Consider the following 72,089-nt stretch of genomic DNA (forward strand, 5'->3'; position numbering starts at 1 on the left):
TTCCTCTGGTCCAGAGGGAAAGGAGCATGGCATAGGCCATCTCTGCACAAGTAAACCCTCTTCTTTTAAAAGCAGTCTGACCTCATGCACTGACCTCATCGGTGACTTCATACCTACGGGAACAGTCATTGACCATGCTGTTCCCTGAACCAGGTACTGTCTGGGCTGAAACGGAGCGTGCAAAAGCATGGCAGAGTGGGACCGCATAGCTGGGCTCCAGATTTTGTCCCTCCCCACCCTAATACTGGCCAGGTAGCAGCTTCTCACGAGGTGTGAGGGACGCCCATGTCCCCTTGGATCCCCTCCAACAGGTACAGGGTTTGCTCTTCATACACGACTTTCTGCTGCAACAAATGGCAAGTCCATATGGGAAGCACTCATCCCACAAACTCGGCATTAACAAATCAGCCTTGGTACTTGAAATATTCATACGTTATGGCTAAAAGAGATGGCCATTTTTTCGTCCAGCAATATGAGGTGTTTATCCAGAATGCAAATAATTCTTAAGGAAAGATACATATGCGCATGCACATCCATGCACACATATCACGTGTATATTTGCTTCATGCCACAATCTGGTTTTTTTTCAACTCTGAAGTCCCTGCAGAAGGCTGGGGTTTGCGGGGAACTTCAGATTTAGGCATGAATGAGAAACCAGAGAAGGGAAAGAGGAAAGACTAGAGTATGTGGGGAAAGGAGCTTATAAAATACAGTTAGTCTGTTTTTTCTTGATGTAGCTAGAATGGTCAAAATTAGTTAAGGAAATAAGGCACACATATAATCCAAGTGTTCATTAAAACACATCCCTGATCAAATTTTAAATACTTAATTTTTAAATTCGGGAGATGGAGGAGGAGTAATAAACAATGTGGAAGTAAAAAATCCAGGCAGTGAAGTGCGCACAAATGGCCCAGTGACCTACAATTCCCTACCAGTGGCTCAGAGACGAAATATATTGACATACATAATAGATCTGGAGAGTTTAAATGTACGACACAGAGGGGAAAAGATTATTCTGCAACAGAAACTAAACGCCTCTGAGAGTAAAACTCTTCCCTCTTTATTCACAAGAGCCATACAAAACAACAGGGATGTTCGCATGGGAAAGGAGAAGCCAGGAGCTCCCGTTGGCTTCAGTGGCAGCGACGTGTGCCTTTAATCAGGAACCACGCGCAACGGCGACAGAGAAGCCACCTGATCATTTTAGCAGAGATCTGAGAAGTCTTAGAGCATCTTTCCCCATTACCTGATCATTTTAGCAGAGATCTGAGAGGTCTTCGAGCATCTTTCCCCATTTAGTCTGCTGCTTAGCTATCTCAAGCACTTCTTTAATCAAAGCTCAGATGTGTTACGGATTTCTAAAGACTTTTTCTTTTTTTTTTTTTATTAAAGCAAACAATTTAAATAAGAGCCTGAACCAACCTAATGTCAAGCTACTTGGCTGCTGGCTCACCTAGTTTCACGGTTGGTGTGATGAGCCCTTGGTTGGTGTCCCATAGCTAAGAGTTATAGGAGGAGCAGCGCGAAGCCCTCAGGCCATCAGCAACCGTGAGCTATTTCTGGTGCCAGTTGGAACCCGTCTCCATGTGTCTTCTAAATCGTAACTCCTCGTGCATATTCCTTTAGAGAAACATGGAGCTGTGCATGCGGCAGGTTTAAAAGCGCTGCCTGCCCTAGAAGTCACATGCACGTATTTCCAAAAGCAGCAGGTTTCAAACAGCTTCAAGCCTTCTCGTTGCGTGCGGTGCCACAAAAGCATTATGGTAATTCTGAGCGCTGAACCATTTAAAATCTATTTTAATTGATTCCCGGCTACTTCATGATTCCAGCACATTGTTAAATCGGTGGTAGATAAAAGTAGCAGGAGGTAACATCTTTTGTATTGCTGCAGGGAGATCGCACCTAAAATAAGGCATTAAATTCTGGGTACCTCATTGTCAGAGAGATGCAGACAAATTGGAAGAAATTCATAGAAGGGCAATAAAAATGATTAAGGGTCTGAAGAGACTGAGTTATGAGTGAAGATTAAAGGAACTTAATATGTATTGCTTGGCTAAATGATGACTAAGAGGGAAATGATACCCTTCAACAAGTACTTGGAGGGCATAAATGCCACAAATAAAAAGGAATTCTTTAGGCTGCTGAAGGACATACGACTTGAGATAAAAGGATGGTGTTAGATAAAGGGAAACTGGCTCTGGACATGCATCATTAAAACGTAACAGACCATTTGTGGGAAACCAAATTCTGATACATTTATCTAATGATGTCTCAGTATTAATTTTTGCCTATTCTAGGGAAAAAGGCATTGTCCTCAATTAAAGACTGCGCAAGAACCCCCAGATGCAGTCTAGGGATGTGCATGCCAAGAAGAATAATTCCCAATCCAAGCTGGGAAAACAGCAAAAAAGCATTCCATGTATTTGAAGGTTGATATACCCTTTACCGAGAGCTGAAGGATGTGTAAGATATAAAATTAGTGATCTGTATTTTAGAAATGTGTCTGTTGCCAGGATACCATGGGGAAAATAAAAGTAATAATGCATTTCTTTAAAACATATACATTCCATTAATTCCAGTGAGAATTATACCAATATTTTAATGGGAGAACAAAACACTACAAAGAATAAATCTTTCTGCAATTTTCTCAAAGCACCAACTTACAGCTCAGAACCCAGCCTCAGAGGTGGAAGAAGAGTGAAATAGTCTCTACGGGTTTCCGTGGCTGCATGTCCCAACCCCAGCCTGTGTTAGGCAGAAAGCAACCACGCGTTCAACAGGATTGAATGTCTGCGTGAAATCGGGCTTTGCTGCGCCTCTGCTCAGCAGAGTGGTTCAGCGGCATTGCAGTGTAAGTCCTAAAACTGCTAAGTACAACATATGTATCACTTTGTGGTTTCTCAGGCTTACTGCACGGAAACTCCCCAGCTGAGTTGAGAGGTCCCCACCCAGTAAATTATTTGCTTCCAGCTCCAGCTACCCCTTTGCTTTTCTGGACAAAGGGGGAATCCTGAACTTGGTCGCTTGGTGAACTTGAGACATCTGTTTGCGTCTGCTCACGGTGGAAGGGGGATAGAGATACTTCGGGGAAGTTTTTGTCTTTTCCTGTAACAACCCACATCCGTTTCTGGTGAGATTACTCAATTTGATGTAAGGGTATTAGTTTATGCTGGTGCCCTGCAACAACGTTCCTTGAGAAAAGTTTGGGAAAGCCGCGTCTGGTGACGGGACGTCATGGGAAAAGGGCTCCCCAAAAGCACCAGAAGTGGGAAGCAAAAGCCTCCTGGGTGCTCGTGCGCAATGAACTTCTGGTTTTTGAGTTTGGGAGAGAGGAAGCACAAAGCAGAAACATCTGCATTTCTAACCCCTCTTTGTGAGAATAACCTAAAGGTGCTGATGTTGTAAAAGGCAGGCGGAGGAAGAGCAGTCTGTTTCCCTGGATTAGCATCACGTTACAGCGGTGCTCTGAGGACACTATCTGATTTTTTTATCCCAGAGTTGACCCTGGCTATAAACACACAGTTCTGCTGCTGTCAAACCCAGCCACCAGACCTCTTCGCCTCCTTCTGCCCCAAACTGTGGTCAGCAGCAACAAGGAAGGACTCCCCTGTGTAAAAAAAATCACCTTTAAAATTCACACACTTGCACTACTAGTTGTGTGCCTGCTTTTCAACACTCCTAAAGGGCTCTCCTATCTCCTTATCTTACCAGATAAGCCTGCTTGGAGCTAAGAAATATGTACAAACTCATTTTTGGTAGTGAAATGATCCTTTATATGTTGCAGAGTTTTATGAAAACCAATCTAGTCTGAGAAACTTTTACGATAATTGAAATCTCTTCATTCCTGCCCTCTTTGAACATCTTGAATCATGAGAATTAAAGTTCAGTCTTAGCTTTTAGATTTTTTAGACTATTTATTCTGGCTGTTCTTCTTCTGACTGTCATTGTTCATGGTAACACAATTAGTTCCTGGACAGTGATTTATTGTGCCATAAAATTTTGTATTTTCCTCCCCATCTCACCAGGTAATGTTGAAGACAGCTTGTAAGTGTCCATGAGATGGGTAGACACAACCTTTATGGTGTGCCTGGAAGTCTGAGCTACCACGTGTAGATACCACCATCAAGATATTAACTCCAGCTGATGGTTGGTGAGGAATCGTGAGAACACAGACTTCCCCAGGGAATGAAGATCTTGTTTTCATGACAGCTTCTCTCAATTTTTTTTTAAATACATAAAAAGGAAGGGAGTATAATTATGCAGAAATCTGGCTAAGCATAATTGCTATTCAGAGCATCCCAGGAGACCTAAAAAGGCCTTGGAGGGCAGCATATTTAACCCGGACCAGAAACACTGAATATGTGTGAACATTTTATAAATCACAGGTTTCACCTACTCAGGTGTTTTATTCCGTGAGATTTTTTTTAGCTAAGAATTAGGTGAGAATCAGATGCGACCTGAACAGAGATACATCCACTGTGCTGTAGGAAACTTGTGCACGTGTGATTTTTAAGTCAGTGTCTTAGTTATTTATATGTGGTCTTACAGGTGTATAATCACCAGTTTGAAATCCTTAAACTGTTTGGCTCCCAATCATAACGGTGTAATTTGGAAGCTTCTGTTTTGTATTTTACTATTAAGTAACATATGGTTTCACTTCAAAACAGATTCCCACAAATTTGTGTAAGTTTTAGATGCTTCTGAAAGTTATAACCAAAGATGGACTTGATTACGAAAGGAAATACTAAAATATATTCAGTGTTCTTTCTTATTTAGCTCATGCTTCATCATCTCAACTTCTTAAAAATAATGGTGCTGAATATTAAACGTGGATTTAAGCCCTACCATGGGTTCACTTAGTGTTAGGAGGGAAATCTGAAGAGCATTCCTCCTCCAGCGTGCTCACGCAAACCTTGGCCAGCTGCAGACAGCCACAGTGTTTTTTGCAAGCGTTGCAAAACCTTCATGTGAAACTGCGTGCGCTACGTCACAGAAAGTATGTGCATATATCACATGGATGGCTTAATAAGCAGACTATACATTTACATATACATACATATTTATGCATACACGGTAGGATCCTCTTGGTTGAGAATGAACCTTCGAGTAGAAGATTTCGGCTTCTTAGCCAATGTTTGCGCTGTTGCCATTTCAAAATCGGACCACAGCTGTACATGCTGCATGTGATCTGCAAGGTACGCGGCATGAAAGTCTGACTTGCTCAAGCGATGGAGACCTGGCAGCGTGTGAGCAACGTGTCTCCTCGGGCTGACCTCGGACTGCCCCCCCCATCATTCGGGGTGCTGGTCCCACCTCAACGCCGTTTGTTTGGGACAGCTCGAATTTCCTGTAGGATCCTCAAGAGAGGCCCATCTCCTGTCCAAAAGCGTTCGAGCAAGCTCAGCCGCCAGCTGGTGCTGCCGATGCCGGTGCTGCCGGGGCCGGCGAGCTGCGGGGGGATGCCCGGAGGGACCCCCGCCGCCCGCCCCTCAGCAGCCCCGCCGGGGACCGGGGGGCTCCGCGCCCGGCAGCGGAGCGGCTCAGCCCAATCCCCCCCCTCCCTCCTCCTCCTCCTCCTCCTCCTCCTCCCGGGGGGGGGGGGGGGGGGGGCGCTGGGGACCCCCCGCCCCCGCGGAGCCGGCGGGGCCGAGCCGAGCGGCAGCACGCCGCCTCCCGGGCTGCGCAGCGCGGCCGGGGAGCGACGCGGGGCTGCTCCCTTCCCCCCTCCCTCCCTCCCTCCCTCCCCCTTCTTCCTCCTCCTCCTCCTCCGCCCCCCCCCGCCCCCCCGCAGGGCAGAGCCGGCGGAGGCGGCGGGCGCGGACGGGAGGACGAGCGGGCGCGGCGCGGGGCAGAGCCGGCGGAGGTAGGTGCGCCGGGCGGGCGGCCGCCGCGGGGATGGCGGGGCGGGGGGGCTCCTCGGGCCACGGGTCCCCAAGTTTAGAGGCGGCGGGACTTTGCGGGAAGTTGGGCAGGCAGCTGGCACCGCTGGGCGGCACGGCTCGGCACGGCTCGGCACGGGCTCGGCACGGGCTCGGCTCGGGGTACGGCGGAGCGGAGCCCCGGTGGGGCGGCCCCGGGGGCGCGGTGCTCCCGCCGCGGCAGCCGGCTCTCGGGGTGCGGAGACACCTCCGGCTGCTCCCCGCCTTACTCCAGGGTGAAGCCTGGCTGTGCCTATCCCCAGCAAACGGGGGACCGGGAGCGATCCCCCCCCCCCTCCGCGGGCAGGTCCCGGGGGTGCGGGCTGGGGCACCTCGGGGCACCCCCCCGGGTGCAGCATCCCCCGGTGAGCGGAGCGGAGGAGGGGGGAGCACTTCTTTAAAACGTGCCCCTGAACAGGTTAGTGCTCCGGGGAGGACGGAATGATGACAAAGATAATGCTATGTGCTGTCATCTCGCCGGGCTGCCTGTGTTGGGCAGATCCCTGCTGCCTGCTCAGTGGCTAATTGCGCTGGTTTTACGGTGGTTTTGGGAGAGAGGACACTTGCGAAGCGTCTTTCTCTGAAAGATTCATGTAATTCCGGCAGCGCATCCTACCTACAATTAAGCCGTGGATGGATGTTGCCGTTCACTGATGCATATTTTTAGGTGAAGAGGGGTATTTCTTAAATGCAAGCTGTTGGCTGTTAAAAATAGCTTCACGGCATGCTTTTGCTGAGAATGCAGTCAAGGTTCAGTGATGGGTTATTATGGTTAGAGTCTGTTAAGCAACAATTCACCAGCTGAACTTTGGTGGTGTCATACATGGTTTGGGTTTGGTTTTCCCCCCCCCCCCCTGTGCTGCTTCATTGTACTCCGCAGTGAATTGAGTTTCTTAGACACTGCTACATTTGTAGGTTATTAGGAGAGATGGTAGTATTTCTAGGATGGTGCATCTAAACACCTACTGAACTTTCAGATATGGAAATGTATTTGTATTTTTTTTATTATATGGTTCTATGGCCTAAAGTTCTCTTCATATTGATTTGCTTGCGTATGACCTAAGAATGGTTTCACTTCTTGAATTGCTAGCCAGACAAAAAATCATTATCGTCTCCTGTAGAACAAACACGTGCCTTTTGTGTTTTGTGACTTAAAAGAGCAGAGTAGTCAGCTGAGCAGATTACAGATTAAAACTCAAAGTTTGCTGGAACTGTTCATGAAGAGTAAATATTTTTAAGGTTTAACTGAAAATCATATGGGCTTGTTTGTGTAAACAAATGTCTAATTGAACAGCACTGCACTTGATACCAACTGGGGACTACTTGATCTCTGGCAAAAAGGGAAATTTCCATCAATAAGAGGTCGCAACATATATATGAACAATGCATATGTATTTATATCTATGCTATTTATATACATTGATATACATATTTTATATACAAACACACACATGTATATACGCACACACTCACTTATAAACAGTAAATACCAGTGGAATAGTTGTCTTGAAGCTTTTTTTTTTTTTTTTTGTCATGGATGAAAATATTGTCACACGTCGTCCTGAGAGCTTCTCTGCTGCTGCTGGTGCCATTTCATTCTTGGGCGTTGAGTCAAAGGATTCATCTGGCTCTTCACGTGCCAAAAGAAAGAAAATCAATTTGAATGCAGAAAAGAGGAAACTACTTATATGACAATTTAGTAGTGAAACTACCTTCTTTTTTTTTTTTTTAAATGGCGCTTAGATTCTGTGTCTAAAGCGCAGTCACCATGCAGTTCTGAAATCAATAACAAAATAGTTGTATGGTTCAGACTTTGTAATAGGAGGACTAATCTCTAATTCAGAGTGGTTTGTAACAGGAACATGATGGAACAGTGAAGATTTACATGACAAAACACTTAATTCCAGTAATGCAATGGAAGACGGTAATGGATTTTATCTTCTTTGCTAAACTAAAAGCAGGTATCTGGAAACTGTATAAATGAGAAGGTTGAGGCAGACTCTCATATTTGAATTATTTCATGTGGTTGAAGTGGAAGGATGAAGTTATATAATGCACTAGCAGCATTAGCAAGGATGGGATTAGGTAGGCATAATCATAGAGATGCAAGTAAGATACTGCTTATATTTTAACATTATTTTAATCAACCTGTGGCAGGAGCTCTATGAGAGCCAGGAGTTTCAGTGGGAAAATATTATGTTTGTAGCCCAGGTGATTTCAGTGCTATTACATGTGTTTTTAAAGATGGACTGTGTGCCAATACTAAAGTACCTCTCAGAGTATTTGTTCATATTTAAGATCAAGTTGTTCGGTGGATGACAGCAAACTCTCCCAAAGTTCATGAGGTATTGCTAACCATGATACTACAATCCATCCACCCCCCCAATAAGGATTTCTTATCAAATTCCCCTGCTGACTAGGAAGGGAATCCTTCTTATTATTAATTACTTTTCCTATGCCGAGTGCTTCCTCATATGTTGATGGGAGCAAAATTTTAAGAAGCTGTAACTCAGCGTAGTGTTACCATTACGTTCTGATATACTTTCTCTAGAGATAAGCTGGCAGCAGCGGTCTGATCTTGCCTAAATGACATATTGATTTAGGAAGTTAGAACATCCAACTCTCTTTCAGTACAGATACATCACTCAGGTGAAGAAAGCCATGACTTAAACAGGTGCCAATAGGCTCCCTCTCCCTCCTAACTCTTAATTACAGTTACTGTATCCTTAAAAGCTGTATATCCCACAATCAGAAACTGCCAGGCAATGTGCTCTTAAATCATTCAGTGCTCTGGATACTTGGGTGATGTGAATCCAACGTCTTAGAGAGTTTGCAGGAGCTGTACCCTGGTTTGAACTGGGCTCCTTAATTGCTGTCTTCAGGCTTCAATTCCTCCCTTCGCCCACCTATTTTCCTCTGTACCTTGCACAAGTGAGGGATAACTCTGAATTCTCACCATACTCCTTGGCTGTAGTTACGTTGCTCAGCTGGAAGAATCCAAAGTGCTGGGGAAAAACAAGGTAGATTTCCAATAAGAGAGCATTTTTTTTTCTTCACTGCTTTCACCCACAAATTAGTATTTCTTATTTATTTATGTTTCTTAGTGAAGTGCACTGTTTTTCTTACTGACGAAGTGCAGTGCCAGATTTGGAGTCTAAACACAGCTATTCACGTGAGGGGAAGAGATCTGGAAGCTCTTACAAGTTCTTATCTCAAAGCGGCCCCAAATTACACCAACCTCTCCCTTTACACTGCAATTTCACTAGAATTAACTAATTACCTATAGCATTGTCAACCCATTGCCTTAAAAATATGTAGAGCTGTCCACGTATCTAACGGAAAGCGTGTTGTACAGTCATACTGGCTGTTTGTCCCTACGACCTTTTCATTTGTGTTTCCCGGGGCTGAAAGACATGATTACAATTCAGTCCCGGTTACTCGATTTGGTTTTTACATGCGAGGGAGACAGGAAAGCTACCGAGGAGCTGGAGTGCGGCAGGCGCGTTGCAACGGGAGCACTGTAATCCTTTGATTACACAGCTGTGCCTGACATGCCACTAAACAGCACTTTAGGGGCAAGCAGTTAATGTAGCTTTTCCATGGAATATTTATGAATTTATGTTACACCTGGTTTCCAGCAGCTGTTGAACGTGGCTTGTAAGCATTAGTTTTAAGGAGCGTGGCATCCTCTGGAAGAAGAGATAGCCAAGTGACGCGCTTGATACCTAGCGAGGAGAAGCAGAGAGAAAAATGATGTCTTGTTGAGTACCGGTGGCTGATGGCAAGGACAAGGCAGCTGTGGTGGTGGGGGGAGACCAGATGTGATGATGAATGTGAATAGGAGGGAGTGGTCCATGGCAGGCTCTGTCCCAATGCCCTACCTCTGTCCTCCTGTGGCAGCACACCAGAGGTCATGGACTTGCCAACCCCAACCCATTGCTCTGCCTCTCCTCATTCCCAGATCCAGCTTCTTAAAATTCCCACAAGAGCCTGACCTGGCTGAAATGCATGTTTTCCAAATCTCTAAAGTGGCAAGCCCGCCAGTTTCCTTATGAACTTGCCAGCGATTAGTAGTACGCACCAGTTAACCCAGCTCCAGAAGGATTTTTGGAGCTCTGGGTACAGCAAGCCTTCGTCCCTCGGTTTGCAGAAAGCTAAAGCCCCTGCAGCATTGGGGAGGGTGAAAGGCACTCGGCTGCCGAGGTCCCTGCCTCTGTGTGATGGGTTTCCTTTGAAATGAGTACAGTCGTGTGAAGAAACGTGGTGATGGAGAGGTCGGGAAGTGACATAGGCCTTTATTCTTTTATAAACCAAGCACTACTAAATACATACTTTTTATTCTGAAATTTAATGCGCTGTCATTTGGACTCATCAAATATGCTTGCCATTTTATAAATAAATGTGGGGGGTTTTATGCCAACTCTGTATCTAAGGTAGGTTGTTCCTCACTGTACAAGGTGCAGATCTGTACCTAAATAGCAAAATACTAAACCTGTCATTTTTCATTTGCTTCACGCCTTCCAGTAGGGAAGAAATATGTTTCACAAGGAGATATTTTTCCTGTAAAAACCCTTGATGTTCAGTGTGGGTGAATGTACCCTGCTATCTTACATAAAATTAGAAAAACTGATGAGCTTGAAAAAGACTTTTGTATTATTATTTTCTTGCCTATATTGGTGCATGGCTTAAATCTCCCAAGTTTAAGCTGGACCTGGTAACTTCTCAGGACTGCATGGAATATAAGGACGGACCTTTCTTTCAAGTAACGGTGGACGCTGTGCTACAGGTGAGTTTTAACTGGCACGAGCTGTGAGATCAAACAAAAAGAGTGAAGAAAAAAGATTCATATATGTACAGAGAAAACAAGACTGCTTTGAAAAGATGCAAACTTCTGTAAGGTACATAGGAAAAATAATAAAGATTTATCTGCAAGATGTGTACTTAGGGGATGGAAGAAGCCTGGTAGTGTTGAAAGAGTGCTGTGAAAGCGGGCAGCACGTTAGATGTGAGTTTGCAATATTGGATGGTTTCAGATGAAGGTGATAATGTCCTTATATGATCTACATGCCCAGCTGAAATTCAGGTCTTGGAGTAGTATGGGAAAAAGCACTTTAATTAAAGTGCTTTAGATCTGGCGCCAAATTAGTAGGGAAAGACCTCAGCAAAAAAAAAAAGTGTTAGAAATCAGGATTCTGGAAGGTTTTACGCGATTTGAAGAAAACGTAAGAGACCAATGTTAACCTTGCTGTGCCTAAGCTAGCATCTAATGGTCTATGAGTGCCAGAATTTATTAATCCAAAGGAGAAGGAATCTGTTTGCCTGGTGCAGCCGGGAGGTTTGACTGTGTAAAGCCAGAAATGGGAGGAAATGGAGAAGGGTGGTTTAATAGATTATTAGGAGTATGTATTGCATAATGAGATGGGTTTGCCTGCAGGGCCAGCTCTTCACAGGGGAGCTTCATGTCCTGAAAATTCGTTAACAGGTCTTAAAAACAACACTTTTTTGCAAGTCCATCAAATGCCTTATCTAACATTCCTTTCCAGCCTCTTTGATTTTGTCTGCTTGTTCATTGAGAAATTTGCCTTCTGTCTGAGCTATGTAGATATTAAATAGATAACGTTAAATAGATATTGTTAATGTTAAATAAGTTACATGGATAATGAATCTGAAACTTCTAGGATTTTGCAGGAACACTCTAAAAGCTCAGCTTTTCGTAGATCTATTTCACCATGTTAGGCTAGCGGTCGTGATCCTCTTCTGTCTTCCGTCACCAGTTAGTGCGTTTGTGGGACTGCTGCCGTGCAGGTCATCCTTCCGGCTTGGTTGCCAAAGCCTGAGGAAATTTCCTGGAAGGGATTTTGGATGCTGCTTTGTTGAAGTGGAAGAGAAGCAGGAGCATCAGGTTTTGAGCCCAGGCAGAGCTGATGCCAGTTCAGCTCCCCAAAGGGATATGGGCTCACGCTGTGAGGCTGCGCTTCAGGACCGGGGACTCTTCGCTGCTTTTGTGGCTCCCTGGAGCTGTAACCTGGGCTGACACTGTGGTTTCTGGGTCCTACCTGCATCTGATGCAAGTGCAGAGGTTGGATAAAAACACTGGCTGAAAACACCGCCGTGCATTAAAGCTACCAAGAGAAATCACAACACGAGATACAGTGGTGGCCTCTTGATTTAAAAAGACAAAAAACGTGTTCTTGAGCACTTCAGCGTTGAGTATTACAGCTTTATGCCCTGAGCAACTCATCGGAGCCATTCCTAAAGTAAATAATTTAGACGAAAAATTTCAGAAATTATAGAGCTATGAAAACAGTTTCTTAGGTTGAGGATTAACTTGCCTGAGGAACAGATAAGGATAAATCAGAACGAGACCACTATCGCTCTTGACATTTAGTATTAGAATTACTTTGCAAAGCTATTTATACCAGCTTTAAAACAATTTCAACAAGAAATGAGATGTGAGAGGTGAACAGAAGGGAACAGTGGAACTTAAGCTCATCTCTCTCACTGACAGGAAAGAAGAAAAATTAATTTGTCTAACATCAAGCTACTTTAAATACTGAAGTGTTTAACTCTTCGGAGAAGATTTTCGAACATTGCTAAGGAGAGCAGCAAAACTAAAAATACACAGCATAGTAAAATGGAATATATATTGGTATCCATGGAAATCCCACATGGATTTCTCTTGCATTAAGCTAGATCAAGAGTAATTCAGCTCTTAGTTTTCACTGGTGTAAGGGGGACCAGAATCTTGCTCTGTGAGCACTGAAAAAGTTTTCTGTTTGTTTTGGAGAAGTTCAGAGTCCTCTGCTCCACGAAGTGTGTGGCTTCCACACCCAGAAAGTGGTCTGCTCTATCACCCCGCTACTCCACAGTGAGTAGTTTTTAGCTTAACTCCCCACTACTTGTAAAAAAACCAACCCAAACAGATTGCAGCAAATCTTTGGGTAAAATATCCTTTTTCCATGGCTTCAAATCACCTGCTGCTTATTTCTGCATACAGCTTTAAAACTTGAGTATTCTTGTTGTTCCATACCAGAGTTACAAGGTTGCAGTAACTCATTTGGGTGTAATAGAGGGGAATGCATAAATAGCTGCTGCTGAGTTTTGATAGCTTGTTCTTTTAATGGTACCCATTAGGTGGGTGTAGTAATCTATCCAGTTTTCCAGTTTTTTATCTTGCCGTACTAGTACGCTTGATAATAACTGAGAGAAGCACTACAAAATGTACTGTGGAAATACAGGAAACCGTGTGAATATCAACAGTGATTTTGGTTGGACTGTTACAATTCCTAGATTCTAAGGCTTTTCAGTATTAGAAAATAAACTGAAACTTTATGACAATTTCTATTTGCACATTAAAAATACTTCCCTGTTACTGAAACATGAATACCCCAGCCATAATCACTAAAAATGTTACACTGCAGGGTTTTAATAACCTTCTTTGTGTATCTGTAAAGACAACGATTCTGAAATAGCAAATATCATTAAGTTGCATTTAACAAAAAAAATGAGGGTTTCAAATTAGATAATATAAATGCTGTGTTCATTCCAAACAGTAATTCTCAGGATGAACCTCTGCCTTCATTAAAGTCAATGAAATGTCTTCCTGCTGACTTCAGCATGCCAGGATTTAAAAAAAAATAAATTGAAATGGGAGCTTAAAAAGTTTTCTTCTTGATGAGTGACTGGAGCTGAAGCCATTCAGCTGTACTTTTCTGTGCATATGTTCTTTAGTTCAGCCAGGAAGTCTTAAGGCGAAGATAATGTCTGGTGGGGATGAGGGTATGTGAAAAGGAAATAATATTTCTCTTTGAAATAATATATCCGTAGTCGTGTTATCCAGGAGGTCCCCTTTTATTGAGATACTGCAGACGTGTGCCCGTATCCGTGCCAAGGGAAGCTGACCGTGCAGGTGGACGTTCCTGTTAACGATATTTAGGCCTTAAACTTGATGGAAAGCCCCAAAGTCTAACTCATATTTAAAGCCTTGCATTCCTGCTCTGTGTGGATGGGCGTTTGGGCAGTTTTTTGCATCAAGTGCAGCATTCAGGCATGGTGTTAGGGACATTTTTAGCTTTGTCCTTTTGGCATCAAGGATTTTTATGTAGCAATTGAATAGGAGGAAGGAATTAATTTGATTTAGCGATGTCAAACTGAAAATGAAGTTCCTCCTAGCACATCCTTCGAAGAACACTCAATGGCTCTGGATTTAGCCTGCCATCCGCTTTATTTTTGCAGGGATATTTTTGAACTTCCTCTGCTGATAAATATTTAGAGTTTGTTTATATTTCATCTGATTTCTGTTAGTGCTTACAGATTTTTTTTCTATAAATACTTATTACTGAAGAAATTGCTGTTACAAGCCTTGAAATTTCAGTGCTAGCAATTTTGTCATTTGAACCGTAGCTGAGTGACAGTGTATTTATTAATTATCCAAGAGAGGCTTATAGCTTTCTACAGGAGAACTTTATTTCTGGGCTGTGGGAGTTAGAAGGGGAGCTGTAATTGCTTTATGTCTGGAGTGCAGGTTTAGGTGGAGAAGGCTTGGCTGGATTAGATGAGACCATCGCTGAGGATCAATAAAGTATGAAAAGTGGAAAGGCTGTTTCAGAATTGTGAAAGTTTCAATCACCAGGATGCTGCTAAGCTCAGAAGGAAAATTGCAGCTGGTTTTTTTTTGTTTAATTAAAAATCTAATGAAAAACAATTCAGAGAAACCCAAGTTGATATTAATTACTTTGAGCATTTGAAGGATTTCCTTTACAAAATTCTGTGCAGCCTTTGCTTACAGCCCGGCTCTGTACGGTTCTTGCTGGTGTTGCCCGGCTAAATCATAGTGCTGTTTTGCTCTGCCTTGCTGATTCCTTTTTGGAGTCATGTTTTGCCTGTTGTGAATATGACAATCCCATTTTAATTAGATAAGAGCAGTTGTCACCATGCATAGGGATTGTGATGCCTAGGAGTCTCAGAAGTATCTGTGTCAAAATAGATAAATAAAACATCTAAAAAGCTTTACCAAGAAGAAGTAAACTTAAAAATTGAATTGGTTAACAGCATCAAAATGAGTTGCTCTATTATATTACAGCATATAGCCACCAGATGTCACTTATTTTGTGCACCACTCTGCTGGAGAGAAATATGCCCTTCGTATGTAAAAGATAAAGAAAAATAGCCACTTGCTATAAGTGGATTTGTTTCTGTTTGTATTCATAATTGGCAACTGTCTTCCTTGATAAATATTTTCATCTTAAAATAGATTGTATAGACTCATTTCTCACAGATAAGATAGACTTGCATGTTTTATGAGCCTTAAATGTCAGCAGTGACATTTTGAAATTCAGTCTTTAAGAAAATAATTAATAGGCTTACTAAATTTTCAGAAGAATGAAAGTACATTTTATGGAAAGGACAGTTTTATTATTATGAACTATACTATCATTAAAGACACTTCAACCAGTGGCTTAAATACATATTCATCTTCAGCCAAGTTAAAAGCAGTGAGATGAGTCTAAAAGTCATGCAGGACTAAAAGCAAGGTGGAAGTACGTGTAGACAGGGGAAGGACCACTTCTGAAAATCAGAGAGCAGCATCCACTTAGAGAATGATGCAATTTACCCTCAGGGCGTACAGGCTTCAAAGAAAAGTGTAAATAAGGATAGATAGATGGGGATAGATCTCTAAAGTGGAAAAGGAACACTTGGTACCCAACGCAAAGCTGTTTTTCCTGACCCCGATGAGCATGAACAGTGTCAGTGAGCAGGATGAGATGACTAATTGCTCACGAGCGGGAGCGAGCAAAGGGCTCGTGATCTGGGTCGTGGCGTTCAACGGTGGTTTTTCTCCTCCCAGTACCAGAGATGCTAATTTGACAGGTGCAGACCCTCGTCCTGCTCCATGGTCACATAAGCCTCATGCTCATTTATTTTTTGGTCTGTACCCAAAGGCAGCACCGTTAGAAAGGGGAAATTTCATTTTCGGGACTTGAAGTAGAAAGACTGAAAATTGAGTGATTTCCTGAAGGGTAATCATTAGTGGGTTTTTTCCCAGTGGTAGTACTGTAGTTTGGTTTTACATTTTAAATGTGTCTTCTACCTCAGATTTCCATTTGGGATGGAGTCATACTCGCTCTGTGGATCTCATGCAGGTTGAAGGACGTAAATTCATCGCTCCAAGTGAGTGATGTGAGGGTTGCTCTCCAAATTATTTTCCTTTTGAGTCCTCAGGAGCAGCTGTTTTGAAAGACTACCCACCTTCATTTTTCATCTGTGCTGAAAAATGTACTCTAGCATGGCATTCACTAACTGCAGGCAGAGTACATGACACAGACTTTTTTCCCTTCTTTTCTTCTGTGCTTGAGCAAAAACAGAGGTGAGCAAAGCACTCCTTAACTAATAGAAATGGTGTTGACTTCTAAATATAGCGAATTGGTGTTTTAGCAGCTAGTATGAAACCAATTATATTAATGAGGGCTCCAGTGTCTTAACTGAGAGTTGTTTATGAGACCAAGGGTTTCACTTCCTAGCAGCGGGTCTTGCACCATTGCTCCCGAAAATGCCACCTGCCAGCTTTAGCCCCGGCAAGTGCTCGCTGGCACCATCGTGCAGCGGGGTCCCGGCACGGCTCTGGGATGGGGAGCATGATTGCAGCTTGGGAAGGCTGGAAAAATTACCTTCTCTGTCTTTTGAGCTTAAGGAAAGACTGAAATTCGCCCTGTTTAATGTGGTTACCGGCGGAAATTCAGATTCAATGCTGTCTGCCTTAGATGGTTTATTTAGAAATTGGATTGCCGGTGCCTTTCTGTCTTGTACAATGCATATCTGAATTTTGTTCAAAGTCCCTCAATCCCCATGTAATGGGATTCTGGATGGCGAGTTAGGAGATATAGATTGTTCTTGGACTTTCACCATTTTATGCCATATGGTAGTATAGGTAACGCGTGTCAGTGCTCTGTCATTTTGTCAACCACAAACTGTAAAGCACCCTGACATCTGCCACTGGGAGTTGCTCCAAGAAAGTGAATACTGTCCATGCCCCAAGGGTCTGACACACATGGACATTAACCAAACCCTGAGACACATTTGAGTGAACTCCAGCATCCCCCCGAGTCTGCTGTGTATGGCATGAATGTTTGCAATGAAACTACTGCCTTTACTCATTTAATTAGTTTTTCAGGTTGGACATAAGCTTCTATATAAAAAGATTAATGAAATAATATGTATGTTGTATTTAAATGTTCATGGTTGGAGAATACATTTTGTCTGTTCTAGATCAGTTTTTTTGGCATAGCTTAGCCCTTTGCAAGGAAACTTGAGGAGGAAAAAAAAAGAATAACTTCAAAGTCAAGTTTTCACATGTAAAGGAAGAAAAAGCATATAATCGTACGGGTTTTTTCTGCTTTTCTATTATTATCAAAGTCTAATTTATGCCACTGAGCCATGCAATAAAGAAACAGAAATATCTTATCAGCATATCATTTATTTTTTCACTTAATGAGAAGAACTGTGAAATTGTTTGGGTTTATAGATTATTCTGAACTTCTGAAGTCAGTTACTTTGATTATAAATGTTTTGGATACTGAAGGCATTTTTCAGGATTTAAACATGCAAGAAAGTTGTAAAATAAATCAAATGGTCACTGGTGAGACTATAATTTCTCTTACACATCTAGGATGAATGGTTTCCTAGCATGCCTAGTTTCTCCACATACTGGTGAAATAATTGCTATAAAAGCAGCAGGAGTGACTCAGTTATTCACATAGTAGGTTTCTTTTTTGTTCACTAGAAGGAATTTGTCCATCAGGGCCAGAAAGCCGATCCCTGGGTGCCTTCTCTTGTTGGTTCTGTCTGGTTTGAAGCTCTACTCCAGCTGTGCAAAGCAGAACCTGCTCTATGGAAGCATGTTGGAGATGTAGAAGGAAATTGTCATGGTCAAGTTGCCAGCTCTCCCTTGAAAGCGTAAGCAAAGAGAGGAATTCACAGAACAATTATGTTGTCAAAGATTGGATGTCTTTCATGGGGAGAGCACCACAGCAATTCATAATCGAAAAAACCCAACCAAACCAACCAATTTAGCTGACAACCACATTGCCCAGACTCATGGAGGCTCTCACATCTAGGCGACAAGGCTGCTGAATTGGTGTTGGAGCTGCTTCTGCTGAAGCCAGGGCAAGCCAGAGCTGGTGGGATACTCTTCTGGGACCTCTGCAGCAGAGGACATAACGCAGGGTGGAGGGGTTGCAGCGTCCAAAACTGCTCCTGCCAGCTGCTGATCACATTCCTGAAGCTTTGATGGAAGACGTGGCATTTCGTGGCACATTATCGCATGTTGCTGTCTTTAGATGTGGGCGTGGAGTGATCTTTGTGGAAGACAATGATTGATACGGCTTTTGGCGGCAAATGCCATGTTTTGTTAACGGCATTCTTGAGGGCAAAAAGTGTTAAAGGAAACCCGAGCACAGGCCGACTTCTACAATGCCTTATTTCTGAAACCATATGGCTCCTTTTAGCGACCACTAAAAAACCAGATGTAACTCAATAGCATTGGGGTAATTTTTCACATTTCTCTAGATCTGAGACATGAGAAGAACCCTTGTGTCTGGAGCTGAAGTTTGATGCATGAGCTGGACTGAGCTCTTCTGCTGACAAATACAGTGTATTTCTATACTGTTATCTGCATATAATGTACATATTTTATTTACCATTGTTTTGTAGTGCCTGGGTCTCACTTTTGAGAAATGAACGCTGCTTTCCTAGAATGTTTGTGTTGTCACTTATTTGACAGGGTTTAGAGGATTTCTTTGGTGGTGTTGTTTATATTATATAGTAGTGCTTAGAAACTGTGAATGGGCTTGGAAGCCTTCTTGTCCAGCCCTAAGACACCCCAGTAAGCTTTTATTTCAGTGTAGTCCCTGCTGCAGATATATATTAAGGAATTTCTGGTTTATTTCACATTAAAAATATCCCCTCCAAATACATCTGTATGCTTTTGATGCCATCTTAGTCTCCTGCATGTCTGGAAGCTTCAAATGCGTTAACAGCCTAACCCGAGTTATTACATTAATCTCATGAAATCAAAGATTCATGTCTTCGACTCAAGGTAGAGTAAACGCTATTGGCAACAGAGAAATTTAACAGACGGAAATGCATTTCAAAATTTGGGAAGTATTTTTGCTGGACATGATTTTTGGTTAGATCTGTTAATGCTGCTAAAGTTGGAGTTTATAGGTCCTTGCAAAGTATTTTGTGTGATATATTCTGGAGATGCTTCTAGTGCTCTGCAGAGCTTTATAATGTTAATGCTCTATCTCAATTTCCCTGCATCAGAAACTAAGCTTTTTGGGTTACCATTAACAGTCATGCATCTGTTCTTGAAAAGCTGGTTGCCAGCGGCAGTTGATGGAATTTGTGTCACTTCAGATTTCTTCTGTTAATTGCTTCAGTAAATGGCTTATTTCAAGAAGTGGAACCTGAGCTCCAGAGCTAGTGTCAATCCAATTTCAGCTGCAACACCCTATAGCGACTCTATGTGCTCCTCTATTTGCCTAGGACCAAGTATATCAAAAAGCACTGCTGTTTAAAAATAAAACCTCCCATTGTTCGCTTTTGAGTTGTGCCCTGCTGTCCCCAGGGACATGGGCATCTTTCATCGGAGTGAGAGCTTTCTGGCTGGAGCACCGCATTTGAGAACGGTTGTTCTCGCTTTCTCCTTAAAACTGCGTCCTCTGGGCCATCTCAGGAGATGGTCTGTCCCACCGAGCAAGTGGGAGGAGCAACCTGGCCTCAGGCATCCCTGTATAGCACCCAAGTGGTGTTCAGGTAGGGATCAGTAAGGACCACTGGGCAAATTAGACACCTGTGCCATCTGGGAGCTCCATCAAGGGTGGGATTTTTTTTTTTCAATTTCTCAATGCAAAGCCTTAAAAAGTGAATTTTGACCCCTCTGCAGTTTAAGCAGAGGAAGAGTGAAAGGTTAGTTTGAGTCAGTCTCCCTACAACCGAAGTTAATTACTTAACATCTCCATTGGAAAAAAAAGTCTCTTTGAGAGCTTGTCTTGGATTGCCTCTGCGCCACAAATAAAGTTTGCTAGGCTAAATGTTACCTTTATGTTGCAGAAAATGATGCAAAAGAGGCAGGGTGTGAGGGTGTGCATGCCAAATTTTTCTAGGTGCATTCATCATTATGCAGAGTTGGTTTGTTTTGTGGTGGTGTTTGGGTTTTTTTTTTTTTTTTCCTGGTTTCTTTCCATGGAAATTCAGTAGAGAAAGTTCTCAGATTTTTATCTTGTTTGTTTACAGTCTGCAGTCCAGCTAAGTGCAATGTAAAGCATGAAAAGGTATTTATGGTTGTGTTCTTTCCAAATGGAAAACAAGCATACTGAAGCCAAACATGGGCAAAATCTGTAGGAATAGAGAGTCAAGTCAAGGCAGTCAGCGACACAGTGGCTGGGGAACAGATTTATCTTGTTATTGTTCTGGATATTACATTATTTACTTACTGTGTTCCTGTATTCAGGTTGTGTGGCTGCGTTTTAGTAGCGGGGGGGGGGGCTCCAGGGGTGGCTTCTGTGAGAAGCTGCTAGAAGCTTACCCCATGTCCTACAGAGCCAATGCCAGCCGGCTCCAAGATGGACCTGCCACTGGCCAAGGCTGAGCCCATCAGTGACGGTGGTAGTGCCTCTGGGGTAACAGAGTTAAGCGGGGGGGGGGGGGGGGGAGAAGGCACCAGAAGCAATTGTAGTCGGGGAGAGGAGTGAGAAGATGTCAGAGGAACCACTCTGCAGACACCGAGGTCAGTGAAGAAGGAGGGGGAGAAGGTGCTCCAGGCGCTGGAGCAGGGATTGCCCTGCAGCCCATGGAGAAGACTGTGGTGAGGCAGGCTGTCCCCCTGCAACCCCTGGAGGTCCATGGTGGAGCAGAGATTCCACCTGCAGCCCATGGAGGTCCCCACGCTGGAGCAGGTGGAGACACCCATTCCCCGTCCCCCTGTGCTGCTGGGGGGGAGGGAGAGAAATGGGGAGTGAAGTTGGGCCGGGAAGGAGGGAAGGGTGGGGGGAGGTGTTTTAAGGATTGGATTTAATTCTCATGACTCAACTCTGATTTGATTGGTGATAAATTAGATTAATTTTCCCGAGTTGAGTCTGTTTTGACGGTAATTGGTGAGTGATCTCTCCCTGCCCTTATCTCGACCCACGAGCCTTTCGTTCCATTTCCTCTCCCCTGCCCAGCTGAGGAGGGGGGTGACAGAGCGGCTTTGGGGGGCACCTGGCCTCCAGCCGGGCTCAGCCCACCACAGTCCCATACATAGCATGGCTTTTTTCTTTTTGTCATTACTGTTGTAAAGGAGAGTCTTCATGCAGTTGTGTGATTACTGCTCTAGAGTTTACCATGTTATGAAAATTGATTCAAGAGCTGTCATTTTTTTTGAGAGGCTGGTGAAAGAATAAAAACTCTCTTTCTTTCTTGTAATAGTGGAAATCAGTAAATGAAGATATTTGAATTTCTTTGAAGGGTTGTTCTTTAGTTGTGATGACCTAAAGGTATGAGGACAATACGGAGTGTTCAATCCCTTGTCAAATGGCGTTAGGTTCCACATCAAGTATAAAGATCTATGGTGTTAGCAACAGAAAACAGAGCATAGCCATGCAGAAACATCTTCAGAATGATGGTATCTTGTAAGCTGCTTGGTAAGAATTTATTGCACGTTAGTGTAGTTAAAGAGCACATGATACAGATGAGTGATGGAGTCTTAAGCCTTTGATGAAACACGAATAGTGGTAGGAGGCTTTGGAAGTAAATGTTGCTTGACTTATGCAGAATAAACACTTTTATAAAGTGTTGAAAGCAATATATTATATTATATTATATTATATTATATTATATTATATTATATTATATTATATTATATTATATTAGAAAGGTTTTGCTTAATTAGCTGTAGCCAGAAGTTACCTGCAGGAATTTTATCTGGTGATACTGTGTTACTGTTACAGAGATAACTAGAAATTTCTTGAGAATAGTTAGACCTTTATGGGTTCTCCATTTGAACTTTGAATCTACTTCACTTTGGAACAAGTGTGTGGTTTCTTGGTTAATGGGCCGAGATTTATCTACTGTGTTGTTGCAGAAAAAATTAAAGTCGTTGAACATTTATAAAAGTTACTACGAAGCTTGGAACACAGGTTTGTTTTTTTTTTTACAGTATTGAAACAAAGCCACAGTTGTGATTTGGCATCAATGAATAGTTTTTGTTGACTAATTTTTGTTTGAACTTACAAGAAACTTTAATGACAGACTCTAATACTGAGTTTGTCTTTTCAGGATGCAGCTGTGTATGTTTCCTTTCACCCACTCAGCACTAGATGCAAGATGAAATGCCCTATTCATGAAAAAGCACTGACATGGTACTTATGTACATTTGAGATATGTTTCTCCATCCATTTTAATGAATGTCTCATGGTGAAGGTACCATATATGAGTCATAACAAAAATTTTCAGATGACTGTGTTAAGATAGTAAAGTTTATGGGGAAAATTCAGTTGGAGGTGGAGGAAAATCCCTTCTCAGTCACTGAAAATCAAATGAGCAGCTGTTAGCATATACGTTGCTCTAGAATTGTCACAACAATATTGTGTTTAAAGCAATGTTAGGTATCACATAGACTGATCCCCTTCAGAAAGACTGCTTATTTATGAAGTGTGAAGGTATATCAAATGAATTCTAATAGATACCATTTGGTTGCACTATTGCATGCAAAAAACATTTTGCCACACCATGAGATAAACAGGTAGTGAAGGCATTACGTTATGCATATTCTATTTGTTCCATATAATGTTATTCATCCCTCAAAAGCAGCCTTAAATTAGCAGCTGATCTCTCACAACCCACAAGATTTAGCAATTCAGACTGTATACCATTTGCAAAGTGGCAGTAAGTATTAGATTTCAGATGGTGGAAAGAATATATTTCTCACTTTAAATCAACTTGAGGTAGCAGCTGCTAAAATCAAGTAAAATCAAATGTGTAAAAAGAACAAGATGATAATCAGAGTAACATAACTGTGAATGCCCACTATTTTGCAGCATGCCGAGGCTGAAAATGCTTGGCAGGACCATTGGAAATACTCTCAGAACATTTTTCTCCCACGTGCTGGTTCTGGACCAGTAATCCATGCAAGAGACAAAGACACGGGCTTAAAATAACTCTTCAGCACTGAAAGATCTCTTCCTGCAAATTCGACTGTGCTACACTAGCTCTCCATCTCTTCCTCAAATAAGAGTCCGCTGGCACTCTGAATGTGAAGATTTGTTTTTCTTTAGCACAGTAAGGCTTTGGTGTTCATCTCACCTAACCTTTAGAAGTGTGGATGGCAGATGCCTAAATCGGAGGCGGTCACTCGAACCTCACGTTGTAGCCGACGCAGAGAAATTGGCTGTCCAGAGCAATTTCCCTGTGTTTAGATAAGGTGATGAATACGAGCGTGCTGTCCTCATCAAACCGAGCTTTGCATGAAGGGAAAACCCATATCTCTGTTGAGCGGGTTGCTCCAGAAGAGCTATTTGAGTAAATTACAGCAATATCCGTCCAGAGACTCAAACAATGAAGCAGACTTGGAAGCCTGAAAACAAAGCGGGAAGGGCAGCTGTCAGAAAGAAATGCATAACAAAAAATAGCCTGCATTTGATAAGTGAACTCGGTCAATCCTAGACCAATTCTTTGCCTCTGGAGGTTTTTTTCTGAAGATAAGTACTTATTTATTTTTGATTACAGCCTGACTGCAGGGCGTATGGGAGCTGTATTTAGATATGATATTTTTTCCCACCTGCCAACCCCCAAACCCCCTGGATTTGCTTGATAAAAATATCTGGAGTGGAAGAGCTTCATAACAGATGCAGCCTTCATGCTTCGTGTTTCCCTGCTGCATTAGTACTTATAACAGGAATTTGGCTGATTTGTGGGATGATAGCGTGATTTATTCCTTGAAAGAGCACATAGGTAAGAATTTCTATTATTGTAAAGTAATGTGATATCCTGTGTTGGGAATGAAACTTCAACAGCTGTTTGATTTTATTAAAAATGTAATAAAAACATTTGTGGCAAGATCAGCCTTAGCACTTTCACTCTGTGCACCTGAAGATGTATTGGAGGTGATCCCTTTACCTTTACTGTGAGCTCTTTGGTTCCTTTTCTTTTGCTACATAACGAAAGAAAATAAATATGGCGAATTCAGCCTGAAGAATTCTCACTGATATAAAATCACTGAATAAGTGTTTTAATCTTCTATGTCTGTCTTCATCTTATTTTTAACATTTAATGTCTTTCTGGAGATTTAAGAAAATACACTTTTTCTTATCAAGAGGTAAAAGCTAACTCTTGTTAGCATCAGTATTTTATATTCATTCTGGCTCTTAGTGATTCAATCATTTTAATGAAGGACTGACTGGTTTTTGTTAAATGGATGTGATTTCTGATTGTATTCTGAATACCAGAACTTTTTAATCTGGTTCCAAATTTTTGGGAGAGGAAATCTGTGAGCCCCACAGAATGGATGCATTAGTTTACCTCTGGTTATGTGGGATGACCTCAAGGACTGTGTAGGATATATTGGGAGGTTGGTTGCGCTTACTATGAGAATTTAAAAAAAGAAAAGGTACTAAACTTCAACCATGCATAATGATTTCTGAAACTGGCTTAAAATGACTTTTCTGTAAGAAGACATGCGCTGGAGTAACTTATGTAAAGACAAAGTTTTACTACAGTGTGCAATTTTGTCATATTCATTATAAATCTGTCTGTGTTTCTGTAGCAAGACACTATGTGAGATGAATAGAAACTAAAGTGAGGTGAAAAGATGAATTGCTGGAGATGTTGCACATCATAGGCAGCAAGTTTTGATCAAGAGTTGAGAAGCCAATGTGTACCATAGGCAAAATTCTGCTCTGAGCATCCTTATAAATCATACAATCCTAGAATGGTTTGTGTTGGAAGGGACCCTAAAGACCATCCAGTTCCAACCCCCTGTCATGGCAGGGACACCCTCCACTAGCCCAGAATTTTGCTCTGTGTTTGTGCAAGAGGAAAGACTTAAAGACGTTGGTGTGAGCTCTACCCTGACTCAGGGTGATGGATTCACGGTGCTTGGGACACGTGGTGCCACAGGTTGGGCGGCCAACAGTAGTGCTTTTTTTCTTCCAGGGCTTTTGGACCTGCTTTTCTGGAGAAGTCATTACAGTGCTGATGCCTCAAATCCCTACACTTCTCTCCAGCTCACACAAAACCTTCTGTATAAACCTTGCATGGGTTTAGCTTTTGGAAAATGACCTTGTGTGGACCTGAGGCAGGTGTCACTCTGCAGGAATTGTTGGCAAGTCCTCATCCCTGCCTTAAGTGTCGAGGAACCAGTCTGTTATCTTCTAAACCTGTGTGATAGTTTAGATCTAAACTGGAAGACCATCATGTAGTTTGGAGTTTATCAGTAGGCCAGAGGTTGGATGGCCTTGGTTATGGTTTTTCCTGTCTGGACTTTTTATTCTGCAAGTAGTCCAAAAATAAACGAGTGTGATGTCAGTCTGACTTAAATCAGGTGAAATACGAAGAAAAAATAACACAAAAGTGGGTAAAATTTTTAGTGATATTTTTTCCACTGAAAAATATTTTAATTTAAAAATGGCTAATGTCAAGCTTATTATTATTATTATTATTATTATTATTATTATTATTATTACATTTTCAAGGCAAATCAACCAACAGCACATCAGAACACACGCATGCGGCATGTTAGGAGCACAAGAAGCTGGACCTTGGTAATTTCTAGGAACCTGCACAAGACTTCAGACCTAATAACAGGTTTCTGGGGGAAGGCATGTCCATGCTGTAGCTGATCCAGGACAGTCTCCTGCTCCCCTTCCCGCTTCCCCCCCCCCCCCCCCCCCTTTTTTTCCCATTTTTGCAATAATCTCATTATTCAGGCAGTGTTTATGCCCTAATTGAGTGGTGATTCAAGCTCAGTAACTATTTCCTGAGCATTGCAGCACAAATTATAAGAGTGGGTCCTCGATTGAAACGACTGCCTTTATGCTGATTTTAGGGGAGTTTGCTGATTATTTTGCAAATGGAGGATGCCATTTGTTCCATTCTTGCATTTTCTTTGGAAGTATATTGATGAGGAAGGAGCAGAGCATGTTTGGATTAGATCTTGAGAAAGAAACCAGCTGGGTTATAGAATAAGCCACAGTTGTTATTTAGGCGAGGTTGCTGATTCAGTGGTGATTCAGGAGGTTTTCTTTGGCTTTAAAAGGCCTCAGAACTGGGAACTTGCACAAGCATTCAGCAGTTGTTCAACAGGTTGAGTGTATGGTCGTGTGTTATGACCACATATTCTAGCTTTTAAAATGCAACTGTTTCTCAAGTGATTGCCTTAAAAATGTTTGCAGTGGGTTGATATAATTTCTTGGGAGTTGCCTTTATCGATTATTTTTTTAATTATTTTTTTTAAGCAAATAAAGGAGCTTTACATAACTTCAGTCTGCAGGAGGTTGCTGGGCTTTGTAATGAGTCCTGCAGCGTTTCTAAACCACTGCAGTAGCTTTTTTTTTGCCTTCTTTTTTTTTCGTCTTTTTTTTGCGAGGAGGTTACAGAGGTCAGTGATTCATGAGTCTCATTTTGTTGTCATATCTTCTTTTTGGCAGCTTGTTGATTTCTCTGATGTAAATAGATGTGAGTTCAGGCAAAGTTTATTTCCAAAGATGTTAACTTGAGCCAAATGCGTACAATAAGCAGGATAGAGAAAATCTATGATTATTCCTCTCCTTTCCTGAGCTCATTTTTTTTTTCTTTTTTCTTTTTTCTTTTTTCTTTTCTTTTCTTTTTTCTTTTTTCTTCTTTTTTCTTTTTTCTTTTTTTCTTTTTTCTTTTTTCTTTTTTCTTTTTTCTTTTTTCTTTTTTCTTTTTTCTTTTTTCTTTTTTCTTTTTTCTTTTTTCTTTTTTCTTTTTTCTTCTTTTTTCTTTTTCTTTTTTCTTTTTTCTTTTTTTTTGTGGTTTTTTAGGTCAGGTTTTTATTACTTGTACTGTTTATTTATTGGGACGGTACAACCTGCCCACTAACAGGATGAACTTCCTCACGCTGTACAAATACTTCACTACACTTGTACAAATACTTCAGCATGTTCTGAAGAGACCATGTCCAAGAGCAAAATCTATGTGCAGCCTGTAGTCTGGTTCAATCCTTATCATTTTCAGTAGACTTGATAGCTAAAAAGTATCTGTAATGGTAAAGTTTTGGAGGTTTTTCATGTGTCCAGGGGTCATAAGCTTATCTTGCACAGGCTGAAGAGTTGCTGTTGTACATGGAGAAAGCTGGTCGCTGCTGCCATGGGCCATGTTGCAATGGGTGATGGAGGAATGGAAGAAGAATTAGGTGGTTGTGCTGCACTGCTACTGAATATCACATATTTTTTTGATATGAAAATTTTGTGAAGGTTTCACTGTACCAGCCTCACTCTGCCCTTTCATGTTTCCATTCCTCTTCGTGTGAGTCATGGAAAGTTTATCATGGAACAGTTGTGGGCAGTGGTTGACTTAGAGACCTACATCTTTTTGTGAGTAATGTCACATCGCTGTCTTCACAGGAGCTCTCGAGAGTGAAACATTACCAAAGGGAAGTTCATTTCTGGAGTGTTTGTGGAGGGTGTGGGACCAGCTTTGCTCTGAGATTTCAAAAAATGTTAGCGGCACAAACTGAGAACTTGAATTAAAGAAATCTTCCTGATATGTGAGGGAAGGCACTTTAGGCAGTGACTATTTATCCAGATTAGTGAAAACAATTAGGAGACTTTGGATAAAACAACATAGCTGTTACTCAAAGAATGGCATTAGATATTATTAAATTAGGAGCCATGTGCTCCTTCAGATGTTACTGACCAGATGAGATCCAGCAGTATTATCTTTTCCTTAATCCTTTTTCTTCCCCCCCAGCCCCCCCCTTTTTGCTAAAGGTGCTTATCCTTATTTTTATAGCATCTGTAGTTTTCATTTGAAAAAGAAAGGGGGCGAGGGCTGCCTGCTGCAGAGGACGTATTCCTGCCTGCTTTGAGCGATGCTTCGGCTGAGGTATCTTCTTCTGGTGCAACCGCTTCTCATCACGCGGAGAAATTACAGACATCACAGCAGCTGAAGGTCTTCCCATAACAAGGAAGCAACAGAGCAAGAACACAAAATGCTCTTGTGCTTCCACATATTAGCAGTTCTAGTTTTTTACTTTTGCTGAGAATTAATAATATCCCTTGAGAAAAAGAGGCATTTTTGTCAGCTCTAATAAGTGCATCGATATACAAATCCTTGACGTGATGACTGACATGAGTGGGAATAGGAGAATGGACAGAAAGAAAAAAGAAAATGTGTTTTTATGGGACTACAGACCCTATCTGTGGGAGTTGTAGCTGAGGGGCATGCTTTGGCTGGGCTTCATCCCACCTAACCTGAGAGCTGGTGGATTATTTTCTAGCTTGTTTTACACATCCATATTTTCAGGCTGTGACCTGCCCAACAGGACAATCTTAGCTCAAATCTTCCAACTGGCACAGATACCTCTGGCCCTGGCCAGTAATAAATGCTGAGTGAAAGAAATAGATTTCTCCCATCCCTTTCTAGGTTCTGGGAATTGGGGATAGCAGCCATTGATAGATTTATTCTACATTAATTGTGTAATGTCTTTCAAATGCATTCATACTTTTGGCCTCAATGAGTTCCACATTTTAATTAAGTTGTGTGAAGAGAGGAAACCAAGTGCTGTAGCTCCATTGACATCAAACAGAGAAACAGTTATACATCAAGCTGAGAAATGTTACTGGTGTACTTGAAGGGTGTTTATAATAGGTTAGCAGTGTGCTACTTTTTCATGTGGTAGTAGGAAAAGCTGAATATGATTAAAAGTAACAAGGCTGGTATAAAATTTAGCCTTAAGAGTACTAGCAAAACTTTGTTTTATCTTTATTTTAAAGAATTATGAAAAAAAGGAAAGCGCTTTAAATATTAAGGCTGGTGACCTGAAAAATAGGTCATACACTTAGATGTCCAGAAGATGTGTGTGCTTGTAAAATCTATTCCATCTGTTTTATCTTATTCATAGAGGAGGGGAATTTTATTTATATGACTGAGCATATGAAAGTAATTTCTTTTTTATAGCCATTTTGATTACAGTCTTCCCTTACAAACCTTTAAGAGAAAGGGGAGGAATTTTATGAAATGTTTATTTAACAGAAATGAAACAATTTCAGATCTTTCTATATAGTGAACAAAAATATGTGAACGATGAAAAATCTCACGTGTTTTTTTTTTTTTTGGAATTTATCTTTTTACCCTATTTAGTTTCCCGTGTGGCAATGAGCAGGACATGCTGGATGCTGCATTTTCAGTGGTTTATCGCAAGGCTCTGGAGGCAGCTCTGCCTTGTGCCGTTTGCTTTTGTGGTACCTGCCAGCCTTCTCCCCGGCATCCTGCAGCCTGTGCACACAACAGGTCCTCTTGTAATATAAAGAAGTAATTGCACAGGGAAACTAGCAAAGAAAAGGTCTCACCTGTTTGCTGTTAAGTCCTCTGTTGCATATAAATACCTTTCTCGATGGAGTCTGCTTCAGTTGCATACAGTGGTGCAGGTCCTCTTGGCTTCAGCGGGAGTATATTGAAATCTAAGATAGCTGGTCATTGTTGTTCCCCATTCCACTGTGTGACATCTTTTATATCCGTGTTTCCTACTTACGATTTTCCCAAAGATCCTCATTTTTATGAGGAGGATTGCTTTTGGCCAAGGAGCTTGAAAAGGTTGATGTCGATTTGTGCTTTGAGGTTAGAGCTGGTGTACGTTTATGTACAACAGACAAATACTGTATAGACATGATCATAAATAATTCACCATTCATTTCAACAAGAGGAAATTACATGCTACATTATTCAACAATATACAAAGACGCTGCTTGTTGTGTAAAGAGAGTAATATTCTGCCAGTGAACCGACAGCAGTTTTGCAACTAAAGTATAAAAAGACATAAATGGTTTATTACCAACTCAAATCTCATAACCTCTACTCCATCTGCAATTCACATCCTTCTGCTTTCTATATTGAAATGCAAAAAAGGTGAAGGATATCTGTGGTTATGACTACTGGAAATGTTTAATGGAAGAAATAAACAACCAAAAAAGATACTGTAGATTGCTTGATTTCGTGGGCGAATGAGGAAAACAGGGGCTGCTTATGCCGGGGAAAGATCCTGGCCTTCTGGTGAGCATCCTTCATTGCATGGTAAAAGGTTGGGGAATGAACTTTTAAAAACCTCTTGGTAAAGAGAAGGGAGTGGCAATAGGAAATTATATCCTGACTTTTATGTGTTTATTACAGCTGGGTTTTTTTATTACATGAACATGACAGTGGAAAAATCATGTAAAATGCTGTCTGCGACTAGCAGTTATTAAAAAAACGTAAAATCAATGTCTCTGTTCTATTAGCTGAGTAATATGTCATATTGCCCTGTAGTAGATCGTCAAAACCATCATCTAATTAAGCAGCCTGTTGTGTGTATGCATAAGTTGGCAGAGTTATGGTTGCTGGTGGAACTTTGAATTTTCCCTCATGACTGGTGTGATTAAGATCTCAATTCTACTGTAGCCTAAACATTTCCTTTTTTAATTTTTTTTTTCTTCCTTGTATCAGCTTCCCAATAAAGCATTTTCCTCAGCTGTCAAAAATGTAGTTAATGTGACTTTTCCTTGAGATTGTAATATTTGTACTGGAGTTTCATGAGAAGTGTCTGCATCTGGGAATGGTTCAGTAAATTCCAGTCCATTTTATTAACATACAAATGGACATAAAATAGGACTGAGAAGCTTATGTGGTTTTTCTAAGATCCTGTGCTCTATATCCATTAATGTATCTCTGATGGCACTTTTTAAAAATTTGAGAATTAATGTCAAATACACAAGTCTTGAATTGATTCTGTAAGAATATCTCAGATAACTGTTCAATCAGTATCACTGAGCAAGTTTCATCTCCCCATTAGAAGAGGACTGGAAAATAAATTGGATTTATATTTTTTTTCCTAAATAGACAGTGCATAGTAACTGATCCCTCTGAAAATAAACTGCAAGGAGCTGGAGAGCAGAGATCCAGGAGAATATTGAGATACTCACTGGGTGTCAAAGTGGAGGAGTTCAGCGTGGAAGGTTTACATGAAAACAAACGTGTGGCGCATAATACATTAAATGAAGTGATTCTGTAGGCTACCTTCTGCTTACCAGATCTTTTTCTAGCTGCCACTGTAACCTGTAGTTTCTTTTTTGTGCATCTTTTTCAAGAGGTGATTTTTTTTTCACCTCCCTTTTCTTATCTTCTCTTACCAGAGCCCTCATCTCCATCCTTCTTCTAGTCCTTTTTTAGGAACTATCTCTGTTTTCCTGATTTTCTCTATTACCTCTGTGGATGATGTCTGGATCTGCCCTGACAGTACTTCAGTCTCCTCCTGCCTCCTTTGCTTCCTCTTTGAAAATCTTTGCTCAGGTGTCTTATTGCTGCCTGAAATGTTGACGAGCAAAGGGGAAACTTTCCCCTTGTCAGGACCTCCCTTTCTCATCCTCCTTCTCTCCAGCAATTAGGACCGTCAGTGGTGTTTGGACAACCGCTGAGCTCTTTCCTGCTTTAAATCTTGGATCCTTCTCTCCCCTTGCCTTTCCATAGCTTCCCTTTTTCTTTTGGACATTCATTTGGGGAGAGATATTTTATGTATAAGACAGCATAAACTTTCTGGTTTTAATATTGCACATATGAATCTGATTTAGTCTCTGTAGTCATTCAGACTTCTGTCAAAATCATCACAGGCCCATTTCTTTAGAGACATTTTGAAGACTAGTTTCTTTGAGAGTCTTACACTGATTTCTTTCCCTTTGGTTTAAATACAGTCAGTAACGATTATGCTATGATTTCTGTCTGCCTTATCTGACTTGTAGAATAAACTCATTAAGGAAATTAACTACTTTTTGTAGGAAGGTATTTTGCAAATACTTTTGTTCAGTATTTATCTAAATAATTATTCTTAAGTCCTTGAGACATAGCCTGCTTGCTCTGATTGCAGAAATCCTCCAATATGTGACCAAGTTAGGTGGGAGAAACATCAAGAATACAAATAATTTTACAAAAGCATTTCGTCTCATACAAAAAAGCAACTAGAAGAATGAGGAGTAATGCAGGATCTGAAGTGACTGCCCCATTTGATCTGGACACGAGGAGTTATTATCTAGAATTATAGCAATGTTTCTTAAGAATTAAAAATAAGTGTTGGAAGAGCTAAAGTCAAAATAGCCAAATTCTGGGACTCATAATTAGTAATAATTATAATTCTATGATATAGTGTGTTGTAGGAGTAATCACAGAACCCTTTGTGTATCCACTGTATTGTCATGAGAAATTGTTTTCATTGTTGGTGTCTTGGACATTACACAAACATGAACTTCAGAAATGTCTATATCTGTTTTGTTTCTCAAGAACCAAGGGACAAAATCAGACAGGAAGATTTCTGCTGAGGTGTGCAAAAGGATGAGTTAAGTTAGATGGTTTTGGGTGGAATGAAGAGCACTGTAGAATAAGGAAGAAAGAAAGATGTTGGAAATGATGCACAGAAAAAACATTTCTGAACCTTAAAAGGAACGGTGGATTTTTGTAGAGAAGGAACAGCTACTGTGGGTCCAGAGGAGGGAGCCACTGGCAAAAAGTAATGCGAAAAAAATTTGTAGGTGTTTACTGAGGTGTATTTAAACTAGGAGAACTGTACCTACGTGAGAATTATAACGGTGCTGATTTTTTTGTGTTACTCTGATAGTACACTAATTTTTCATAAGTGTAAATTGTCAAACATTTATTTCATATTTTGATTAAGGTGACTTGGAAAATTGTGGTGGGTTGACCCTGGCTGGAGGCCAGGTGCCCACCAGAGCCGCTCTCTCACTCCCCTCATTCACTAAACAGGGGAGAAAAGGTATAACGAAGCGCTTGTAGATCGAGATAAGGACAGGGAGAGATCATTCACTAATTGTTGTCACGAGCAAAACAGACCGAACTTAGAGAGGGAATTCATCTGATTTATTACTAGGCAAAACAGAGTAGAGGAATGAGAAAATAAAATCAACTCTTAAAACACCTCCCCCCACCCCTCCCATCTTCCCGGGCTCAACTTCACTCCCGGCTTCAACCTTCCCCCCCTCAGCGGCACAGGGGGACGGGGAGTGGGGGTTACGGTCAGTTCATCTTACGGTGTTTCTGCCGCTTCTTCATCCTCAGGGGGAGGACTCCTCTCATTGTTCCCCTGCTCCAGCATGGAGTCCCTCTCACGGGGTGCAGACCTTCAGGAGCAAACTGCTCCAGCGTGGGGTCCCCCACGGGGTCACAAGTCCTGCCAGCAAACCTGCCCTGGCGTGGGCTCCCCTCTTCACGGGTCCACCGGTCCGGCCTGGAACTTGCTCCAGCGTGGGCTTCCCACGGGCCGCAGCCTCCTTCAGGTGCCTCCACCTGCTCCGGCGTGGGGTCCTCCACGGGCTGCAGGTGGAATCTCTACACCCCCTCATCCTTCCTCCATGGGCTGCAGGGGGACAGCCTGCTTCACCATGGCCTTCACCACGGGCTGCAGGGGGATCTCTGCTCCGGCGCCTGGAGCACCTCCTCCCCCTCCATCTGCACTGACCTTGGTGTCTGCAGAGTTTCTTACATCTTCTCACTCCTCTCTCCAGCTGCAAAAGCTCTCTCTAACTGTTTTCCTTCTTCTTAAATATGTTATCACAGAGGTGCTGATTGGCTTGGCCTTGGCCAGCGGCGGGCCCGTCTTAGAGCCGGCTGGCATTGGCTCTATCAGACACAGGGGAAGCTTCTAGCAGCTTCTCACAGAAGCGACCCCTGTAGACCCCCCCGCCAAAACCTTGCCACGCAAACCCCCTGCAGCCCATGGAGGAAGGATGAGGGGGTGTAGAGATTCCACCTGCAGCCCGTGGAGGACCCCATGCTGGAGCAGGTGGAGGCACCTGAAGGAGGCTGCGGCCCATGGGAAGCCCACGCTGGAGCAAGTTCCAGGCCGGACTGGTGGACTCGTGAAGAGGGGAGCCCACGCCAGGGCAGGTTTGCTGGCAGGACTTGTGACCCCATGGGGGACCCCACGCTGGAGCAGTTTGCTCCTGAAGGTCTGCACCCCGTGAGAGGGACTCCATGCTGGAGCAGGGGAACAATGAGAGGAGTCCTCCCCCTGAGGATGAAGAAGCGGCAGAAACACCGTGAGATGAACTGACCGTAACCCCCACTCCCCGTCCCCCTGTGCCACTGAGGGGAGGAGGTTGAAGCCGGGAGTGAAGTTGAGCCCGGGAAGATGGGAGGGGTGGGGGGAGGTGTTTTAAGAGTTGATTTTATTTTCTCATTCCTCTACTCTGTTTTGCCTAGTAATAAATCAGATGAATTCCCTCTCTAAGTTTGGTCTGTTTTGCTCGTGACAACAATTAGTGAGTGATCTCTCCCTGTCCTTATCTCGACCTACAAGCATTTCGTTATGCCTTTTCTCCCCTGTTTAGTGAATGAGGGGAGTGAGAGAGCGGCTCTGGTGGGCACCTGGCCTTCAGCCAGGGTCAACCCACCACAGTGGTTTAGTGAAGTTAATTATAACACAGATTAATTTCATCTGTAAAATAATTGTAATTAAGTAGCATTTTATCATCCATAGTCATCTGAGCAAAATATATTGTTCAGTTCAGGTATAGCTGTCATGCCTCTGAATTCTTCCAATTCCTTCAGCTGCTGCTTTTATTTGCAATAGTTGTATTTTATGCATGGAGTCCGTGTGCTCTTCCCTGGCCTCCCACAGAAGGGGCAGTCCTTTTTCTGTTCTTCAGAGGCAATTTTGAGCCTCTTAGTCACAATATAGATAAAACTGTTTGTGTTGAACCTGCAGGGTAATTACTGAGGTTAATGCTGGGGCTGTCTGCGGAAGAGCTGAAAAGTGGGTTATGGCAGGCCAGGTCCTGGGTGATGCTGAGGAAATGGAGGTATTGAGAGGGGAACTGGGTCACTGCTTTCACAGAGTCACAGAGCAGCAGAGGTTGGAAGGGACCTCTGGAGATCATCTAGCCCAACCCCCTGCTAGAGCAGGATCACCTCGAGCAGGTTGCACAGGATGGCATCCAGGCGGGTTTTGAATCTCTGCAGAGAAGGAGACTCCACAACCTCTCTGGGCAGCCTGTCCCAGTGCTCGGTCACCCTCAGAAGGAAGAAGTTTCTCCTCATGTTCAGATGGAACTTCCTGAGTTCCAGTTTGTGCCCGTTGCCCCTTGTCCTGGCACTGGGCACCACTGAGAAGAGTCTGGCCTCATCCTCTTGACACCAGCTCTTTAGATATTTATAAGGATTGATGAGATTCCCTCTCAGTCTTCTCTTCTCCAGGCTGAACAGCCCCAGCTCTCTCAGCCTCTCCTCATACGAGAGATGCTCCAGGCCCCTCGTCACCCTCACAGCCCTCCGCTGGGCTCTCTCCAGTAGTTCCCTGTCTGTCTTGTGCTGGGGAGCCCAGAACCAGACACAGAACTCCAGATGTGCCCTCACCAGGGCAGAGTGGAGGGCAGGATAACCTCCCTTGACCTGCTGGCCACGCTCTTCTTAATGCACCCCAGGACACCACTGGTCTTCTTGGCCACGAGGGCACATTGCTGGTCATGGAGAGCTTGTTGTTTGCCAGGATTCCCAGGTCCTTCTCCACACAGCTGCTTTCATGTGTACCCATATCGGGATGGACAAGGAGCATCACAGCACTGGAGCCTTAAGCTAGCCTTGTTCCCAGGGGCTGAAGGGAAGTTCTGTCTTTATCAGGTGGCAAAAGCCAAAATAGAAGTTGCCTCTCAGAGCCATTCGTTACTATTGTCCCTTAGGTTTACCCCATCTTTTTCTTTTCCTTTTCATCCTATGCCAGTTTATTGTTTTGCTTCTGACTTTTGAAGATTGTTTGAAATATTTCCTGTCTTTAGTTCCTCCAGAAAATTAATTCTTGAAAATAAAAACATAGTATATAGAAGAAAATAAAAATAGTATATAGAAGAAAGTATATTATCTGTGAACTTTCGTATTTGATAATATGAATTCTCAAAATAGAGAGTTGATTTTGACCTTAAAATCTAGTAGTTCCAGTAAGGTATTCAATAAACCATGAAAACAGAAATTCTAGAGGAACTATGCATAAATATGCTTTAATTAAGACCATCCTTAAGCTGATGATTTGTTTGTGACTTTAAGTGTCTCTGCTCTGAACACTGCCTGGAAAGCCAAGCATGGACACACTCAAACCAAGACCAAAGGTTGGCATAAATACTTTAAACAGCTCTGGTCACTTTTTGGCTGTAAGCAGCCATAGTGTTGTATCTAAAGGAGGATGGCACATACCCTGTGCAGCAGGATACTTCAACCCCCGGTCTGTGTGGATGTGGAGACCTTCATGGGACCCACAAGTTCTCAAGTCCCTGCCCGTGGTGGCTGCCTTGTGGCAAGGGCACATGTGCTCCTGTGTTTTCTGCACAACTGCTCCCATACCAAAGTGCACACCATTAAGAGGATTTGCTGGATCCAGGATCTTGCTTTGAAGTTGCATTACTGATGGTACATTTCGTTGAAGTAACACATCTTGCCATTTTTAGGGAGTATTGTTTTCAAAATGTGTTTGGCTAGTAGTGCTGAAAGTATCTAGGTGCCTTTGCAGTGCCTCGCGGGTGATTACTCTTGTCGCAGAATCATTTGGTCCAGAAAACAGATATCCTGTAATGAGCCTTTGCTTGTGTCTATTATTTAATCCCTTCAATTTGCTGCATGTTTTACTTGTGGCTTTGGGGATTTTGTTTGGCTTTTAATCTCATATGCTTGAAAGGAGACTGTTATCATATCCCTGCCTTGTTCTCTTAACTAGGATCCTGCTCCACTTCAGGACAGTTAATTTAAGGTCCCCATGTACAGACAGAGTAAATATTTAAACCCGTGTTACTGGACACTGTCCAAAAATGGTTCCATATTTAAAGAGCAGATTAAGATCTGTTAGGTTAATGAGCGGCTGAGGGAAGTCGTGTAGCGTTACCTGTGGTAGCAACTGCTCGTTGATGTCAGCAGATGCGTGATTGAAAAGAAAGGGCAGCTCGCTGTGAAATTGAAGCCGAATGCTTCCTGGGTTTAATACTGTGAGTGCTGTAATTAATATGCTTGGCAAATAGAAGACATCTTTCCAATAGAATTGTGAAATTACTTGTGGTAGATTGTACTTTGCTATGGCTTTGAATCAAGGTGAATGTAGATACTATGTCTGCTGTTCTGTGTGTATCTATATATATCTTTTTGTTTCTTTAGGTTGTACAATGCAAATCTTTGAAACCATCTCTGGGAAGATGAAGCTTCCAGGAGCAGCAGTCTGGTTTGGAACCTGCGTGTTTTAAGAATACCTGGGAATTTCTACCCATATTTGCCTATTCCAGCGTAAATCAGAGGACAATGAGTTATTTTTATTTTTTGCATATTTTTACGCTACATAACAACTTTTCTTCCTTCCCATTTTGTTCAATGGGAAAAACTTGAGCCAGTTGTGTAGCTGATTCTTACTTCACTACATTCCTCTTACAGAGCCAAATTCTTGGAAACCACGTTGACAGTACATCTATTTTTGTGTGTTGAATGTTGTTGGTTGTTTTTTTTTTCTTTATGTGACATATGCCACTTTTTGAGTGCTTTTACCTATTCTGCTTGGAGGCTGTCCTTTTGCATTGCTGAGTAGTCATAGAACCACTCAAGGAATTAAATAATTTCAGACTTACAGAAGATGACTCATGCTTCAGAAACATTTTTATGGCTGTGCTTGGCTCATTAATACAGGAGTTCAACAGTAGTAATATGAGGTATTGCATTAATTGTTGCATACATTTATTACCAAATGACTTGCACAGACAGTGTTTCAGATGCCGTGGACCTAATCATAATAACCAGAAGTGTCCTGTTTGCAAAGGAGAAAATAAGATCCCTTTGTACACTGATAGCAAGCAGATGAAGTTGCTTGCAGTTTTGGAAGTAAGGACTGATCACAGTGAAAGCTGGAATGGATTTTTCTGCTTGAGGAAGGGGAAGCTATGCAGCTTAATATTTGGGTTGATTATAATGACTCTAGTGATGGCATCCTACATACTGACTGGAGCCAAACATGGCCTGTTGTTAATACCATCTCCCTTCCATTACGGAGCTTTTACTAGCAATCCAAGCTTAATGGACAATGAAAGCCTTAGTGACATGAAAGACCATTACCAGCCTTCTAAAATGAATATTTCATACGTAAAGGATTATCCAAGCATTAAATTAATTATTGACACTATTACTTCAAAGATAGAGTTTATAACGAGACAGCGCCCTGATTTAGAAGAGCTGAGGAAACAAGAGCCACATGTAAGTATGAATTAAAGTGTGTCTGAAACTGCTGTATACTTGCTTTTTTCAAGACTTCTGGGTGAATCTTTTATTGAGATAAAAAAGTGCAGCTACTCAGATGTTCATATACTGATTTACACCACCTAGAGCCTCCTGATTTACACCAGCTGAAAAGTTGATATTGTAGATCACGTCCTTCTGAGTCATGGGCAAAACAGATGGGTTATGTAAATGGTCTTGACACCTGAAACAAAAAATCAGGCAGTCTTCCGATAGCTGTACAATCTCATTGAATTTTTACCTTGTCTCATGCAAAATCATTCTGACATAGACTTGCTAGTCACTTTAAATAGTAAATAAGAAAGGAGCCTTTCTAATAACCAATTACCAGTATGCCTTCCTGACAATCCAGTCATTGCAAACCTTGTATTTCAAGAGTTAAAAACTGGAAGTCAATTTGATTTGCGTATTGTGTGTTTGATTTTAATTCCTGGGGTTGCAGGGGTATTGGGGGATTATTGAGGTCCTTTCTGGCCTAAAATCAAAGGATTTCTAAATGTACTCCTCTCCTAGTCCAACTGCTTATACAGGATTTGGTTCCAATGTCATCAGAAGAAATCAGTTAGGTCAACTTTGTAGTTAAATAACGGTTAAAAATGTCCACATATTGTTTCTATTGTGTTCTTTTACTGCGGTAAGTTAGAAAAGAATAACTGTCAATTTTTTGCTGCCTTGACTGAAATTGTTGTTCTTTATGTTGCAGATGTTTTCAGTAATTCCTAATAAATTCCTTCCAAATAGCAAGAATCCTTGTTGGTATGAAGAGTACAGAGGAAACACAACCACAGATCCTTATGCAACAAACTCCTATGCACTGTATTCAAAGCGCTTTCGAACCATATTTGATTACCTCAGGAAGGTATTTTGGAACCACTTGTACCATTATAAGGACAAACACTACCGCCTGCGCTGTCTCCCCCATTTCTACATCATTGGCCAGCCCAAGTGTGGGACGACGGACCTGTACGACCGGCTCAGGCTGCACCCCGATGTTCGGTTCTCAGCAATCAAAGAGCCACACTGGTGGACAAGAAAACGGTTTGGTGAGTAAACATGTCCTCTGGTATCCAGGCGAATTGTCTCTATTAAAATTTGACATTTTTTGTATATATTTGGGATGAAGTGTATGGATTTGCTCCATATTGGCTTGCCTTGAAACTGCTGGAGTTATTAGTTTTGAAAAATCTGGGTGATGGCTGCTGAGTAGGTTCCATCCTGCTTTTGTTTAATGATGTTTTGGGTTAAACTTTTCGAGATGATACACATTTCATTTGGTTTATTTGCAGTGATTTGGAAAATCTAGGAAAAAAATAAAATCATTAGATAAAATCAACCCTGTAAAAAAACCCCAATTTGTAAAAGCAGGTAGAGGAACTATTAAGTTGTGATGGGAGATTTAAAGAATAGCACTGATAGTTTTCTATTGCAAAATTCTGTAAAGAATTTCTTACGTGAATAAATGACAGGTCAATATTTGAAATGTAGGTGGTTTCAGTCCTTATGGTTCCATAAATACAACTGTGCTTTGTGTAAGAACTTCATTAGCATTCATTCATAGTCAGGCACTGAACAGCAGAGATGCTCTGCATGAGAAGGCTCTCTCACACTGAGGAACCTGCACATATTTTTGATGCTCTTTCCCTGGATGACATCAATATTTCATGAAGTGACCTTTCATCTCTGAAGGTAGACTTGAATAGTTGAGGTTATGGCCTGCTGGAGAAAAATGCATGTAGCCCTCATGATTGCACCTTCAAAGGGTGTCTGAGGGCCGTGTGGCTGAGTGCATTGTTTTATCCACCTGAAGTGTTTATGTCCTTCTTGTTCTCTCTTCCCCGGGCACCAAGGAAGGTCAATTTTGTGGTTAGAGACTAGATGAGGCGCAGAAGACCCGTTTTCAATTCCTGACTCTGCTATGTGCTTAGTGCCTTCCTCTAAATGAAGATGCACGTAACAGTGGCTGCATTCCACCCAGGCTCTGGATTTTCCCACTGTTGGGTCTAGCTGTTAAGTGCTGGTATGCTCTCACTTTGTGTGACTTTGGTATCAAAGATCACAGGCTTTTCAGTGATATTACTGTTTCCAAGAGGAAGACACTGGTTATTTTACGGTAACATCTTTGCTTCTGTTTCTCATTTGCTGTTGCTTTACTGCAGACACTGCCTTTGGAACAAGAAAAAACCTAGCACGGGGTAGATCTTTTCATGAGGACTTTGCATCACTACTTTTCTTTGGTGCTTTTCTAAGCTTCCTTGAAATGGGAAGCTATCTCTTCTAACGAACTGTGGTGGCTAAAGGCAAGGAAAGACACTTTCTGAGGGACCAGGACACCTGTAGTGCTGCTTCTGTCCTTTATTGTGGGGTCATACCTTCAATTCTTTATTTCTCCTACATGTGATGTTGCCATTTCTACCTCCCTTCCCTGCACTCTGGAGCCCAGAAGAACCTCTGAGCTCCTGCAGATGGGGCTTTGTTCCTCAATGCTCAATGAGGAGGAGGGCTCAGCCACAGAGCCGGGATTTCATGATTTTGCTGGGTTCTTAGAGTTTGGATTTTCTTCCTTTGCAAATGTCATAAGTAAGTGGCTAAGTATTTTAAATATTTTCTCAATGTTTGTTATAAACTAAGAGTTAAAGCAATATGACAAAAATACAGTTTTGCTTTTGAGATAATTTGGTTCAGTTTAGGAGACGCTGGAGGTACCAGTGTGAATTTAGTCAACCAAGAGAAGCATCGTGGTGCCCCCTGAAGCCCCGTGAGAAGGCACTCGTTCATCACAGTCAGTGGCTGACTGAAGACAAATGATAAGAATTACCTCCTGACCTGAAGGTGAAAAGTCAGATCAGTGAAGAAATGGGATTTTAGACTTGTATGCCTTCCAGCGTGAATGCTGTGCTGCTTGTCTCTGGGTGTGTAGATGCAGGGATTGACAGCAAAACCATCTGTGGAAGATCTTGTTTTCCATGAGAGTGCTGGCAGGAAAGGCTGAACTGAGCTGGTACGTTAAGCTAAAATCCTTTATACTAAATAGTTCTCTACACCTACATTAGCCTCAACATAAAGATTTGGAATCAATGTTGGAGGAAGTAGTGCATCCAACCGCTGTAAAGCAAGACTGGACTCGCTAAAGCTCAGAACTGGACCTACCAAACAGGCAGAAGAGTGTAAGAAATCAGGCTGGAATGCATATAATTTGAGAACAAGGATGAGTTCCTATCTCTCTGCTGGTATTCACAAACCCTTCACTTGCATAGTCTTGTGGTCAGCCACTGGGGACCAAGTGCACATCCTTGAAGATCTTGAAAATTTGTAAAGCTGTAGAATGAGGAAAGATTGCAGAGCTTGTGATCTCATGGGAAGGAGATCTGTAGAGAGGATCTTCTGATCATCTCAGGCTGTCTGCCATTGAGAATGAAGGATTAAGTTTGCTCCTGGTGGCTCAGTCCTTTCATTCTGCCTCAGTAACACATTAGCTAATGGTTACTATTTAAAAATATATGTAAAAAAAAAGAATATGACAAATAGACTAATAAGTGAAACTGAGACAGCCCCCTTTATAAGTCAGCTGGTGGGTATGACTCCTATACTTCTGGCTATTAACTTGGTTTAGTTTGTAACACTTATCTGGACAAGAAAGTCTCTTTGTTCTATGGCATCCTCTGATTCAGTAGATTTTTATGAGACTGACTAATTTCAGCTGAAGCTAAACAGCCCTCCTGGGGAGGCCCCATTTCGCAGATCACCACTTTCCTGTTCTGCTGGGATGGTTGATGCTCTTCAGGACTTTGTCCCAGCTTGACTGTCTCTCTTTCCTGGCTTTTAGCCACAATTTCTATTCCCATGAGTGGCGTAGCAACAAACCAAGGCAGTCTGTAGCACCGTGCTTGTACTTTTTTTTTTTTGTTCCCCTCAAAATAAGTCAAAATACACTGCTGAGCTTTCTTCTACCCTCATTAAATCACACTTTCCTAAAGGGGAAATTCAGAGGGAATGGACAAAAGAACTCCCTTGCTGAGCTTTCCTCTCACATAATTGGTAATTATTGGCCTTGCAGGAACAAGAAGGGGAGAGCTGAGAAGTCCTGCTCTATACTCTTAGCTTTGCTCCTACTCTGTTGCCTTCCCAATACTGTCCTTGACCACTGCCCACTTGAGAAACTCTGGTGGTATGGCAAGAAGCAAGAATGCAAAGACGGGCATGGGGAGTGTGTACAGAAAGTGGAGAAGTGAGACTAGATTTGGAAAGAAGAGTGGGAAATGGAGTATAAAATCACAGATGTGGCTCAAGATGCTGAGAAGTGCAGGGAGAAGGTGATACTGAACGCACCCTGGAGTACAGGGAAGGTGAGGAGAAGGTGATGACACTATCGTGGAGCTTTGTTTTCATACTTGTGAAAGACAAAAACATGAATGATTTCCCAGATTTCTGATTTTGATAAGTGCATGTTGATTTGCATTTTTGGCATCAGACCCTGTTCTCAAACTCAATACAGTAAATCTAGTGGGAGTTCCAATATTACTTCAATTTATATTAGTGCAAATGAAAGCAGAATCTGGTCTTTTATATTCATTGCAAAAGCTAAATTTAGAAGAAAATAAATGCAAGCTATTCATGCAGGAACTATAAAACAGAACACTTAAGATATTTCCTATCACTGTGAATTTATGGCTTAATCGCATAGTATCTCGAATCTCAGCTACTTCATTATTGGCACTTTTATCTGAGTGTTACACTTCATCGGTCTAATTTTGTGCTGACGTTAGCTGGCTCAGTGCCAGCCATGTCAATGAAGCTGTTTTGATTTACACCAGCGGTTAATCTTGCCCTGCTATTATTTTTTTTTATTTTTTTTTTTTATTTTAAATAAACTCCTCTCTTTTCACTGTTTTTAGGAATCATTCGTCTAAGAGATGGATTTCATGATCGCTACCCGGTGGAAGATTACCTCGATCTGTTTGACTTAGCAGCACATCAGATTCAGGGTGTGCTGCAGAGCGAAGCGGCAAAAGAGCGCGGCAAGATGAACAACATCATAATCGGTAGGGCAAATACAGCCTCTGAACTATGACTCTGTAGCTCCAGGTTGGCAGCGTTCGTAGCTGAGGCACGAGAGTGGCATTTTCCCAGATGTGAAGGGTTCACAGCACAGCGTCCCTGACGTTGGTTTTCTCTGCTGTGTGTGGATAGCGCAAATTCTTCCCTTTTCCTGGAGGGTGGTTACTTGCTTTGTTAAAAAGTTGTGATTATCTTTAGAAAATGCCTGAGCAAGCAATAAATGTCTGATGAACATCAGCATTTAATTAAATCTTTTTTTTAAAAAAAAGAGTGAGGATGACCTTGGTGACTCCTTCAAACATTGTTTGCATTTTGTTTTCATTACGAAGGGTTTGCCTGTAGTGACGGGATTGTAGCTTCAGGTTCAAAGGCTGTAGCAACGTGTCTGGGATAACACACTAATTGTGGTATTACAACATACAATGGGCGCTGTAGAAATCCTGTAGCTGACTGGAGACAGTTTCCATGATAGTAACACAGGTCTTCTCAAGCTCCAACATAAGATACATGTAGGCAGAAGGGTTGTGGGAAGAAGGACCACCCTTTTTTGTGTCATCATCCCCATGTAGCCTGTGATGGACTGGAAGAAACATGATTAAACTCCTGAGCTGCTTTGTTATCAGCAAAGATAATGCAAGTTTCAAGAGCAGGAATATAGAGAGTCAAGTTGAAGCTATCTTACACTGTATCTCTTTTCAGGCGTGGAACCTAGAGGCACAGTACAGGGTACTATTTGAAGATAATCTTATAGTTTCAGTTGATATTAAATTACCTGATTAGCATTAAAAATGGTTTAGAAATGCGATTGTATGGTACCTTTTGGAAGACTGTTGGTTAGGATTGAGCTCTAGGGAGGGATCCCTGGATTGCTTTCCATTACACGCAGTGGTCAGTCCATTGTGCTCATCCACTGTGGTCCATGGTGCCATCAGTTTAGAATGCCCATGAGGAACATCTTCAGAAATTTCTAAGTTCTGCTTTTGCTGTCTTTTAAAATCAGAAAACTGAGGGGAAGAGAGGTTTACAAGGCTTACTCTGTCACCTCAAAATTTCCCAGGGAAACCAGACACATTCCATGAAAATACTAGTTGTGCAAGAGACAATCCCCTGTTGAAAAGAGGCTTTTCAAGTAGGCCTGAAGTCATTATTCTACAGAAAATAGAGACAAGATTTTTGCTGCCTGCCCTCAGAGGGAATACCCTCAGATTAATTTTTTTTTTGTCTCATTCTAACCACAAAAAATAAACCTGCTGTTGGCTGGAGGAAATGCTGATGATGTCTTACATTGTTTAAACCAGAGACTTGGCTATAGTCACATTTGTTCAATACTTCCTCAGCCTCCATTTGAGTCTTATCGTTCACTTTATTAAATATTCAACATTGAGCAAATTTGCAAGATGGGGTCTTAAGAAATGTTGCCATCAAGGACATCTGCAGATTTTCCTCCTACTTACAATAATATCTCCTGTCCTTTCATGGGTGAAGTGCTTATACTAATTAAATTCACTAATCTAATTTGCAACGTACATCTTTGATTACTTACCTCCTGTTACAGCTTTTTCTAGAGTTCACTTTGTGTTTCTTTTTCCTGTAGTCTCATTTCTTGTTTCATTAAGGTTCTGTTCGCTTTTCTTATTAAGTTTACAGGAAAAGTCCTGAATGATTATACTCATTAAGCTAGTCTTTTTATGACCTTGGTAAAAAAAAGCAAAACAAAGATAGCTAGTCTAAAAGGAATCTGTATGAATATCAGGTTTGCTGGGAATCCTCCATTTTCTTATTTCAGATGACTAGAAAGAAAAAATCGAATTAAAACTATAAACACTTCAGTAGTTCATCATGTTACATTATTTTGAAAAGTTAAGCTTCTCTGGATATTATACTTAGTGGGTAATAATTGCATTTTCTCCCCCAAAAAAATCTGCTTAGAGATGAACCAAAGAGGACAACACTCATCTGGCCTGAGGCATTCTAAGCAGCAATTGTTTATTTGTGATCATTAATAGGATAAATTCAGAGGAATGTCTTGTGAAAACACAGTATGATTTTAATCCATTAATGATGGAATAAAGAGGTTATACATCTATTCTTTAGGCAATTTAGTAATTCATATGTTAAGTCCATTAGAAAATTAATCTATTTTTGGTTACACTGCAGTAACTTGACATAATTACTATAGCAGTGCTTAATTTATCTCATTTTTACTATGGCTCATTGTCTTTGTAGATATTAAATCTGTGTTATAAAACAGAAAGGAACACTGTCAAATTGTCAGGAGTATTTTTGGCTGCTTCAGGAAATTAAAATTATAAGAGTCCGCGGAGACCAGAATGTTGGGGATTTTATTCCCCAGCCCCTCTTCCCCCTTAATTCTTGACAGTCATCTTGTTTTGAGAAGATTTGCCTTCTTGAACCCAGGCTATCCTGGACCGACTGCATGGGAGCAGCACCTTGAGTCCCTGTTAATGCTTTAGCATGGTTCGGTTGGGTGCCTTGCTCGCATGCTGCCTGCAGATTTTTGGAGGTGGCAGCTGATCCAGCTGAAACAATGTCTGTGGAGTGTTCTGGTCTGTGATGTTAAGAGAATCTGCCCGTATATCTGTAAATGCACTGATTTTATTTAGTTCAGATAGCACATGTGTAAGCAGATGTTCTTATGCTCAGGATTGGTCACTAATCCAATAGAGCATCAAATATGATCAGAGATCTGCTGAGCAGAGGAGTGTGAAGGAAGATCCAAAAAACTATTCTAGAGAGAAATAGATGGCTGGATGAAGTCATAGACTTTAATCTTCGGCATGATTTAGACATACATTTTTGAGGGAGCAGTTTAAGCCTAGCCTTCCCTGCCAAGGAGATGTAGCAGTGACTTTCCAAGGTTGCTCTCATCCCTGGAGTGCACTATGCTGAAAATCCATGTATGCAAGTGCTTGTACCCATTTGCATTACACCATCTTCCGACAGCGCAGAAATAGCTGCATGGTGGTTTTGTGGTACGGCTATCTCAGCTCTTCTCCTATATTTAGTCTTTTGTCTTTCTGCTACACTCAGCGTGGGAGCTGGGCTAATTGAGTTTTAATTGACAAGTCAAAGCCCACCGATGATTAGGCAGTGCTTTGGCTAATTAATTCAGGATGGAAAAGCAGGGCTGTTGTGGACACCAAGCTTTAGCCAATGGACCTGATCTCCTCCTTTTGAAAAGAGGTAAAATGAACATGACAGAAGATTAATGTGTTTTCTAACAACTCCTAGACTTTATTAATGAATCACATTATGTTAAGCTGAAGTTTAGAGCCTTTTTCATGTTGTGCTTTGGCCATCTTTTAAAATCTTTATTGGACTTTCCCAGGAGAGAGAGAAAAAAAGCAAATCATGTGCAAGTATATAAACCTACAACATCATTTTTTTTTCATCTCATTCCTTTTGATTCAAAAAGCCTCATTAACCAGAATTAGCTCTCATAAGACTGTCAACGAGTGGAAGTTTCCAAAAAGCTTCTATATATGTTTTACTAAATGGTAGTGTGCCACATACATGCCAGTATTACTTAAAAATACAGGGAAAATTGCACAATTCAAAACATCATATCAGATCATTTATTTAGCAGCCGAAGCATCATATCTCTTGTTCTAGCAGAGACATTACTGATTGTGTTTCTCCCTGTAGCATTACTTTCAGAGCAAGCTTCTTCAGAAACTAAGGATGTCAGAATCTGGCATTTAACCAATTATTTATTGTTAGTTATTCTATAGACCTTTTGTCTAATAGTTAGTAAATAGTTATATTTGACTTAATGTACATGAATAACTGTAGTTATATAAAAAAGCTCCAATAATGGATAATTCGCAAAAAGGGATATTCCAAACAGCCGTGACAGTTCAGCTGGTTAGTTCTCTTTTTTTATATTTATGTTCTAAACACTTGATCCGCTGGAGAGGTGGTTTCCACTTCTTTTCCTTAAGTTTGAGTCCAATTGTACAATTTGATAGCAAGTTACTTCTCTGAGATCAGGAGCATTAAAACCAACCCTTGGGGTGCTACAGAGACCATGGCAGGTCTTCAGCAGCGACGAGCTCCTGCTTCCTCGCTGGAGGATGTGCCAAAACCCTGAGCAGTCCATTCCAGCCCAGATCAAATATATTTGCTTGTGTTAACCACTAACGGGAAGCAGCGTGGTTAGTGGACAGTAATATTTCAGGTGGGATTACATAAAACCTGACATAACCATCACTACATTCACAAAGGTTCGAGGCAGTGTGACTGCTCTGGCTCGGGGGAGCATTGGCCAGATCATTTTGCAAGAAGAAAGGTATGTTGAAATTAATAGAGTCAATTTTAAACAGTCTACACCAGTTCAAAACCCTGCCGATTTCCACTCCAATGCACAGAATGAAATGAGTTACTAGCAGAGATGCTTTTAATTTCCAGGGGAGGCCAGTGCCTCGACGATGTGGGACAACAACGCTTGGATTTTCTTTTATGACAACAGTACTGAAGGAGAACCTCCCTTCTTAATCCAGGATTTTATCCACGCCTCCCAGCCGAATGCCAAACTTATCATCATGCTCAGAGACCCGGTTGAAAGGTGAGCAAGGATCACGTTGCTAAAATATGCAAGAAAAATTTCTTACTGTAATAATTTTATTTGCTCTCTTGGATGCAAATAAATGTTTACATGGGATTTGACAGAGTTACTTGGTTTATAATGAGAGGTGCCAAGGGGTCTTGCTCTGTGTATTTTGGCATACGTAATTGTGATAGTGTTTTAAAGAGGGGCATGTGAATGTACATGCCACAGTGAATGTCATGCATGGACACCTGGGCTACTCTGAAAAAATTAAATTTATACCTTGCCAAATGCAATATAACTCCATCTACCTGAGCTAATATGCCCTGGTTCTCAGCAGGGCTCGCTAGATTGACTGTGGCACTGCATTTACGTGTCTCGGCATAAGTGGTCCTGTGAAGTGCTTCGATTCACGTTAAATAATAAGGTTTATGTCTCCAAGGGGTATACTGTTCAAAAGGATTAAAAGATTGCAAATAGCTCCAGAGTCAGCAAATGATAAAAACTTTTTTTAATCTTAAAAATGTTTGGTGCAGCACTTACATAAAGCTTCCCTAGACAATTTTAGCTTGCACAGCTAGCAGCTGCTTAGGACTTCATCCTTGGTCTTCCTGACTTTGCCTGCAGTGGAAGGGCTCTACTCTTGCAGAGTTCTTGAATGGTTTTCCATTGTGTTAGCCATGAATGCCTTTCTTTCCACTTGCACTTCCCTTTTTCCCTCCAGTCTTCCTCCAGATTTCTAGGGCATTTCTTTCCACTGTGTCCTCTGCAGGAGGATGATAATGATGAGGATAATGGGGAGGGTGGAGGGCATGGAGGCAGACTCCGAAAGGATCAGACCAAGGGGGTGTGAATTGCTTCTCTCTGTAGCTCCCTAGGGATATTCAGGATACTTAGGGTTAGGTCAGTCCTCAAGGGCAAAGCCCCAGAAACACCTAGCAAAGAGAAGGAGATGCCGATGATGGTGGGGACCAGGCTTGGGCACTGGGAGAAAGGCAGGTGCGGGGCGCTTGTGAAGGCAGCTGCCCAGAGCAACTTGGCAGCGGGAAGGGATGGGTGCTCCTTGATGAGCTTCCCCGATGGTAGGATGTGACTTCTGGTGAGAGGCAGAGCAGTGCGAGTGCTTCCCATCTCCTCTGTCATGAAATACAGTTCTCAACTTTGAACGGCATCTCCTGACCTCAGGATTGAACAGATGGTAATTTTCTGAGAGAGAGCTGGCTGACGTGGCTTTCTCATGTAAATTACCAACAAATTCCCTGATTGCTTTAACCACCCTCTGTAGTGTGAGTGTAGGTCTTTGCCAGCTTTAATAAGGGTGAGGTGAAAAAGCCAGCTTCATCTCCCTTACTGTATTTATGATAAGCTGGTTTCTTTTTGTTTACGATTCCCTCTGCCCTTGCTGCTGATCGCTCATCTGAACTGCAGCAGCAAAAGGAGACGTGGCAGAAGGGGCAACTCCATCGGCGATGCAGGGCAGCGGGGCAGTTGCCTTGCAGCAGCCAGGAGGACCAGGGTGCTGCACAGGGTCTGGGACAGGGTCTGATCTAACCTGCACAGGGTCTGGTCTGTCCTCCAACCGGGGATACTCGGAGAAGGGACATCAAGGTTTGTGATGGTGGGCGTCAATGGCATCATTATTTCGTTGTAATGGATGGTGATTGAGGGTAATGACTTTAAGTAGCCGGAACAGCTGAAATCCTAATCAGCAAAGATTTTATTTCCAAACAGATGTCCCCAGAATTAAAAACAGATGGAAAGAAATATAGAAAATCTCAACTGCCCTGCAGAGAGAGAACTTGTCTTCAAGAACATAGTTTTCCATGAGATGTCAGCAAGTCTTTAAAATGATGCATTTATTTTAATGGATGATTAGAAATACTAAGCAGTCACATTAAACCTTTTTAAATAAAATTGCAGCCAGGGCCATGCTGTACGTGATGCCTGCTGGCTGATTTCCCCCAGCAAGAAGCTTTTCACCCGCTCTGCCAGGAGCAGTTGGTCCTGCCATCCCTGGGAGGAGCTGGACAAGCCTGAGTCTTGTTCATATACGCACTTTCTGCAAGCAGGAGATACTGTTGTGTGCCTAATTTAGTTGAAGTTGGCTGGCTTTGTCCCTTAGCTTCTCCCCAGCTTGTCCTCGTACCCTGTGCTGGTGGGATGGCTCTTTGGTGGGTGCAGCCAGAGGGACCCAAGGTCTGCCATTGCAGAGGGAGAGGACGCACGTGGTGCCATGGTTGTGGTCCTCAAGCACTGGTGGGCATCACTTTGAAACAGGATGTCTGACCAGTCTGGTCCAAGCCTGGTACCCTCCCTCTGCTCTGAGGTGGAGTTTTTTCGTTTAATGAAAACTGTCTGAAGTGCATTTGCCAGACTGGGGAGAACTGGACAAAAATCAGAGTCTTTGTCTTTCTTAGTTGGTGACTCCTATAGATAACATTGAGTGCCTCTGCCTCATCTTCTATAGTTTGCTGTGATTTTTTTTTTAAAAAGTGTGTAAAAAAAATTGAATTAAAAGCATCCTGCATCCTTTTCTTGCTTTTTAAATGAACAAAGAGTCTTCATTTGTTTCATATGGGAATTAAAATCCTGTTCTTGCAAAACACTAACATAAATAATGAGTGCAGAGGGGCTATTCCTGTGCTTAAGTGCTTTGCTGGATTAGGGCCTAAACTTTCTAAATTAAATGATGAATTTTTAAGTACCTGTGGAAATCTAGGGAAGTTAAAAAATAAATAAAGTGCAATACAAAAGGTTACTGCAGCTATAAAATGAGACCTAAATACATTGATTTTTTTAGGTAATTTTTTAGACATCTGTGTTTTTTGAAAGAGGCTGAACGATATCTAGGATTTCCGGAATTGTGTTGACAGGGGGTGCTGTGGAGGTGTGATATTTGGGCTGCAAACACACCCGGGGAGGTGACTTCTCAAGTGTTACAAAACTGTCTCCTAAATACTGCAGTTCTGGTCATAGTTTGTAAGCCTAAATATGAAAGAAAATTAAAATATCATGTTCAGTGGACGATTCACAGTCTAATATTTATGCTATGTCCAAGCATTTCCTTTTCTCTTTGAATGATGTTTATCGTGGAAAAGTTTAATCAAGGTTTCAGGGATTAATGCTAAAGTAGATATTTTATTGCCTGTGGGTTTTGGGTTGTTTCCCCACCACCACCCAAAGGGACTTGAATTTAGATAATCTTTTTTCAGTGATACTAAGCATTTGTAAAACTCGTGCTAAAAACGTGCAATGAGGGGATACTGCTCTGCTGTAACTTGAAGAAATTCCCGTTGCTGGTGGCTCTTGCTCACAGCAGCAGCTGATGCAGGGGCTGTGCTTACCTGCCAGCTGCCAACACGCATGGGACCACGTCCTGCTGTCCTCGAAGCAGAGGTGGGACCGCTTGGAGAGTGTGATGCTACAGACTGTAGATGCAGTGTTTCAGCTTAAAAAACCCAAGGGGTGGAATGCTGTAAATTGGGAGGTTTTGACGGAAAGTCAACATAGAAACAATATGGAATTGGAGGGGAAGCTTTCTGCAAAAACTAGGAAATAAGGGTTCTTCCCTATTTTTGATGATGGCCAGCTTGGTAATCGCATAAATATCACTCTCTAACCCATCCCATTCCTCTGGTGGTTTTGATTTCAACTTTAAGCTTTTGAGACGAGGAGTGTTTCTATCCATGGCAGCGTGGAGCACCAAATACAGAGGGGTACCCATGTCAGCTGAGACCAGTTCTACTCTTCATAGATAACACAAATTTAAAGTACATACATGTGAAAAATTTGCTTTCAGGAGAAAACATTGGCTTGCACAATTACTAGGGTCAAGTTCTCAAGAGATGCTGACCTTGAAAGCAGGGATAATGTTTAGCAGCTCCCTGGAGTGGATGTTACTCTGAGCCAAAACCCATCAAAATGAATAGAAAATGTGTCACTGGCTGAGCAGGCTGTCGATGAGGCAATGTTACACACATGTACCCTTTCCCTCGATTCATGTAACTGATTGCCATTGTCATGTAAATAAATCTGCTTTCGTTTCCTCTGTCACTTACTTACACGTATCTCATTCGCAGATTGTACTCCGATTATCTGTACTTTGCAAGTGCTAATAAATCTGTGGAAGATTTTCATGAAAAAGTGGCGGAATCACTGCAGCTGTTTGAAAATTGCATGCTGGATTACTCACTGAGAGCCTGTGTCTACAACAACACCCTGAACAATGCCATGCCTGTACGTATTTCCAAGAACATTTGATTGCTTGCTTCTTTAATGGTATGTTGTGTCAAGGTTATTAAAATACCGAAATACTGTGCAAATAAGCATCGAGAAACAGAGCTTTCTCTCTTTGCATTTGTAAAGCGGATGACATAAATATATATGTAAGCATGTAAAAGCTGATGTACTGGCTCAGCTGTCTCCTCAGTCTGTTCCCTGATGAATGCCAATAGTAATAATACAGTCTTTCTATTGTGCAAGCGTATGGAGAGCACATTTAGTGAAGATTACAGTTTAATGTGTAAGCTTTTTGCAGATCTCTCCAAAAAGTAGCTCTGGCAAGGATCTTTGTGGTACAAAATTGCCTCAAAATCAGAATAAATTATGTATTCTTTCTCAAGAAAAAGCTACCAATAACTAGATAAAACCTTCCTTTTTTTTTTAATTGTGCACATCAGGAAATGATAAAAGGAAATACAGAAACTGCTGGCAGGGAAATGGATGAGTATTACAGGCTCAGTATTCCAAAATTCACATTTTTAGTGTAGAAATGACTTCAAATTTTGCTTGAGGCGGGGAGCAAAAAGCCTTTGCAGAATAACATGGAAGAGATTGGCTTGAAGTATCACGTCTGGCCAGTTTGCCATTCGATCCTCTTTTATTTGCCCAGGCTGTAAAGGACTCAGAGGGAATACTTCCCTCCTTTGTCTCCGGGGTGAAGTTATTGCCTCCTCCACTCAATAAAATCAGCATAAAAGTGTGTATTGCACAGGCCTGAGCCCCACAGCAGCAGGGCAAACAGGACATTCCTCCTGCTTACCTTGGCAGGTAGACTGGAGCTGCGTCTTCGATGATAGCCTCCAGGACCTCCACAGACACGAGCTGCTGCCGCCGGGCAGTATCATGGTATTTTCCAGCCATCTACTTGCAGAAATGCATTTTTTTTCCAGTGTGGGGAGAGAAAGGCAGAGAGAGAACCAGCAGGAAAATTTTTCCTCCTATCTTCATCCTCAGGGTGCAGAACCAATCTTCATTTGTTGTCTTAGGCAGCCCTCTGAAGAAGATACTTTTGAAAATGAACGGAGGATGCCTCTTTCCAGAGAGCCACAAGCAGGTGTTTGTAATAAAACACAAATGCTAACTGTGCTCCTCAATGGGCTTTTTTTAGCTGCTTCTTCAGCCAAGTTGCTGAAGTCTGTTACGTGCATGGTTTGCCACATATTGAAAAAGTAGGGATTATTTTCCCCGGTGAGCTCATTAGATTGCTTATTGTGAGACTACACCAGAATTATTTTGGTTTGCTATTTGTTAATATATTCCTGAAATGAGAGAGGTGTCATAGACGTTGTCGCTGCTGGTAGCTGCTAACCTGTAAAGAAAGGGGTGTTTGTCAGCTTATCCTCACTTAGAGTCAGTGAAAAGCATATTACCCAGAGAAAGGAATGCCGAGCCAGAGTGATCAAACTGAAAGTGCAGAAATGGATATTACGGAGGGGAGAATGGCTTGGGAAACTCTATTGATGCCTTTGATGTATAGGGGGAAGCACTGGAGCTTTATGGAAGGAGACAGCCTGGTTCAGAAGAACAGGGATGAAAGAGAAGTCGGTACAACACACTGTACAGGGAAGAAAATCAAGGTTCTCACTGATCCCACGAAAACTGAAAATTACGGGGACATACTAGTTAAAGTTCCTGTTTCTGGTGAAAAACTTTAAAAAAAGATTCCTAGCCCGTGTGGGAAAGTTCTGCAATCCCAAACTTTACCATGAAGCGATGCTTGCCTTCCACTCACCTCCATCTCCCAGGAGAAGGAAGAGCAAACCCCATCGCTGGGCCACACGTTTGCCCAGTGTTCAGTGGAATGGGGGATTAGCTGGGGGCTGGAGTGCTGCCCTCCCAGTGGTATTACATGTTGGGGTGATGCTTCAATCAAATATAAAGAAGTCTGCTAAATATGGAAGCTTATCGTTATAAGCAACAAACGACACACATCAGAATCATACATTGTGATATTAATGACTTGGCAATAATTCAAAATATGGCTTATTTTACTGGAATTTAGGTATCAATGTAGGTCACAGGAGTCAGTGCAAGAAGTGAAAGAGACTCTTGTTATCTGACTTCATTGGTTCTGCGGTAATGCGACTTGAAGATGTTAAGTCTCTTTTATGAAAGATGCTTATGACTTGGGATTCATGTTTCTCTCTTCTGAGCCTGAAGGGATTTAGAAAAATATTTATAAGCACAGTTGGAGGTTGGACTTTTAAGAACACCAGACTACCCTTTTTATGTTTCAACTTGTTATGTAAAATTGAGGAGGGAAGAAAAACAGAGATTAGGTCAGGACAGGCTGAAAACTGCCTTTTCACAACTCTGGTCTAACGTAGTCTGGCGCTCTCATTGCATACTCAGACAATGCACCATTAACACTGTCTGGCAGCCAGTTCTACTGCAGCTTAGATCTAAATCTAATGATTACAATCAGAGCAAATACACCCAAATCTAATTCCTACACAAAATCAGAATATTTGTACTACTCGTGGCAGCATGATCTGTTGCAGCTGATAATCAAGGTGAAATAAGCAGCCTAAGGGCCTGAAGAAGGTAGCAGGACTTAGCATCTTCCCTTCCACTGCTCTTCATCCAGGGTCTAAAAACCCTCAGTGTCTCTGTGAAGGCTGGGTCATCCCAAGCATAGAGAGGCATGGAGGTGAGGTGGCCGAGCATCCTTCTGCATATGGTTGTCTCTGTGCAGCAGTTTTACGCAGACCTGTGGCTGATGCAGCAAGTGCACAGCCAAGCCCTTAGTTAAATGGCATCTCTAACCAGTAGAAAGGCCATTTGCAAAGATTTCCTTAAGCTGCATTGAAAACAAGAGGAAAATTAAAAAATGTTCAGATACTGTCTTTTCATGCTTCCTGCAAGGCACATATTTGGGATTTTTCCCAGAAGACAGAGGTGACTGTTGGTTTGTTGTAAGATGTTGTAAGATGAATTGAATTTGGTTTGTGTTTTTTGTGCTTACAGGTAAGGTTACAGGTTGGGCTCTACGTTGTGTATCTTTTGGACTGGCTGACAGTTTTTGACAGAGATCAGATTCTCGTTCTTCGCTTGGAGGATCATGCATCAAATGTGAAATACACCATGCACATGGTGTTCCAGTTTCTGGATCTGGGTAGGTGTCTTCTGGCTTTTTTGAGATAAGTGCAAAAAGTCGTTATTATCCTTCTTCTAGGTCATTTTTGCTTTATTAAGAGACAAAATAGAAGCATGAGAATCTCTCTTGAAGGATGCAGTAATCTTGTTCCCTGGAGTGAAGCAAAATTAAAATTCCCAAGTTCCCGTAGAAAGGCTGGTGTTAGAAGATCTTAAGTCTATCTTAAGAGAAAAATCTAAACCGTTCAGAATGTAGGGAAATATCTTACTATACGGAAGCCAGTCCTGCTTCTGAAGGCAGTCAGGGCTTGTTTGTCGTGGGCTTACGTAGGTGCAAGAGCTATCCCACGCAATTTAAACAACTTGAAGTGCTACCGTGGTGTACATGCAATCCAGAATCTAAATCTGAGTACAACGAAAGGTTGCGTTTCTAGCCGGGGAGAATTGTGTTTTTGCTGTGTTGATTGAGACATCTGTTGCTAATCCTTGGAGAAATGCTGGCAGACAAAATGTTGCCCAATGTTGATTTGACAGTAGCAAGAGGATGAAAATGTGGCTGCAAAATAGTCTGGCTGGTCCAAACACTGGTCTAGATGATGAGAAAGTTTGAACGTAGCAGATTGAACAGATGAAGAGCTTGGCATCTTCTTCCTGAATATGGTTTACACTGGAAAAGTCTGTGGGTTTTTATCTTGCTGAAGTACATTGTCGATTTATTCCTGGAATAGGGGCATCACTATACCTGTGTACCACTTTGATCCCACTGACAGCCTCCAAAACAAACAAAAAAGGGCTTGCATGAGTGAAGCTTGTAGAGTTTCTACCAGACATTAGACAACTCACATCATAAAATGAAATAACAGTATAAAATAATTGCAGCTCCAAAACGGACAGGAAGTTGTATTCAATGTCATAGTTGTTTTCAGAAAACAAAGTATTTCCTCCAGAAATTATGTATGCTGTTTGTTGTAGAGATGATTAATTAATGTGAAATGAAAACGTATTATTTCCATATTTACTAACAGTGATTTATTTTACTAATCTAAGCCTGTATTCAATATTCTGAAACATCATCACTGCTAACACAAATTCCATTTGTCTTCCCTTGGCAAACCTTCAGTTAGTCATTTGTTTTCTTTAGCATGGGCATTCTTGGTGAAATATTTTAAGATAATATTCTATTTTTCCACAGCACCTCTAAGTGAGAAACAAGAAGCTCTGATTACAAAGAGTCCTGCATCAAATACTAGACGACCTGAAGACAGAAGTCTGGGACCTATGCTACCAACAACAAAGGCAATTTTAAGAGATTTCTATAGGCCTTTTAATACAAAACTGGCACAAGTTCTTTTTGATGATGCTTTTTTATGGAAGAGGACGTAATATGTAAATTTAGTGCCACAAATACAGTGCTTAAAGGAGTTTTTATTTTTTTAAATTCTATTTTTGTGCGTGGATATTTACATTTTTCCCATTCCAAAGAGAAGCTGATTGATGAGCTGAGATTCTCACCTTCAGTCAGCACACTTCACGACAGTTATACCACATTTTCCTTGTGAGAACGTAAAGCATCTTGCTTATCAGTTTATTGCAACTTCTTTTACCCCGGCAAAAGAGTAGAGTGGAAAAGCATTGGTACAAAGATGATATTTTACACTCTTCATGGGGATGTTGAAGTTTAACCTTCTCTAAGATGCTGCACAGAATTAGCATCAGTTTCCTACAATTACGCTTATAATCTCATTTTCAATATGTGTTATTCAGTTTTTCAAACTATGAATGTCATTTAGTCATTAAAATTTTTAATTGAATTGAACCTAAAATTTCGTTTCTTTTTGTCAGTGTATTCACAAATGGGCTTCACTTGCACTAAGGTTTTTATGTTTCGTTAATTCTGAAACAAAGATAAAGGATAATTACATTTACATAAATTTCCAAGTCTAATTTATATCTTCAACATAAATGGACTTTCCTAGTCACAGTTCTTGCAAAAGAAAATTTTATATTCCAGGTAAGAATGGATGACTGAAATCTCAACAACAGGCCACATTTAGTGTTTAGCATAGCAAATCCATTTTCTTCCATATCGTGTTCATGTAAATATGTATCATTTATTCATATCACTCACACTAATGGGCTTGATGTAAAGTCCGTTGCCGGCCATGGAGAGCTTTTATGGAGTTTTCTTTCAGGTACTACACAATTATTCTTCTCCATTGCAAAGAAATACCTATTTTAAAATCATTATGAAATTTTGTTGTTAAAGACGTTAATGGACAGAATGCATAGTATCTCACATCCTCATAGAAAGGATATGTTAACTAATGAATTAGTTGCACATTATGTGTTTCCATCTTCAGGAAAGATGCCTACATCTATTGGATATTAGGAAAAATTTATTCACTGAAAGCGTTGTCCAGCACTGGAACAGGCTGCCCGAGGAAGTGGTGGAGTCCCCATCCCTGGAGGGATTTAAAAGACGTGTAGATGTGGTGCTTAGGGACATGGGTTAGTGGTGGGCTTGGCAGTGCTGAGGTAATGGTTGGACTGATGATCTTAAAGGTCTTTTCCAACCAAAACGATTCTATGATTCTATGATCTAGTTTCAAAAATTGAGATATGCAGACTTGAGGGAAAAAACCAAACATTTTGAAAGCTATGGAGAAACTTTGGACTATCTGAAAGCTTTTATTTGATTAAATGGCCAAATTTTTATATAAATGTGCAGTAATTCAATATTTGATTTCAAACACACATGGTTTAGGGTCACTGTCAGTACAGTCTCCAGTTTTCCTGCAAGTAGAACTGGCCAGCATAGTCTACCTAAGCTAGGGCCTTTTTTAAGAGATAAATGAAAATTCTTCTTGTTGATAATTTCCTTTGGGGGGCTAAACGGATTGTTTCTTCCCTGAATGCATATTGAGTGGGTCAAATGAAGCTGGTATCTAGCTATCAGGTATCAAAAGCCCAAAGAATCGTCTCTAATTGGCTTCATGTGCCCTTTTGACCTTTTTGTTGGACCCCACAATACAGCTTACTGATGGATTCACAAATACATTTACAAATACTAAGGGTAACTATTCCCCATCCTTCTCCGTGGGGACATGTTATTCACTTCCTGTGTTTCTACATTGAGACTTAATGCTGAAAACTTCATGAATCCTGAACATTTCACACATGAATATGATTGATGATGTGAGACTTTTGTAACAAAAGTCCATTTCTAGGTCCTTTGCCAACTGGTAATGTGCTGTTTAAAAAGAATTCAGTCTGGTGTTTGGAAAGCCTAAAGCAAGTAATTTAGGGAAGCAGTTCTAGACAGCCAGAACAGATTAGTTCTAGTTCAGAAATGCCTACAGACCAAAAATGGTTAGAGAACTGAGAATGGACTATTTTACCAGTACAAGAAAAGTATCATGGCAGCATGAATCAGAAAATCAGAATAAATTCACCACTGTTTGCAAATGTAAAATTTTCAGTCAACAGTTTGTTTACACTAAAGATTTCTGCCAGCTGTGCTCTGAATTAGAGCGAACACTGTGTGGTCAGAATAACTATACAGAATATTTGCTTACCTGATCTGCCATGGTCAAATATTTCCATGTAGTTATCAGCTACAACCATGATCTAATGATATTGCATTGGTGATGGCCAACATGGCTTCACTAAGGGCAAATCGTGCCTGATAAATTTGGTGGCCTTCTACAGTGGGGTTACAGAGTTGGTGGATAAGGGAAGACCAACTGATGTCATCTATCTGGACTTGTACAAAGCATTTGACACTGTCCCATACAACATCCTTGTCTCTAAATTGGAGAGGCATGGATTTGACAGGTGGACCAATCAGTGGATAAGGAATTGGCTGGATGGTCACACTCGTAAGAACTGCAGTCAACAGCCTGAAGTCCAAGTGGAGACCAGTGATGAGTGGTGTTCCTCAGGGGTCAGTATTGGGACTAGCACTGTATAAGTTCTTTGTCAGCGACATGGACAGTGGGATTGAGTCACCCTCAGCAAGCTAGCCGACAACATAAAGCTGTGTAGTGCGGTCAACATGCTGGAGGAAAAGGATACTATCCAGAGGGACCTTGACAGGCTGGAGAGGTGGGCCCATGCAAACTTCATGAATTTCAGCAAGGCCAAGTGCAAGGTCCTGCACGTAGGTTGGGGCAATCCCAAGCACAACTATAGGCTGGGTGGAGAATGGATTGAGAGCAGCCCTGAGGAGAAGGACCTGGGGATGGTGGTGGACAAGAAGCTCAACATGAGCCGGCAATGTGCGCTTGCAGCCCAGAAAGCCAACTGTGTCCTGGACTACATCAAAAGCAGTGTGACCAACAGGTCAAAGGAGGTGATTCTGCCCTTCTACTCTGCTCTGGTGAGACTCCACCTGGAGTACTGCGTCCAGCTCTGGGGTCCCCAGTACAAGAAAGACATTGGAGTGAGTCCAGAGGAGGCCATGAAGATGATCAGAGGGCTGGAGCACCTCTGCTATGAAGACAGGCTGAGAGAATTGGGGTTGTTCAGCCTGGAGAAGAGAGGGCTCCGGGGAGACCTTATAGCAGCCTTCCAGTCCCTGAAGGGGCCTCCGAGAAAGCTGGAGAAGGACTGTTTACAAGGGCATGGAGTGATAGGACAAGGGGGGATGGCCTTAAGCTGAAAGAAGGGAGATTTAGATGAGATATTAGGAAGAAATTCTTCCCTGTGAGAGTGGTGAGACACTGACACAGGTTGCCCAGAGAAGCTGCGGCTGCCCCTGGATCCCTGGCAGTGTTCAAGGCCAGGTTGGATGGGGCTTTGGGCAACCTGGGCTAGTGGAGGGTGTCCCTGCCCATGGCAGGGGGGTTGGAACTAGGTGATATTTGAGATCCCTTCCAACCCAAACCAATCTGTGATTCTATATTATCTTACCAGCACTAGAAGCTAATGAATGTATCTGTAATCATCTTTTAGTATGAGCATTAATTCCACGAAGAAATCACACACACTGATGTATGGTGCTGAACTCAAATTTCCGCCAGCAGACCCATGCAATCCGCCAGTGGTCAGGGAGATTCTCTCTACCTTTTGCTCATGTATGTAACATAAATCAAAACATGCTTCATGGTCAAAATTTCTGCTTTAGGCTGGATCATACCCAGCACTCTGCTAGATCAAGATCTTACCTGTTTCTGACTCACAGGAAGGAGAAAGGTTGAAGGTTCCCTGTACCAAGGTGGACAGCGAAGACCCCGTGTGCCCAAGCGTGGATAAGCTCAACAAAGAGCAGTTGGTGCACTGAGTGTCACCATGTTGTGTGTAGCACAATAACATGCGGAAGGGGCTATAGATGATCTGTTTGGAGCCTGTGGTCCTTCCAAAAGTGAAGTCTCCAATGAGGCTGCTTTTACATCTTCATCTTTTTCATGAGCTCCAAAATATGATCTCTTGATTTAATGCATTGCAACTGTATGCTGTTGGGTTTTGCCATCACTAAATATCAAAGAGTAGCAAATTAACTGTCAGGAGGTCATCTTGGAGGTAAGGGTGTTGGTTTCTAGTCCAGACTGTAAAACTAGTATTGATCTGGTAACTCTGAAATAAAATAACATTGGATTTTCTTGAGTGATGTGACAGTGCTGGGTGTCAGACCCCTCTCCTTCAGCCACAGAGCAGTGTACCACTGCCATTCAGTGGCTTCACTCCAGCTTCACAGCAAATCCCTATGTAGGATAAGGCTCATACCATGTTCATTCCAGTTCCCTTTATCTTTCTGTTGACCATTCAAGATGTGAAATAATTCAATATTACTGTTATTATTCACTGTAGCACTGAGCTACATCCCCAGAACAGTAATTTGCTAAGAAATTGGACTTACTATCAAGACAATGTATTTTCATGTTTGCCAAAGTATAGCAGTGGCTCTTTGCAAAGAGCTCAGAAAATGTGTGTCTCATACTGTGTTTCCTCTTATCTCGGCTAAACAAAAATAATCAGGCAAAGATGCAGCTTCCCTGAGCGCAAAGACGCTGAGGAAAGGATCGTTTCCAAATGTTCTTGCTGCTACTGCAGAAGAATGTGAAATGTGTTTTCTGTAAGACCTTGCGTGTTTGGGCCAAGCATGTTGCCTGGCTGGAAGAAGCACAGTAAAAACAAAGGATGTCCTGCTAAGAAAAACAGGCACTGGTTTATATGGAAAACGATACTTTCTTATCTGTTGAGTCCAGTGCACAGGCTTGTATGCTTCAGCTTAATAAACTGAAGATAAACAGTGAAGTTGTCACAGTTCTGAATATATCTTTCTGCCAAGTAATTAATCTATCTTCCAACTAAGCCAAATCCTCTTTTTAATAAAGACAAGGCACAACAGTATCACAAAAAGTTATTCCTGCTTGATACCCCAACAGAAGCATGTTAAATGGTGCATTTCTGAGCAGCTGTATTTTCCAACAAAAATGCTTGTGTTGCAGTACCATCTTGTGGTCAACACGGGCAATACTTTGTGCTGTGGACAGGTATGCATTTTTTTTCTACATTGAAAAAAGAAAAGGCAGGTGCAAAAAATTATAAAGATTTCCACTTCTTTTCAGATGCCCACAGGAATACAATTTCCAGTGCATCCCAGGAGCTGGGGACCCCATGGAGAAGCGCTGACTCTGCACAGCCCCACCTTCAAAAAATCATAGAACCATAGTATCATTTAGATTGGAAAAGACCTTTAAGATCATCAAGTCCAACCGTTACCCCAGCACTGCCAAGCCCACCACTAACCCATGTCCCCAAGCACCACATCTACACGTCTTTTAAATCCCTCCAGGGATGGGGACTCCACCACTTCCCTGGGCAGCCTGTTCCAGGGATTGACCACCCTTTTGGTGAAGACATTTTTCTTAATATCCAATCTAAACCTCTCCTGGTGCAACTTGAGGCCATCTCCTCTTGTCCTATCACTTGTTACCTGGGAGAAGAGATCAACCCCCACCTTGCTACAACCTCATCCTTGCACTCCCTCCCGGGGAGCTGCCACGGGGTCCTGCTGCAGTGTCTCCACGGGGATTTGCAGCACCGCTGCAGCCCACCATGCAGCACGTACCTCTGCCCTGAGGGAATTTGTTGGGTCATGTTACTGTAGTGGTACTTCTAGTTATTAACCAATAGCTCAGAGCAGCTGCCAAACCGCTGTCAGGCTGTGGCCTGGGAATCCTGGTTTGCAGAGATGCTGCTCGGGGCTTTAGTTCACCCTTTTGTCATCAGGGGAAAGATGTCAGCAGCAGCTGAGGCCAGGGAGATGCTCACCACGGCCAATTTCAGCAGTGTCCTGCTTTTATGTCGTAGCTCCTGTGAAAACTCTGCCATCTTTCTGCACGGCCTCAATCAATAGAAAGACCCTTAAAATGATTGCCAGCGTGGCAGGGGCTTAATGGACTGCCAGGCTGAAAGCTGCCATTGAAAATTAGAGGCCTGCTGTGTATGTATTAAGCCACAATTAGCAGAAAATAAGGTTTGGAAGAAAACAAACAGTAATCAACATATCACATTTCAGAGGAAGGACATGCTTTCCATCCCTCGCCCTCATTGCTTCTGAGCACCTGTCTGCTGGGTGAAAATCCTTCCCCTCTGAGCAGGCGTAGGTGTGTTGGTGTCTCTGCGGCCGGGCTGGCAGGGGCAGGGGCTGCTCGCACCCCCAGCTGTGCCAGGGCACTGGGGACGCCAGGATCCCTAGGTGTCCACCTGCCTTCTCCTGGTATCACCCACCAAACGCATTTTTCTCCAATGACGGTTACAGAAAGAGGGAAGAAGGCTGGTGCGCACACCTCTGTCACAATGACTGTGTTTTGACCCCTCTGATGATCGTAGGGGTGAGAATTCCCAAACTCATGGTGTGACCAGTTCGTCATCTCCAATCCCCAGAGAAACAAGCCCCAACAGGCAATATGAGTGCAGCTGGTACCCGGCTCCACACCTCCACAAGAGCCATGCCCTTCGTCTTCAGTTTGAACCCCCAGCCGAGCAGCAGGATCCCACACACTGCGATGCTCCCCGTTCCCTGCCTGCCCACCCGCTCTCTCTCCTTTTGGCTATGGGTCACGGACGTGGGAGATCTAGAGGAAAAAAAGCTAAAAATACAACTCTAAGAGCTTTAAAATTGCTGTTTAGTTACTGAAGTAGCAACTGCTGCCGTAACAACTTCGTGCATAGCAGCGGTGGCACTGCAAAGCCGCTGCACAGGACATCTTTCTCAAGGAGAACGTGGCAAGCACTGTCGTTTGCTATCGAAAGGCGGGCAGCCTGATTCAGAGTTATTTCCTCAGTCTGGGTACGCCTCTCACACTTACGAAATGATCTCTTCCTCTGATAATGAATGGGAATGAGGAAAGGGAAGGGTTGTGCTGGTACTCAGAGCGTTGCAGTGGAAAAACAAACCAAGCTTGAGAGCGGCTCCTAAAACTTTATTTATTTTAGGCTACAGAGGCCTAAGCCACAGATGACTTACAAATAACATGGGGCCTAGCTTTGGATGAAGATAAAACTAGTGCATACCGCTTGTGGAGTATTTGGGTTTCCCAGAGACCAAAGATTTGGGGCTGTCTGCATCACACGTAGCAAGATGTCAATCATCAGTTGCTGCTCACAGTTTAGCCAACTAAACTGGGTCCTTTACCCCAGTTTTTGAAATTTTGAAAAAAGTTATTACAGAAAAAAAAATTGTGTTTAAATCTTCGGTGTTTATTTTTCTTGCTTTATAGACTTGTTTCACACATCCGTAAGTCAGACAAGTGCACAATATAATTTAGATCATTCCCAGCTTTTCTGTCTTCCCAGCTCAGCCCTCGTGGTGACCCACAGCGCGTGTATATTTATTTATCCGTATTACTCTGGGCCTGAATTGACTTCATTTCAGTGACTGTTGCTTTATCAGGTCTTCTATAAGAAGAGGGATTACCAATGCCACACTTGGGGAACAGTCCTGCTTCTGTTAAATTAAGCAGCATTAGGCATTAAGCAGAAATTCACTTTGATATCTCCAGCCAAGCTATCCCACGCCTGGAAAAGGTTGTCCTCTGTTCTCTCCTGCCTGGGTGGTCCCAATTATTTGGGCAGTTATTTGGGTCTAAACGTGTGAACTCCCCCTCTAGTATGTTGAAATCAGAGATAGAAAGGAAAGAAAACTGCTGCCTGTTGATACGAGCAGGGCACCCAGGCACCTGGCCCTACGGCAGGGTGAGGAGGCAGAGGCTGCGATACGGCGGCTACAGAAAGGGATGGAGGAGCGGGGGGAAGTAAGAAAGAAATCCTGCAGTTGAGTCAAATGAAATCCTGGAGCGGTGAGACAAATCGATCAGGCAAAATTGCACTGAAGAAAGTGAAAAGCAAGCAAGGTAGCCAAAAAATAGAAGAAATCAGACAGAGAAATAAGCAGAAAGACATGTATGGCTGTCAGATGAAAAGAAAAAAACATGGATTTTTTTTTTTTTTTTTTACCACCTGAAAAGGCTTAGGAAAGGAAAATAATGACATAACCTAGGGAAACTCTGTTGGCTTGATGGGAATGGTATCAGCTGAGTCCACCACAGACTTGGCTTTTGTTGTGTGTTGCACTGGGAGGTCTAACCTCAGAGTTAGGAGGGATGGGGACTGGATCCGCAGAAACGTGGGTTCCTCACCTCCCTCTGCCCGGCTCGTACAACAGAGTCTATCAACAGAGTCATTTGCACTTGGGAAGGAGCAAACTATATTAAAGGGAACAGAAAAATTATTGAGGCGGGAGGGCTAAAATAAGAACAGGGTCTACTTGACTGGATTAAGAGTCTGAAAGAGAGGTGAAATGCTGCATTTACAGCTAAGGAGAGGACAGGGTTGGCATTAGACTTCTCAGGTGTCCCCTGTCCCTGCCCACAGGCTCAGGATGGAAGGACCTGTCCAAGGGCAGGACTCTGGGCCAGGAGATGTGTAACAGATGACAAGTATATAATATGCCTTTTATTTTAGGTGAATGTAGGTGGTGGGGTGTGATGCTGCTGACGGAAGTTGTGTGGGGCAGGAGCAGAGAGGTGGGGTGCAGTACGGCGCTTGCCGAAACCCGGCTGCCTGCAGCGTGTTTGCACATTGCCACCCCATCCCCTCCAGCTGCAGCTTTGAGGGGTCACCAGGCATTTATTTTGCAGGGGTGTAGGACGAGCAAGAAATGACTAGGCCAGCAGGATATACCACAAGAGGGCAGGGCACATCTGGAAATTCAGCTGCATCTGGCAAGGCGGGTGTGCAATGGCCAGACCCAGCTGGGCTGCCCTGTGGCATTGCCACGGAGAAGGACACCCCAGAGGCAGCAAAAGGAGGGACACGTCTGGCAGCGACTGCAGGCAGGTGGGCAAAGCCTGCTACCCCGGTTCACAGCCTAGGAGAGGTCTGCTCACAAAAAGCTTTTATCAGAGATTTCCCCAGAATCGCTCTGAGTGATGGAGGGAAAGCAGTTCTCATGCTATATAACACAAACGCATACATGACATAACTGAATATAACTCACATGTAACTCAACATAATGCAACGTAACTCACACATAACTAACTCACACATAACATAACTCATACATAACACAAAGAGCACTGGGAGAATTAGGCAAAAGGACTGAAACATGCACAGCAGTACAATTTACGGGCAGTATGGCATTGATGTTATTCATGTAGGGGCACTGGCATCACGATCCCCCTTTGCTCTCCTGCCTACCAGGACTGGAGTAGCCCAACACCTTCAAATTCACTCTGATGCATGCCACCAAATGCAAATCTTCCCTTAAACCACAAGGCAACTAATACGGATTTTGAAGGTGCCAAATGAAAGTCCCACTTCCATATTGTGACTGGCAAACATAAGCCCAACTTCCATGAGTTTATTATTTCAGTGGATTACTTAGTTATCCTGTAGCCAGATATATCAGGAAAAGGACATACAAACAATTCACCCCCACTGAAAAATTCTTCTGTGACAGTCGCACACAATGCATTATTTATTGAATCATTAAACAGTATTTGTTAAGTGCTGTGTTGCCTCACAGTGATATTTCCAAACTGAGTGATGTTGAAGCATCTTTTCTTTCAGTAGTACTATCAAAACATTAAAAAAAGTTTCTTAGACTGAAAAAAAAATCCCCTCGACATTTAAATAACACCTTCCAAACAGGCGCATATGAGTCAGTCCTTGACAGTGCTGTGCCATACGGCCCAGGGTGAATCGTGGAACACTTGTTCCCAACCAAAACCAAGTGTGGCTGATGTCTGCCCTGATTCTACAGTTAATATGCGCCTCTCTCAAAATGGATTACGACGTGCCTTTCATTTCAGCAGGTGGTGCTGCAGAGCAGTCCTGGCCTTCCAACTGCGGCCGAGTTTTTGTAATACTGTATTTGAGAAGTACTGAGTTTATACATTTACATTAAGCTGCTTTTCAATAGCTTTCCTTTCTTCTATAAGTGCTACCGAAGTGTGTATTACTTAATGAACACCCTGGTAGGTACACGTTGCTGTGTAATTAAAGGCTGGGGGGCTGAAGGCAGCACAGCATGAGCTAAGACAGATATTTGAAACAGAACAATTCGGCAAGCAATCAAAATCCTGAGCTTCTGAAGCCAGAAGGTTCAAAGCACTTGGACTAGCGTAAGTGTACTAGTACAAGTATGATAAAACCTCAGGAGGCAGAAGCTGTAGGTGTCCAGCACCGCAGGAGGCAGGATTTGCTAAAGTTAACTGCTGGCAGAGCCAGGAAATTGGGAATTTTAACACTGTGAATATTCAGGAACTGAAGTGCTGGAGAACTGGAGAAGTTGGGGCAGAGAGAGATGAAAGGCTCCCAGTGCAGCCCGAGCAGGCGTGGGGATAAGTGGATTTATTTTAGATGAACTGTGGCTTGTGCCAGAGTGATTTGGTCCTCCAACTGCAAAGGGAATGAACTAGCGAGAAGTGCTCACTGTTGTCTTGGAGGGTAGCTCAGAGATTTTAGATAATAAACCTTTAAAATTTGAAGTGCCCTCACCTGTGAGTGTTTAAAAAGTTGCTACTCTTATGACTACTTTTTTGAAGAGTTGCTTATTCTTCGTTGTTCACATTTTCTTTACTTTCAAGAATGCTGCATCAAGGATCTGCCCCAGACAATAAAATACCCAGCTCATGGTTGTAGTTGTACCCAGCCTGCTAAAGCAACTTGACTGGTTGCTTTAAAAGGACAAGGCAAAGGGGAATATGAGGGATGTAACTGGTTAGAATAAGTAGTTTGAACAATATCCTAACATTTTTAATACACAGAGATTTTCACAAAGCTTTGTGAAGGTAGCCAGAAACTGGTTGTCTCTAAAGCCAAGAACCAAGAAAATGTTGGGGTCTTTTATAATTTTCTATATTTTGAAACATGCACATTGTTCAGGAAGTGTGATTTTGCACACTTCTCCTCTCTAGCCATGCCCTCTCCTCTTTTTTCTGATAAACAGTTAAAGTAGATCCTCACTGCATTTCAAAAATAAGTGTCTGCTGCCTCACTGGGGCTATGGCAAAAAAGAGGGGAATTTTCTGTATTAATAGTTCAGAAGACCAGAAATCTATTAATCACCCAAAAACCTGAAAAGGTTTCCATTTCCACAGCAAATACCAAGTTCCAGACGTAGACAGCATAGTTAGTGCTGTGATCAACAGCACCAGTCACCAGTGCAGCACCTCAAGTTTTCTCTGTGACATCTTTGCAATATTAACGTATATTAACATAGATACAAGAGCTTTCAGCATTACGTTATGCAGTCTTTTAAGAGGCCTTCCAATTGACATGATGTTACTATATCTACCACGTGCTTAAAAAGAGAAAACTCTTAATTTACTAGAGCATTTTATAACATATTGTCAGTCTTACCATGAAGAAATACCATATCTTTATTTAGCCCCATTCAGGCCTGGTTTTCCTAACATGTTTGTCCTACTTTTCCCCAGAGCGACTGATTTCTAGACACTTGCTGCAGATTTTCTGCTGTGCAGCTCACACAAGTCCCCAGAATAAGCCGAGTTGGTTCCTGGTTATCCTCGAAGCGTTTTCACACTGGCCCAGTTTTAATGAGCAGATGTAACACCAATAACACGGGCTCAGGTCTGCAGATTAGGCTGGTGCAAATACTTGCACCATGCCTTTCTTGAAGGTGCCACTTGAAGAAACCTTTGCTATAAAGAATAACGCCTAAATAAAGTGTAAATTGTCTTTAAACACAAGCCCAAGATTATCGAGCCCCAAGGTGAATGTGAGCACTCCCAACAGTGCCAGCACGGCTGCAAGACACCCAGACTGGACACCTGGACAGGGACCTGGAGCTGCTACCTCACAGCACGTTTTGATGCCAAAATCTTTTCCTGTACTCTGTAATACAGGAATGTAATTCAGGAAGAATATTAAAGTATAAATATTTTTCCCCTGAATTACAATCTTGCAAAGTTATTCCGTGTTTAGGGTATGGAAAATGTATACATTGAGATGCAAGCCCAGAGAATATTACCCAAGTAAAACATCTCTGAGTGAGTCACAATAGGAAAATGAGATGCCTAAAATGTACATGTAGTTACGTTCATTGCAGTTTAAAAATAATTTCACATGTTTAAAGTCAATTTGAATAGGACTGTAAGGGGCAGCAACTACTATATTGTTTTTATGATTTATTGAATATAGTTGGGAAAAGAATTGTTTTCAGGTTGCTTCAGCATGGAAATTAGGTGAAACAGCCCTGCACAGTGGAGCTGAAGCACTGCACTCCCCTCTGCGCTGCAGTGATCTGGTTTGCACGTGGGAACCCTTTGCCTTCATGAAGTGTGCAAGGCAGCACAAGGGAAGAGCAAAACCACCTTGCATCCTCCAGTGTAATGTGCACCACCCTCCTCAGCGAGGGATGGAAAGAGAGAAGAGGCACTACTTTCAGGCTGCTCCTCTAATCCAAACAGTCCCTCTGCTGCAAGTTTTTTCTCGGCGAAGGGAAAATCCATTTGGCTGGTGGCGTTTCCGCAAAGCGCCAGCTATTTGTCATGCTTTCGCATTTGCAGGCTTCATGGCACTGGTGTAATGGGTGGTTGGGTTTCAAGGGACTCTTCTGAGAGGCGGCAGATCCAGAGCACGCCACCAGTTGATCTCGTCTTGGATCATAACCACATTAGCTGCCACCACACAGCCACAGCTGAGGCTTATGCACCTCAAGCCGCTTTTTTCCTCTCCATTTACTCACGCTGCTCCAGTTAAAAGCTTGCCACCCACCACCCCTGCCAGCGGGGAGATAAGTGGGACCTGGGAACAGCGAGGGCTGAGCGGAGCTGAGGGCATCCACATCGACCATCTCCTCCCTAGCCTAAATGGGAGCTGGTTCTTGCTCTGGAGGTCCCGGCCAGGGGCTCTGCTGGGGAGGAGGAGCATAGCAGGAAGGTTTCCCACAGCGGTGAGATGTGGAAATGTTTTGGAGCAAGGCTCTGTGCAGACAAAACACCAACTCGGCTGGTTGACGGCCCCCGTAGTAAGGATTTTGTTGCTTGGTCTGAGGCCAGTATTAGTGGGGACTTTATGGAGTGAGGTCCTCTCACTGTTACTCTTCTCTTTGGAGCAAAGCATGCAAAACTAAAGCAGAGTATCTGTCTGGAGCTGTCAGGCACCTAGCAGCAAATCTGTGATTTCTGCTCCAGTACCTTCACCTGCTTGCTGTCTCTGATCATTGTCTGTCCAGATAAACCTGCAGAGAAGCATAGCTCTGTTACTTCAAAGGATTTCTTACTGGCTAAGGATTAAACAAAAATTCAATCAAAATCACAAGACAGTATTTCAACTGCAACCGGTTGAAGTTCCACTCTGAAAATAAAGGCTACACAAAATAGCATTGCAGACTTCGCACTGAAAAATGAAAAGCTGTACTACAGTCACATTAAAACAAGGAAAAAGAAGATTCCTCTATATGGCACCCCTACAGACACAAGCAGTAGTGAAGTGCCGGGATCTGCAGAGTCTGTTTCTGCCCTCTGCTACATTTATGCACGCTGGGATGTGCTTTGTGGAAATGCATCTTCTCGGCCCTGTAATTATTATTGATTAGGAAATAATTCTACTGGCAATCCACTGAAAGGAATAAAATCCTCCTCTGCCCCTTCTGAGCACAGGTCAGTAGAGCCCAGCAGGCAGAACCAGAGGGCAGGTTTCCAAGGACTAGCAGCAGGAACCAGAGCACTCCTCCGTGATCATCAGCCTGGGTGTTATACATGCACAAGTCCCCTGTTGGGTAAGGGACGGTGCGGCTGCAGCGCTTCCCATCAGCATGCACAGCCTTCCCGGAGATAAATCCCAGGTGTGCACCACACGGTGTGTAGGGTGACTGCCCAGGGACAGCAGGAGAAGGTGGGGCAGTACCAAAGTCATCTGTGGAGAGAATAACAGAGGCTCTTGGGAAGTTCTCCAAAGCTCTGACTTGGGCCCCCTCTGGGTATTTATTTTGGTGAAAAGAGACTTTCTTTCTTCTCTACTGATGTGTGAGGGTGGGATGGCATGAAGCCCATTCCCTCGGCCTGCGGGGACCTGGCACTTTGCAGAAAGCCCCAGCTGTGGGAGGTGTTTCCTCAGTGGTGGTCCCACCACGTGCCAGGGGAAGGTCACAGCTGAGCAAGGCCTGAGCAAACAGAAGTGCATCCAACACATCTGCTGGGAGCCATCTGGTGAGTGGGAAGGCGCTTGGCCACTGCTGGAGGGGCACTTCTTGCAGCCAGAAACTTGTTCTTACCAGCCAGCAAATCCAAATAGAAAGCGTGGGTTGTTGTCTCGGCCATGTGAGTTGATAAGCTGAAGTGGCCTAGTTTTAATAGAAAAGGCACTTTCAGGTGAAATGTTGAATCTTCTCAACCCCAGGAGAACACGTCTCATCAAAATTTTATATGGCCTTGGGATCTTGGTGTTTTATAAACAAGGCATTTCCAGATGTGTAAATGAGAAAAGGCTGGAATATCACGAATTGCTCATCCGGGGAAAAAAAAAATGAAGAAAAAAAAGCTCAGGAACTTACTTAAAATATATGGAAATTTATATACACATTTGGGAGTTTTATCCAACAGAAATACTGCTGCTCTTGCAGGGAACTAGAGTAACTGGGAATTTCCCACATCGTTCTTTTTCTCTTCCTGGGCTACTTTCGAGTGGAGGTCTCGAATGCGTTGCTAGAACAGGTGGTGTAGTCTGTGGGGTGTAAGTCACCTCACATGGGGTTTTAGGGAATGGGTAGCCATCATCTACATGGCTACCTTGCCTTACACGGGATGGGACTTAATGACCTAAGTGGTCCCTTCCAGCTTTTCACAAAAGAAGACTAGTGAAAGAAAAGTGTTGTTGTTCTAGGGCTCTTTTTAATTGCCATGGGGAAGCTTTCATATAGGAAAGAAAAGATTATTATCAGTCATAATACTGTAACGCTTAAAGAAGGTTTGATCTCTTTGTACTTATGATCCGCCTCCCTAGTGAAAAAATAACATGCTTTTCCTTTCCATGAAAAATAAAAGGAAGCAAAAATTATTATTTGTGCTGAGATTTTCCTAGTCTAGTTATACAAAAGGCCATTTTCCAAAGCTACAAAATTTATTTCAAGTCTTTAAGGAAAGAATAAGAGATCTTTGGGCTGGTATTGCTGAAGTACTCTAGGGTCTTTA

The 72,089-nt window shown here is 42.4% G+C and overlaps 1 protein-coding gene across 2 annotated transcripts; it reads left to right on the forward strand.

The window, feature by feature from the left end:
• Positions 1-5,749: 5,749 nt before the first annotated feature.
• On the forward strand, positions 5,750-57,248 carry CHST15 (carbohydrate sulfotransferase 15). Of its 2 annotated transcripts, none has more exons than XM_054832404.1 (8): positions 5,750-5,863; positions 37,305-38,384; positions 39,130-39,469; positions 43,319-43,465; positions 47,910-48,066; positions 52,128-52,284; positions 55,297-55,444; positions 56,618-57,248. In XM_054832404.1, exons 2-8 carry the CDS (start codon positions 37,797-37,799, stop codon positions 56,806-56,808), a joined length of 1,728 nt encoding a protein of 575 aa, XP_054688379.1. In that variant the 5' UTR covers positions 5,750-5,863; positions 37,305-37,796; the 3' UTR covers positions 56,809-57,248. The 2 variants fall into 2 exon arrangements, with proteins under 2 accessions (XP_054688379.1, XP_054688378.1); XM_054832403.1 differs by lacking the exon at positions 5,750-5,863 and adding an exon at positions 22,994-23,906.
• Positions 57,249-72,089: the final 14,841 nt, after the last annotated feature.

The sequence above is a fragment of the Grus americana genome, chromosome 7 (assembly GCF_028858705.1).
Source record: "Grus americana isolate bGruAme1 chromosome 7, bGruAme1.mat, whole genome shotgun sequence".
In the NCBI taxonomy this organism is placed as follows: domain Eukaryota; kingdom Metazoa; phylum Chordata; class Aves; order Gruiformes; family Gruidae; genus Grus; species Grus americana.

Coding starts and splice junctions, on each gene's coding strand:
- CHST15 (XM_054832404.1), top strand. CDS start 37,797: ATGGCTGTGCTTGGCTCATTAATACAGGAGTTCAACAGTAGTAATATG. Junction 38,385..39,129: donor TGAGGAAACAAGAGCCACAT/GTAAGTATGAAT, acceptor TTTATGTTGCAG/ATGTTTTCAGTAATTCCTAA. Junction 52,285..55,296: donor CCCTGAACAATGCCATGCCT/GTACGTATTTCC, acceptor TTGTGCTTACAG/GTAAGGTTACAGGTTGGGCT.